The sequence below is a fragment of the Thamnophis elegans genome, chromosome 1 (genome assembly GCF_009769535.1).
Source record: "Thamnophis elegans isolate rThaEle1 chromosome 1, rThaEle1.pri, whole genome shotgun sequence".
In the NCBI taxonomy this organism is placed as follows: Eukaryota; Metazoa; Chordata; class Lepidosauria; order Squamata; family Colubridae; genus Thamnophis; species Thamnophis elegans.
Window position 1 is genome coordinate 137,839,485 of NC_045541.1, and position 72,089 is coordinate 137,911,573.

Below are 72,089 nucleotides of genomic sequence, written 5' to 3' on the forward strand. Positions count from 1 at the left end.
GGTACATAAAAGTAGTCTTATGTTCAATGATCAAATGTTGCTAGAACTGCGTATCCCTGCAGTTTAGATTTTGCCAGTTAGATACAATAGAATTACCTAATAACTTTTATTCATTACTAAATTCCTTCCAAGTATTCTGTCTTCTAGTTAAGGCTGCTTCTGACACTCCTACTGCTACTATTTTTTGTAATATTAAACCTTGCCTCAATATTTTATTTGAATCTATAACTGGAAACAGAACAAACTTCTTTTCTGAGCAAGATTGAGTCCTAATTAATGTAAATCTCATTAAATGTTGTTATTTGGATCATCTACAAATTGCCACTTACATTATGGTTTATACCTTTGTGTTTATCCTTCTTTAAGGTAAAGATTCCCCTCACAGATATGTGCCAGTCATTCCTGACTCTAGGGGGCGATGCTCATCTCCATTTCAAAGCCAAAGAGCCAGCACTGTCCGAAGACATCTCCATGGTCATGTGGCTGGCATGACTAAATGCCTACAGTTACCTTTACACCAGAGTGAAGAGGTTCCACAAATCTACCGTGCCATTTAGAATCGGTTCCAGCTCCCTCCTTCCACCCGTCCACAACATGCTTGCCCCGCCTGCCGCTCACTGATTGTCTTGCTCACCAATTTCACCGCCCGCCTCTAAGAGTCCTATTTAAATCTTAAAATCTTAAAGCGGTCAAGTTTGAACATTCCTGGTTTTTTTTTTCTAAAGGGTTAGTGGTGCAAGGGTCTTGTAACTTGACAGCTTTAAGACTTGCGTGCTTCAAATGCCAGAGTTTCTGAGCCAACATTTTGGTTGCTAAGCAAGAGCGTTGTTAAGTGAGTTTCACCACATTTTACAAGTTGGCCATGCCTACCCAGTCATATGACTGCCAAGCCACTCCCACAAAGCAGGGAGCTCACTCCATTACATGGCACTAGGGATTCTAATTGTTGAATTGCCGACCTTTCTTATCAACAAGCTTAGTGTCTTAGACACTGAGCCACCATTACCTTGTTATATTTCTTTGTGTTTAAATATATCTCACTTAATTTTCAAGGATATATTTTATTAACAAACAATGGAACAATTATATTAATTGTACTTTACTTTTTGAAAGCAACAAAAGAGAACAATTTTGCCCTCAAAGCACATGTGATTGAAGCTCCACTCCTTTATACTCCTGAAAGCTGAATTTTTTTTGCTCAAAGTGTTCTAGCACTTTGTTTGGTTCTGGCTGTACTTTAGTTTCCAACAGCCCAAATGCTTCTTTTGCATACATGTTCTTCTGCAAGTCATTTGCTAAATAAAATTGACATTACAATTAAACAAATTGAATTGTAACTGGACAATCCCTGTCTCCTTGGTAACTTCTTCTTAACTGACATTTCCACTCTTCAAATGCCCTCAAGAACCATGCTGCACCATAAAAGATGTCTGAAAAACATTCAGATGGTGAAATAGCCATAGATTGTTGAGTGATGAGGAATATCTAATTTTCAATCTATCTGTATATTAGGATATTTGGGCTTAAAACTATCTAATACTGACCAAGACACCATTCAATCTCTTTCTCATCTCCACGACCACATATTTGCATATTTCAGCTATTGGCTATTACTGGACAGCAATGTTCTCAAGAATACTTAAGCAGCTTGAATCTTTCTGTCTCTCAGAATCCATAATTAAAGGTCAGGAGATTAGAGGTTAAGCTGTTTCTATTGGATTTGTGGGATGATTTGTGACCAATGCAAAAAAAGATGTGTTTTGCATTTCTTATATTCTGCAATAACTATTTGTCAAATTTCTCTCACCTCTATTTTTATCTCTGAGTTAGGGTTATTAAATAAATGGCTTTTTTTCTACTGTGTGTGGGCCTGGTTATGCGGTAATTGTTAAAAAATAAAATCTACAACTGAAAGCTACCCTTCAATACTTAGTTGTAGGGTATACAGCTTCTCTATCTCTGGAAAAAGTTATTTTGTTTCTATCGCTATCCATATGCATAAATGTAGTTTATTGCCAAAGATAGTTTCATAGGCTGTCCTATCTAAAACAGCAGGTACCAAAGCAGAATATGTACCATATATTTTGGAGTATAAGACGCATCAAGATTATAAAGAAGCAATTTTTTTTAAAAAAAATCTGTTGACCTCCCAAAAACGGCCCTTTTTTTGCGAAAACAAGCCCCTTTTTTTTCAAAAAAGGGCATGCATAGCCTTTAGGAGGTTTGTAGAGTGTTCCTGGGGGCTTGGGGGCAAAACGAGCAAAATGTGTTCCATTTTTCACTCATTTCTGCCTTTCCCAGTCCCCAGGGGCATTCTGAAAGCCTCCTAAAGACTATGCATGGCCATTTTGGAGAAGGGGGCGGGGTTTTGGAAGGCAAAAAATGCTGTATTCAGTGTAAAAGACACACCCAGATTTTCAGCCTCTTTTTAAAAAGAAAAAGGTGTGTCTTATACTCAAAAAATATGGTAATTCTCTTAATCGAAATCACTCTAAACCTTGTCAATTTTAATATCCATGTCAATTGAACAGTATTCTGGGTTTTTTTTTATTGTTAAAGATAATTACAATGTTATTGCTTTTATATTCAAATGTTATAAGAAAGGTAGTAACTTCCTTTAATGTACCTAGGTCAACAATTTAAAATAAATTCAATAGAAAATGTCTTCATAAAAATGTCCCTAATGAAAATTTATTCAATACAAGCCCATATGGTGTTTAAACTCAGCATGAAACAAATAGTAATTTTGTGCCAGGGAAATGCTGCCTTGTAGTGTCCATTGAGTCAATATCACTCCACTCCTGGAGAAATCGGGAGCAGATTTCCTTTTCTTCCTAAGATATCTAGATGTTGGAGCATATAAGATGGAATTTCTTATTAATTAAATATTAAAAAATTGTCTTGTCTTTATTAAACAAGAACATGTCATTCAGTTTACCTCTCACTTACACATACAAATCCTTATGTCAAATGAGGAAAATGCTGGCCTTATGAGTTAATAGATTCACTTGACTTTTTGATACAAAATGGTGGAATGGGACATATAACACATAAGGCTCTGTCCTCATGCATGTGGCTGCTGTTATCTTGTCTAAGACCATTGCTACTCTCTGCCCAATGAAAGGACTACCTTTAATTCAGAGCTAGCCCAAGTTTTCATTCAAGTCAAAAAACTGAGGTATAAATTCAAAATGTGCCATTTTCTGGCTTTACATCTGTTGCTGGGTGAATACCATGGTTGACTTCTCTTGCATCTCTCTCTTGCAACCAGACAACAGAAACTAAGAAGAGGGAAGGGAGAATTGGAATGTACTGAGAGCTGGGAGTCAATTGAGAAACTTTTTTGTTTCACCCTTCTCTCTCTCTCTCCCTCTCCCTCTCCCTCTCCCTCCCTCCCTCCCTCCCCCCCCCTCTCTCTCTCTCTCTCTTCATCTACATTGTTTTTTACTTCATTTCTCCTATCAGGTTTTTCACTCATCTTCTATGAAGCCCTCACAAAAGTCTCCTCTGTAGAATTGCCTTATGTGGTTAAACATATACAGATTGATGATGAGCATTAGAATCTGGTAATTCTGGCTTTACGTATTGACATCAATTTTTGTTATGATTAAAATCCATTAGAGGTGTTATGATCGGCAGCTAAAATGTCAAAGAATAAAAGAGTAGATATCATCAAACATGGATAGTACCTAAATTGTTAAATTAAACAGTACAAAACTCAATGGTGACCCAAATAGCTTTCTTTCTGAAAAAAAGGGAACATTTACTGCCTCAATCCCTTGTAATTCAGCAGAAAACAAGCTTTCTCAAAACTATATATTTCCGTTGCTGTCTCAAAAACATGTACATGCATAGAGAACAAAAGAAACTCTTCCTAACTTTGTGATTATCACTCTGCCATGAAAGCATGTTTGCCAGAGAGCTGGAAGATTGGAGGCTCATTGAAAGTTAGATAGACTCACTTTGTCATCCGAGTACTTAGAGGCAAAGGTTCATATTCTGAAGTGTCTAAATTCCTCATTGTTCAGCAAACTGTAGTTGGAAATTGTTATCTGCAAAATAAATCTAAGCAGTCTGAAACTCACTGCTGGTATGCACATCATAAACATCCACAGTTTCAAATCTCTTGTGTAAATGAACCAGGTTGGAGAATGAAAGGAAGGAGGGAGAAGAGTATGTATTGCAGTTGCCAAATGTAAACAGTGGAAATTGTTTCTGCTGTTGAAAAGATGGAGATTTTATCTATAGTATACAGTATGTCTTTTGAGAAATGATTGTCTGACATTGGAGCTTTCTGGTGCACATACACTAAAACAACCTACTGGTGTGACCAGGAGTTGCTTAATTTTTCTGATATTCATAAAACTGCCTTTAGCAAGCAGATGGTTTTTTTTCTTTCCTCTTAGCAATAGTTTATAAATGCCCTAGTTGGAAACTGAGCTTTTTCATCTTGATTTAAACACTTTCATTGGATGTTTATGCCACCCTGCTATTTTGCACTTGCTTTATATTCTGAATACTAAAGTAGACTGCATCCTCAGAAAGGAAAAATGGGAAATGCCCTAATTACATTATTTGAGTTTTCAGGCTTGTTTACAGGTAAGCAAGACCATGTCATAATAGTAGGGCAAATGCTAATGTATACATCTCAAACTTCAGGGAGACCTTGGGGAACCCTATCTGTAAAAATGGGGAGCTTTTCCTTATGGATAAAACTGAACTAGATGAGCTTATAATTGAAACACTATAAATAATCTTTATTGAATCCCCAGAGTGTGCACTTACTACTTAATCTAGTCTGAATCGCCCTACTACATATAGTCTTATTTTCTTTAGATTTAGAGTAGGGATGTCAAACTTGCTATGATACATTGTCAAATGTATCACAACATTTTCCCTCTTTGCTAAACTGGGGGTGGGCGTGGCCAGCACATGACGCATCTGGACTGTAGGCTGCAAGTTTTGACACTCCTGATTTAGAGCAAATAAAAATGAATATGATGGTCAAAAATAATTGTGCAACACTAGCACTGTTTAAGTAGTATATATGTTACTTGTTTTCACTTTGGTTTTTATGGCAAGTGAAATGCCAGCCAATTACATTGTGTTCAATATACCTATATGTAAATTAATTTTGTATATACATATACATATACACACACACACACACACACACACACACACACACACACACACACATATATATATATATATATATATATATATATATATATATATATATATAAATAAATGTTATATTTATGCTGATAAATAAATAAAGGGAGACTAGTATAGATCTATTTCAAGCTATTTAGCTCTCATCAGCTATCCACACCCTTGTTGGGAATCGAACCTGTGCTCTATTGCCTCTTAGGCAGATGTGTTAACCATTGAGCTACAGAGCTCGACTCCTTATCAGCCAGCCAGGGTGAGAGGTATATATTTAAAGTCACAACCCCTGGTATGCCCAAATATGGGAGGAAGGTCACATTTCCACTATATATATAATGTATGTATGTATGTATGTATGTATGTGTCTATGTATGTATGTATTCGGGTCTTTTCCCATACATACATGTGTGTGTGTGTGTGTGTGTGTGTGTGTGTGTGTGTGTGTGTGTGTGTGTATTCGGGTCCTTTCCCATGTAAGATTGAAAAAGACCCGCTGTTCTGTTTTCTTAAGAGTTTATCACTGAAAAATACAAAATAGATGTACCTTTCCACTTTCTTTTCCCCTCCTCGGACAAAGAAGATAAAATCTGCAGGGGGTAAAATATGCCAGGTTCCTTAGAATCACTGCAGCAGTTTTCAAATATGGTCCTTTAAAATCTATTTCTCCGGCTTCTGGGGGAGGAGCCTGTCGCCGACGGGAGCTCAACGGATCTCCTCTCAGAGTTCTGGTCTGTATATCTTATAAGATCTATAGATATCTCCCCTTTCTGGCAGAAAGGGGCAGGGAGAAGGTCAGTCGTTAGGATTTCTTTGTAATTCACAGCCTTTTTTTTTCGCTGTGAATGGAGAAGAGGTTCAACATTAGCTGAGCTTTTACTCCAGCCAGTTCTTCGCAGCTGCTTTTTTGCAGCCCTAGGCAGGTTGCCCCCCCCCCCAGGACAAAGCTAAGCTATTTAAAAATTAATCCGGGCGGGGACCATTCCTGAGGAATTTCTTCTATTATTATCCAAAATACCAGCTTCAATTTTGTAAAAGGCTCCCTTTTCTAGCTGCGTCACAAGATGGCGATCTTATAGCTTTTGTGTTTGATGTGACGTACTTAGTCAGCCCTACTCTCCTGAAGGCTTCTCCGTATTAACTGTTAAAAGATTAACTGAGGGGAGCAGAGACTTTGATTGTTGGCTTGCTTGATTGCTTGTTTTTATTTTTTATTTCTTTGGAATGGCTCCCAAATCTAAGCAGAAGCGCTTCCTTAATAACACATCTCAAAAAATTGCTATGAAGTCGCTGCCCTTGCCTCCTACGCCCTCCACTGGAGATTTGTTAACACAAGAATTTCTTCTCAAAACGCTTAATAATTTCAGACAGGAAATTAATCAACTGATATCGGATTTATATGATCAATTTGATGCTAAAATTGCTCAAGCAAAGGAGGATATGATCGGAGTAATGACAGTTATGACAGATTATATTGCTGAAACGGAGGATAAATTGGAACTTTTGGAAGAAACCAACTCTAATTTGACATCCAAAATCCAAACGTTACAACAGGAAATTGAAAATGCTCAAAAACAACTTGTCATGATAAATTATAATAAGACTGCGTTTGCAATAAGAGTTAGAGGACTGCGTGAAAAGGAACAGGAGAATTTGAAACAGATCTTCTTTGAGGCTCTTAGCCGCTCGGTGGGAAGTCCGGGACTTAACTTTGATTTGCAGATCCAAAAAATTTACCGCCAGAATTCGTGGGTAGCAAAACAGCGACAGCTTCCGAGGGACATAATTATATATTTCACCACAAGGGAATCCAGAAATGTGATAATACAGAGGCTTTACAACAAGAGGCTGAGAATTGATGGACAGGACTTGATTGTTTTTAAAGAAATACCATCTCAAATATTAAGAGCAAGGAGAGACTACATTTTCTTAACTGAAGAACTCAGAAATTCTCAGATTCCATACAAATGGGAAGTCCCGGCTGGCATTACAGTTACATTTGAGAATCAAAAACATCGCTTTAACTCTGTCTGTGAAGCCCGAGAATTTTATTACAAGACTTTGAAGGCGGGACTTCCTGATTCATCCGGACCTGGAGAGAGACAAGGAGAAGGAGAAGACAAGCAGCGGGACACGTGGCCACAAGGCGGAGGGTGTTGCTTTCCTCTTCCGGAAGGGCAGAAGAGTAAAGAATAAAGACTTAGCGATGCTTTTAAAACTTCATGATTTCTGCCTGGTATAAAATGGAAAAGTTGTACATCGATGATGAGATATGGAGGCTGAAAGAAGCGCTGCTGATTGTGGACATATATTGTATATAAGATTTGTTTGAACTCTAACTCAAATTGCGCATGAATTATTTTCCTAGGCGAGGAGAGTGGAGATCGCGATCTTCTTGAGTTGTGGTTTGGGACGAACGGAGTTGGGAGCTGCGTGGGAGATGGAAGGGTAGCGAAAGCTTAACTAGACTACTTGGGGCTAGAATGCAAGCTGATGTTTGTATGAATTGCTATTTCAATATAAGGTTAAGAAAGATTAGTCAGAGAGTCTCCAGGAAGGTGGAGTAAATATGTGAGGAGCAATGGACGCGGATAAAATATATATGTGGACATGGGTAAAGGCAGGGTGGAAGGTAAAAAATTTACACGTGGATGTGGGTAAGGACAGAATGGGAGGTGTTGGAAATGAAAAATGAAAGAAGTACTTGAGTTTAATGGTTTATAGAAAGGTTTGGATATTTGGATAAAAAAGAGATAAATTAAAGGTCCGAATAGATAGATAAAGCAATGAGACCTTTAGTTGGAGAACCCCAATTGATTAACTTACCTGGCTCTAATAGAGTTTGAAACCCTGCAAGTAATAAAATAACCGAAATTTGGAATGAGGCACATTGTTTAAGATTTACAGAGGATGGGAAGCTGTGTTAATGTAGCGGGTTTATTGATCTTTCTTGTCTGTCTTTTTCTTTCTATTTTTTTCTTTTAACTTTAAAGTTAGTTGGTCTTATTACACTCCAGTGCTTGTTAAAGAACTATGCCGGGTATGGGACCTGGGAAGCCATAAGGGGGTTAGGGAGGGGGGATTATAGGGGGGAGGGGGGAGGGTGGAAATACAGTTTCAATTCTTAGAACAATAAGAATGCACTTGTATACTGTTGCTCGCTTTTCTTTTCTTTTTCTTTCATTTTCTAAAAAATAAACTGAATAGATTAATTGTAGGGATACACCAAAGTGAGGAGTAGAGGGAAAGAAGAGGGAGAAGTAAAGAGGGAGTGAGAGGGGAATGTAAGGAGGGTGAGATGGAGGGAGGGGGAGATGTCTGAGGGGGAAGGGAAGTAGAAGAGGGGAATGTTGGAGGGGAGAAATGAAAGTTGGAGGGGGAGAAGAAAGGGTGTATGGGGGATTGAAGTGTTATGTTGGTTTTTTTATGGTGGATTTTTTTCCTTTTTTTTTGTTTTTTTGTTACGCACAGTATATAAGTGATTGTATAAAATGAAAATGAAAATGAAATAAAATATGGTAAAACTTCAAAAAAATCTATTTCTCCCATCTCCTTTTTTTTCTTTTTTAAAGCACTCATTTTGTTGTGATGGAATGCAATGAAATTTCCAGCAATGATAGCAGGCAACAGCTATGCCAAAAATGTGGACAGACATTTGAATGTAGTTGTGCAAGGAAAAGAGAACTTGTGGGAAATTATCATGCTTTTCTCTAAACACGATAAAGCTGGATGTCAACGGTGAGGTGGAATTTAAAAGGATTAACTCACTGGTCCTTCTATAAAGCTGTTGCTAGGCTAGATCAGCTAGCAAAAGTATTTTCCATTTCACTAGTGATTCACCATTTTGGCTTTTTCTTTTTTTTTTAATAGAGGCTTTTTTTTTAAAAGAAAGTCAAGGTCTATCCTTTATCTGAACATGAATAAAACTCTCCTTATATTTTCAGACAATAAAACAGCTGAATCCATGATTACAGGACTTCTTTTTGTATTTCATTGTGTTTAAAACTCTTTGTAAGAGGACATATGGCAGGAGGGGAAGAATCTTACACTGAATAAACAAGTTGCTAGTTCTATGGAAAGTAATGAGAATCAGTACTTAAAAGTTTTTTAAAAAATACAAATTAATTGAGGATAAGGCTAACATAGCCATTATTCTTAATGGCTATTTACTACCACATGCAGGGGTGGGCTTCTTGGGGTTCGCAGGGGTTTGTGAGAACCTCTAGCTAAGATTCTGTGCAGTTTAGAGAACCCCCAATCCCACTTCTGGCTGGCCCCACCCCACCTCACACCTCCCAGGAGTCCCCACGCAGCCCATTTTGGTTGCAGGTAAAGGCAGGGCATGTGTGGAGGCATGGGGAGGGTGAAAAATGGCCTACTGGGTGTTTGGGAAATGGAGCTCTTTCTGGCCTCTAGAGTAAGGTGACCAGTTTTTAACATTGGTAAAGCGGGACACCACTTACCGGGGGGGGGGGGGTTTCTTGATTAAAAATTTAAAAAAATCAGGACTTTTTAAAAACACCCTGGGATGCGGGACAATTTGTTAAAAATTGGGACTGTCCCGCCAAAAGCAGGACCTCTGGTCACCTCACTCTAGAGGGCCTCCAGAGCCTTGGGAGGCTGTTTTTTTCCCCTCCTGGAGGCTCAAGGAAAGTCTCCGGGGCTGGGGAGGGCAAAAATGCTCCCCTCCATGGTGCAGGAGCCTGCCTACGTCATGCCCAATCAACAAATGGGCAGAGAACCTCTTCTAAAAATTTTGAAGCCTACCCCTGACTACATGGGTCACTAATGGAATATATATGAAATGCCAACTGATAGATAGCAACAGAAGATCAACCTCCTGTCTGTCTTTAAAACTTTCCCAAATTTATCTGGTTCATCATTATAGGACAATGACTGATGGCTGGAATGGATCCTTGTCCTGATCCAGCTATGACAATATTTTTATATCTGCCTGCTCTGCACCCAGCTATCTTCCATCCTGTAGATATTCTGTAAGGCCCTTAGTTAAAAATTCCAGCCTCAATCATATCTTTGTTCCTAGTGATTGTTCTGTATCTGCCATTTAAGAATAAGATTCTCAATTAAAAGTAACCAACTTACTTCACTTCCAATTAGCCTGTTTCATTTGTAACATCTGTCTTTGTTTTCTTAATTTGTTTTTAATTGTGATCGTTTTTACATTCATGTTGTTCAATGCCTTGGAGGCATTTAATAAATAGCAGAAAACTGGATTATATTTCAAATCGAAACTGAACTTTCATGTGCATGGACTCTAAATTTGTATTTCTGAAAATCAATGCACTGGATCCCTTTACATGTGGGTCTGTTGGTGCAGAAACAAGCAACAAGTTGAAAACAAAAGTCTGTGTTATATTTATTCAGATTGTGCTTTCAAGTGACAACAGATAAACAACTGCTAAAGGAAAGCTGTCTTCAGAATCTTATTGTGCATTCTGAAACTTCACATACTGTGCATCTTTTCTGACATAAATGAATGTCTGTGTGCCTGATAGTATCTTTGATCACTGAGATGATTACTGTATTTTTCAGAATATAAGATGCACCAGAGTATAAGATGCACCAAGGTTTTGAAGAGGCAAATTAAAAAAAGTTTTTGCACTCTGCAAACCTCCCAAAAATGGCCCGTGTTTTGCAAAAAAGGGCCCATTTTTTTAAAGGCATGAATAGCCTTTATGAGGCTTGTAGAATGCTCTAGGGGAGAGGGGATGAGCAAAAAACCCACCCATTTTTTGTGAAAACAGGCCCATTTTTTGGTTTAGGAGGCTTATAGAGTGTTCCTGGGGACTGAGGGGGGATTGAGCAAAAACACTCTATTTTTTGCTCATTTCTGCCCTCCCCAGCCCCCCAGAAGCACTCTGAAAGTCTCCTAAAGGTTTGGACTGCCATTTTGGTGAAGGAGGTGGGGTTTCAGGAGGCAAAAAATGTTATTGTTGTATATGTTGTGTGTGAGGGATAGACGCAGGAGCCATGGATCAGGTCTTCAAAGAATTTTCTGTTCGTGTTTGCTTGGTTGCGTTGCGAGTGGCTTAGTGTTCGTTGTTGTTCTTATTCCAGGCTCTGCGGAATCGCATTCAATCCCATCCTCGTCGCCAGTTTTACATATTGTGTGTTGTGAGGGATAGACACAGGAGCCATGGATCAGAGAGTAAGATGTTTATTAGTAGGTGACAAGCGATTCAGAATGTGTTACAACTGTCACAGTATTTATACTCTCAGGTACCAACTGTCATTTAACTGTCATTACAACCACCAATCACAGGCTGTGCTTCGCCCGACCAATTAGAACGCCGCACAGGCTGTTGCTGGGCTATAACAGTTATATTCAGTGTATAAGACATACCCAGATTTTCAGCCTCTTTTTTGAGGGAAAAAGGTGTGTCTTATGTTCTGAAAAATACGGTACATAGTTTGAAACTAAATGAATGCATATGGCAAATACAAGTAGTCCTTGATTTACAACCCCATTTGAACCAAAAATGTCTGTTGTTAAGTGAGATATTTGTTAAGTGAATTTTGCCCCATTTTACAACCTTTCTTGTTAAGCAATCACCAGTTTTTAAATTAGTATCATTGTTTTAAGTGAATCTGGCTTCCCCATTGCCTTTGCTTGTCAGAAGATCACAAAAAGTGATTCTCATAACCCCAGGACAGTGCAGTCATCATAAATATGAGACACTTGCCATGTATCTGACTTTAATAATCATCATAGGAATGGATATGAAATTCATTTTTACATTAAACTTATGAGGAACTATAACTTATATTTTCCTAAGATTTACCATCTATATAATAGATTAAAAAAGTTGCCCAAAAGTATTATATTAAGGAAATCTGCATTTAAATATTGCCTAATTTTAAAGGATATTGTTTAGATAAAATAAATATATTAGAAAAGGACACAAGGTATGCCCATTTGAACAGAGGTTTCTTAAACAATGGGTCACCATCCTTTAAAGAGTTACAAATAAATTTGAGATGATTGCATTCACCTCCCCACTTCCTGTATGCAGTTGGGCTTTGACCAAATTCTGTATGGGATAAAGGTACCAAGTTCCTTTTCAGCAGTTTATATGTTCACAGCAACAGTTCCCGCAATATCCCAAACTGGTTCTGAACACCTCTCAAACCAGGAACAAGATACTCTTGTCAAACTTTACCTTCTTTTGAGGGCAGGTTTCCTGGTCTTCTTCCTGATTGGGTGGAGATGGAGAGAACATATGCTTGGTTCTGGAAGGGAGCTGAGATACCTGCTCCAGACAAACTTGCTGCCAAAATATTGCTAGATTATTGTTAAGATATTTAAATTTAGTAGCTAGAACAGTGAGGTTATGTGATAAGCCAGAACACACAGTTATACCTGATTGGTTGGAGAGTGCTGGTTGCTGTGTGAGACGATCTGCACTGTGATTAGTTGCTGTGGGTGTGGAAGGGGATTTTCCCACCCTTTTTCTTCTATGTGTTCTGTGATTTATCTCATGATGCTCCTGTTTGCCTATCTAGTTTGCTTTACATATACATAGTTATAAAATGTCTTTATTTATATAAAACTACCCTGTTTTCCCAAAAATAAGACCTCCCCAGATAATAAGTCCAATCAGGCTTTTGAGCGCATGCGCTAAAATAAGCCCTTCCCCAAAAATAAACCCTCCCTGAAAATATTGCAACACTGCAACAGCCATGAGGTGATCACATTTGCCGCCTCCTGCATCTCAAAAGTAATAAGACCTTTCCAAAAATAAGGCCAAGTGCTTATTTCAGAGGTCAAATACGGAGAAACATGCTACAAGTTCATGTCATTGTCTCTGACTTCATTTGGACAAATGCTCCACAATTCCCTAAAACCATGGTCACCCACATTCATATTATTTTTTGGGTGGTGGTGGAGGAGGAGCAGTATTTTAAAATACTATCAAATTTGAGAAGTCTTGCATTATAAGATCCATATATTGAAATATCTGCAAATGTCTGCAAACATGCCCATACAAATATTGCATGGACATGTTTGTCCATGTTTTAAAAATATGATAAAGTGAGAAATTAAATGAATTCAGAATAGCCTATGATATAAATGGAATACAGTTTTTCAGAGTTGAAATTAATCATTTTTGGGGCTAAATTAAAATACACATCATAAAGCTATTTTTTTACAGTAAAGTGAATTAATTTAAATTTTTTTTAAAAAAAAACAGTAGGAATTATAATTCTTTTTAGATTGTCCGCTGAGATAAAACCTCTGAATGTTTCGTTCAATTAAACTGATATCAGAATGCAATGAATTATTGGTTTTATAATTAAAATGTACTATATCTTGTCTTTGATGACCAGTGTATCTAATTCTCTTGCAAGCTGGCAGAACCAAGATGTTGCAACTCTTTTTCTCTTTAGTCTTCTCTGGATACTGTAGAGATGAAAGAAAAAGATGAGCCTCCCCTAAGACCTTGAAACAGAACACTATTAATGCTGTGCCATTAGATTTAAATGAAAACATGTTAATTTAAGCAATGATGAGAGCTCCTGGCCTTACTCCACAACATTGTCCAATGTCAACATAAGTTTCTCCACTGCTGTGCTGTTTTGTTTAAAATCAGTATGTTTCTAAGTATCTTCTCCAATGTTTTTAACTTCTCTTTCTCTTTTACTTTCTCACTTGACACAATAATTTAAATAATCAATCTAACTTTGTGTAGTCCTGGTTGGTCTCTGAGCTTAATGGTATATTTGCAAACATTTCATCAATCATCTGCAAGAAAGCAACCAGGCTCAGAGGCCAACAAGGAGTCCACAGTTCAACCTCAGTCACAATATTCTGTCCTATTGATAATCTCTTTTTTTCTAGTTGGTCAAGGAAATCCAAAGTACCTGCATAAGCTAACAGAAATTTTCACTTTTATATTACTTGGAATAATGAATATCTGTTTAATTAGACATTTTTGAAATTCTTATGAGTTGCAAAACAACAAACTTCCAACTCCACCACTTTGCATGCAGAACCAAATCTAATTTAGTCCCCAGATACATAATACCAACATTCAGTGGGTGAAATCCTAAATAGATTAGGGAATGAGTTTAAGGAATAAAAGAGAGGTCACAAAAATGTGAATAAACAGAAATATGCAAGAAACAACATGAATAAAGCAATCTCTGCTTTGCAAAATAGGATTTGTGTCACTTTCTCTTTTTGGTGTGTGCCCTTCATCATGCTACATAATGACATGACATTAGCAAGCAGAGGCAGATTAGTTGTGGAATAAGATAGGGATATTTTATGAGAAAACAATGTATTTTAAGGGAAAAAAAGGAGTTTTAAGGTTACTTTGACGGCTGATTCCCTTCATTGTCCTATTCCATTAAGAGTCTAGCTAATGATAGGCAAGCTGTTATTTCATTTTTGAGACAGGCTTCTCGAGAGACTCTAAATTGCAGAGAAAGTGAGCACAATCAATGCAAAATGATGAATTTGCCTATCTGCTTATAATCAAGGTCGAGAATAAATCATTTGGTCTATCTGGTGCATTGCAGAAAACAGAAGCCTGATTCCTTTTGGGACATTCCAGTTGATTCCAACCACATAAGGGAGGGGAAATATTGCATGTCAAGTTCATCCTTTGAGATTTAAAGCAATTCCTGTTGCAAGCATGCCCACTTTGGCATGCAGAGACAGATGTTGGTGTGAGTGAAAAATAAGATTCTGAGGAGGAAAGGGAAACAGTAATACTAGCACTTTGGCATGGTAAATAACATAAGTAAATGATTGGAGAATTTGGCAAGCAGAACAGATTATAGACTGAGATAGAAAGTGATTATACAATCATGATCTGGCACTAAGATTTATACTTTAATGCTTTGGTAAGTTTCCTCTTATTAAAAAAAATCTGCATATAAAATGGTTCTGTGTGATGCGTTTCTGTTCTTTCTTTTGTTAACAAAGAAGTAAAACATTTTCTAGTCTTGCAAAAGCCTTATCCCAAGAGTAATGAAACCTCAAATGTATGGGGTTCAACCAATAGTAACCCCTCCAATTTTCTGTCAAATAGCATTCTTGTATTGTAACAAAGGAAGAAGTTGTAAAATGAATAACAAAGAGTAATCCTATCAATTATATTTAAGTTTATTTAAATTGTGCTACAACTGAAATGAAGTCAAGCTTAAGTTTTATCTAGCTCTCATTTTTCTCTTTTAGAATATGATTATGAGTACATATATCTCACAAAATAATTAGTTTGACCCACAAAAAGCTGCCTTTATCATAGTAAACCCCACCCCCAAGTGTATGTCCTTATTTTATAATAATATATGAAAAACCTATAAAGGAGTCAGGTTTAGCTTTTATATAAATAAATAGCGAATATTCACAGTCAATAGTCATGTAAAACAAACCAAGAAGCTAAGGAACAATAATTACAAACTACATTGAAATTAAGTTGGAACATAGCTCATAAGGCATGCTATTTTAGCCACTTTTTATAATATTTTGTCATGTCTTAATGATCACATGCCAGAAAATATGATATGAAAATAAAGAAAGCATATTAGGTTTCATTGACCTGGGGCAGAGTAAATTTTCTATGTCTATGGATAAGCAAAAGATTGAAGGGTATAACTTAATATCTTTTATTCTGAAAGTTAATCTTTTCATGATGCACATATTTAAAAGAAAATGTGAATGTTGGCTTCCTAGCTCATGCAAAATATATTATTAAAAAAAATCCTTTTGTTTCCTCATTCTCCTGTTCTCCTTTCTTCCAAGCTGCTGTTGTCTCATCCAAAGGCTATGTGAATTTCTCCTGAAAACCATCTTTATTTTAGCTTTAGAATTATTTCATTCTGAAGCCCTGTGGATACTTACTTTCCTTAGCTACCTCATTAACAGACCAGTTATCACTGCAAAACTCAGAAAGTCTTCTGCTGCTTTTTGGATCTCCTGCTGATATCCCTTTTATTCTTCCTATATTATTAGTGTCAGGGTTCCAAAAAAAAAAAAAACCCAATGAAATAAAACTCCAAAACTAGAAGTTCCTCAAAGTTCCACTTTATTACAGATGTCATGTTGGCACATCTGTGGAAACCCAAATCTGAAAGCTTCCAGGTTTTCCCGACCCAGTTGAAAATTCACAACCCTGCCCCACACTCCAAGTTCAGCACATGGTCCAATCCAATCTTCGCATTCAACTGGATACAATCTCCAGGCAGTCCCATCCAGGTGCAGGCAACTGTCCTTGACTTTCAGAGTAAAGAATGTTGTATGGCTAAGTTTCTACCACTCCAGCAAAAAACAAAACAAAAAAACCCTTCCCAATTTCCCAGGCTAAAATCTGTGGCAGTCAGGAAGCAAGAAAGAAAAAAATGGCATCCAAAGCTGACAATTAATTTGCCACCCAAAGAATTTCCTACCTATTACAAACCTTAACTATCACTACTGTGCCCTCTTAAGAGGTGAAGGGAAATAAAACTCTAATTTCTTATACAAAATTCAGATGTGGTCCATTGCCACTGCTCCTCCTTGCAGTCAAATGATAGTCCTTATGTTCTAGTGGTATCAGGGAATGAGTTATAAATACAAAAGTGCAATAGAAATTCAAAGGAAGAAGAGGTGTTCTAGAAAGTGCTTCAGAAAATAATAAAAGCCCTTGATGTAAGAATAGATGACCACAATAATACATACTCTATATCTTTTAAGACTAGACATTATGTTAATTGTACCAATGTGATTCAAAGCAGTGCTTTATAACAATACACATATAAAAAAATCCAAGGTCTAAGCATTGGCACCTGCTTGACTTGATTCTTACCAGGTGCTCCAACCTTCCCAGTATTACAATCACACATAGCTATCAGGGTGCTGGCTGTGACACAGGCCACTCCTTGGTGTACAGAAGAATAAAACTGCAAACAAAGAGATTGCATCACTTGAAGAAGGAAGGAAGACCACAAATTGACATCAGCAACACCCACAAGCAGAGCAAAGTGAATGAATCCATAAGCACTCAAGGAAACTCTCCCAGGCCCGGCTGAAGCAAATGCATCTGAATAATGGGAATATTTCAAGAATGCTGTTTATAACACTGCTTTGTCAATATTTGGTAAAGAGACCAGAAAGAAAGCAGATTGGTTTGAAGCCCATTTGGAGGAGCTGATGTCTGCCATTGAGGAAAAAAGGGGAGCTCTAATTGCATATAAAGCCTGTTCTAGTGAGCGCAAGCAACAGTTCCTGTGAGCTGCTCATAGTAAAGTCCAACAGATCACTAAGAGATGTGCTCTTGGATCCAGATAGCAGCTGACACCAGATCAGACAGAAAACTCTTTAATCTCTCCAGATTGAGAGCAAAGTCTAAAGTCCAGCTGAAATGCTTTCAGGCTTTCCTCTTTTCTGCTGCTGCTGGTGTTACTTCTCACTCTGCTGAAGACCTTCAACAGCTTATGGACTGTTTTAGAAAGGCCTGCCAAGAGTTTGGACTAATAATCAGCCTGGAAAAAAAAACACAAGTCATAGGTCAGGATGGATTCACCTCCCTGTATTACAATCTCTGCACAAGAACTGGAGGTCGTCCATGACTTTGTGTACCTTGGCTCAACTATCTCAGACATTCTCTCTTTAGATACTGAACTGAATAAATGGTAAAGTGACTTACCAGACTTACAAAGAGAGTATGGTTTAACAAGAAGCTGATGGAACATAAAAAGATCCAGGTCTATAGAGCCTGCATCCTGAGCACACTATTGTACTGCAGTCTTGGACCCTTTACATGTGGCAGGAGAGAAAGCTGAACACCTTTCATATGCACTGTCTCCGATGGCATCACCTGGCATGACAAAGTTCCAAATAGCGCAGTCTTGGAACGTGCTGGAACTTCTAGCATGTATACACTATTGAAACAGCGATGTCTACACTGGCTTGGGCATGTCACGAGAATGGCCAATGGTTGGATTCTAAAAGATCTCCTGTATGGAGAATTAGTGCATGGAAAGCACCCCAGAGGGAGACCACAACTGCGATATAAGGATATCTGCAAGAGGGATCTAAAGGCCTTGGGAATGGACATAAACAGCTGGGAAACCTTGACCCCTTGGTCAAGATTCAGCTTAGAGGCTAAAGATGCAGGATGGCCTTCTCCAATTTGAAGACACTTTTTCAGCAGGCTGAGGCAAAAAGGCAGTCCCAGAACCAGCAAAATCTGGGGGCTGGGCAGGGAATAGAATGTATCTGCCCTCAGCGTGGAAGGGAATTGCCACTCACAAATTGGACTTTTTAGCATACCAGATGCTGCATTAGGACCTCTTTCCAGAGCACAATACAATAGTCTTTTGAGACTGAAGGATGCCAACAACAACAAAAACTCTATCATTTAGCTAGAAATCTATTATCTATTAAAATCTAATATCTATTAACTTGAATTCCAATGTGTAAGCTTGCAATATTTTCCAATTTTTAAAAAGATATAAGTGTATCTCTCTGTGTTTCTCTGTCTCTCTCTTTCTGTCTCTCTCTCTCTCCCTCTCCCTCTCTCTCTCTCTCTCTGTCTCTGTCTCTGTCTGTCTCTCTCTGTCTCTCCCTCTCTCTCCCTCTCTCTATCTCCCCCTCCCTCTCTCTGTGTGTGTTTAGTGCAGGGAGTATTTCTATCTAGCCAAGAATCTTAAATTATAGTCACCAGCACAAATAATATATTGATAGTTTACAGAACATAGTTTAGAAAAACATTTAAAAATATTTCAGGGATATTCTTGCTTATTAAATCATAGCAATAATTTAGGTTTTATTATCAAGAAAATAAAGTAGCCTTCACTATCATAATGCTCATATTCCACACCAATTTTAGAATTAGTATTAGAAAATAGTTATTCCTCATACTTTCTTTGGGCATCTACTAATAGAGGTTACCAAGACCAGATTCTTGACTTAAAGAAAAGTTGTAGGAAGAATATCTGGTTATAACCTTTTTTTGGATCAACAGGTGAGTCCAGAAGAAAACATAATGCCACAGAAAATGCCATAAGTTTGACCAGACATTTTTTTTTAAAAAAAGATGCATTTCAAAGAAGGTGATAGATACGCTCCCAAACTACAACTACAACATGACTTAAACACCACAGTTCTTTCCTTTTCACTTGGAAACCAAACTTTAGATGTGGGCAAGATGCACAGATTTAGAACACCCCATTCTCACCCTCCCTCCACTTATCTCTGTGTGAAATTTCTCTTGTTTTCTGAAGATGGCACTGCTGTGAGACAGGGGTGTCAAACTCGCAGCCCACAGGCTGGATGCATTATGCGCTGGCCACGTCCACCTCCAGTTTAGCAAAGTGGAAGAAAGTTGTGATATGTCACATGACGATAATGTGACGCTGCAAATTTGACACCCCAGGTATAGGTTGCCCCATACTCTATGAATCCAGGGCTTGATCTCATGTATCTATGTTAATTGCTGGCGTTCTAGGACTTCCAAACACAAACAATTGGATTATCAGAACATATCTTGTATCCTAAGTCTCCAGATGGGTACTGTGAAGCCTTATTTAAGCAAACAAACAAAAATCAATCCTTGCTATTTTAATAACCATAGAAAACTTAGAAGATTTATTTATGGAGTCCTTGGTGCTCTCTGAGCTTAGTTGTTTGCTTGCAGACATTTTATTGTCCAATTTCATTTTTGCAAGGAAGCAAAGAAAAAAACTGGGTTTAATTATTTCAGTGTTTAAATGTTGTATGCTTCCTTGCAAACTTTCCCCAGGTGCCTTACAAAACATTTGAGGTGCCTTGCAAAGCAGCTGAGATCAAACCACTCTCTATGGTGTGTTTATTTCAGATGAGGCTAAAAACAAAATCTTTCAAAGTCCTTTTTTAAAAAAAAAAATGAACCACTGCCAGTTGGGTTTTTGTTTTACTCCTAATTTGTTTGGGAAATTGTGGTTTATTTATGGATGTCTGTAGAGATTCTCAGTCATCCAGGTCATGGTTGTCACAAAGGTGCTTTTTCAGGAGACAACTGGACTTTCTTGTTTTTCTTTTGAAGATGTTGGCTTCTCATCCCAGAAGCTTCTTCATCTCTGACAGGATATTTATGGATATTATACTTATCTTTACTGTGAATACTTTATTTATTGATTTATAATTTTGAGAATTCACTCCAATTTGCAGACTCTGGGAGGTATATGAGGAAAAGATAATAACAGCACAATCCCCACAGAGCCCTCGGCAATCCAATAGATTAAAAGTATGGTGAAATGAAGTTATTTTGGCAGTCATATAAAATGTTAAGAGGAAAGATGATGCATGGATATATTAAGATATGTATATCTGTTTGTTAAAGTTCAGGATTCCTAGCCAATTGGAATATGTTGAAAGTAATAAATAAATAAAATAAAAATAAATCCAACAGGATAAAAATAGAAACCAGAACTGCATATCAGTTAAACAGTAAACATTTTCAAGCAATAAAAGAGAAGGGGGGAAATAATGAAACTGATGGATCTGTGTAAAAAATTGTCTGTTGGTAGAACTTTGGTTATGTGTTGAGAAAAGAACATACTAGCTTCCTCATAAATATGTCACAGCTCTTGACTGTAAGTGCCTGCAGGCTCAGACCTGGCTACATTTAAAGGAAGCTGTGTTTAAAAAGTAGGTATGGGAATTGGAGAAGAAGGGAAGAAATTGTTCAGAAAAGATGCTTTGGTGCAAGAGGCAATAAAAAGGTATCACTTATCTGCAACTCTTTAAAACCAATACAGGTAGTCCTTGGGTTATAGCAACAATTGGGACCAGGATTGCCATGGTTAAGTGATATGGTTGTAAATCAAAATATCACAAGATATTATCACCTAGTGATGGCAATCAAGGCAGTCAATTGCTGTCATAACCCAGGATGTGCAGGTTGTTAAGCAGGAAAAGGTGAGAGCTCCAGATAAAGGAGTATGTGTGGGGTGCGCAAATTTCATTATTGCATACATGGGGGCCACTGAAGGGCTGTGGCAGTGGCCACAGAAGGGCTGGCAGAGGGAAAGGTGGATGGGAAGAGCTGCAGGTGGGTGCAGCTACAACCACAAAGGGAGGATGAGCAGAAGGAGCTAAGTTCTCTGTTGCAGGCTCCTGGGGAGAAAAAGTGACAAGAGCAACTTAATGGGATAACTTGTACCTTCCTTGCCAGATTCCCCCATAGCACCATTATAATTGTGAGCCAAGCACCTGAGCACTTGCATTGTAGTCACCTGACCACAAAGTTGCTGCAACAGCTGGAACTTCAAGGACCAGTCATCAGTCCATTTTTTAAAAGTGCTCCTGTAACTCTGAGCAGGTGATGAACAAATGGACATAAGCCAAAGACTAATCTCCATCTTTTCTTAGAATTTCAATAACTATATGATTTTGGGGAAAAGATAAAACTGCTTTCAAATGTTGCAAACAAGTGTTAAATTCAAGACTTATAAGTAGTGAAGCCCTTTTGTGTAATCAAGTCTGAAACATTTCACAACCCCAGTAGAAAATATAATGTTCTGGATAACACCAGATCTTAATCCCTTCTTCTAAAATATGTATTAGCTTTTGTAGTTACCATTAAAGTTTTCCTAGGAAACCTGTATATAATACATGTGAATAATAAATGTCAGATATTAACATAACAGTACATTTAACACTCTTCAGCACTCTTTTTCTCCCTTAATATTGGCCATAGTAAGTATGTTATTTTATTATTGTGGGATACAGCAAAAGACTGCCAGTACGTCCCTGTTCTCCTATTTATGCCAAATAGAATCAAGAAAGGGTTATTTCGAGTCCATTTCTCATGCCCCTTTCTTTCCCAGAACTGAGTTGTGCCATTTTAGTGGTTTTGTAGAAATGTTGGCAGGGAAAGCAACGACTTAAGAGGCAAATAGAAAAGTGATCTACTATCATTCCTTGGAAGTACCTATCCTGATACTTATCTTTGTGCCAAACATCCTTTTGACATTGTAGAATGGACTATGACCATACTTACTTTACTTCATGATATACATAGATAAACAGATTATGTATCAGTGGAGGACATGGTTCTTAGACAATGCTCAGCATACCTTTTGGATTAATTTTAACCTGCTTGCCCCTGCCACAGCCCTTCTGTGGCCCCCATGTACACAACCATAAAATTGTTGCACCCTCATATAATACAATTATATGGTGAATTTCCATAGTTCAAATACAACAGAACAAAGCCCAGAATAAGACACAGGAGTGTGTTTTATTAATGGAAATACATTTTATTCATGGATCTTCATGGTGTTTTAACATTATTTAAACCTAAAAAAAGCTAGAAAAAAAGGCAAAGATTTAGCTTGACATGTAATGTGAGCCAGCGTGGTGCAATGGTTAGAGTACAATACAGCAGGCTTCTGCTGCTCCCTGCTTGTTGCCTGCAATTTGGCAGGCTCAAAGATGACTCATCCTTCCAAGGTGGGTAAAATGAAGACCAAAATTGTTGGGGCATTAAACCACTTAGAGTGGGCTGTAAAGCATTGTAAAGCAGTATATAAGTCTAAGTGACATTGCTATAATTTAAAGTAAAGTATAATTGCTATATTTCAAAGTAATGGATAATTAGCATGTCACTTCATTGCTTGATAGCCTTGGAAGACTGAAATATATTTATATAGTGGCCCACTCTACTCTGAAAATTGCTGGTATCCACGTTTGCCAAGTGGAACCATTTCATTTTTTATTAAAATATGTATATGACTACCCAAAGACTCTAGGCCCTTGCAGAAGTAAAACCCCAAATATAGAACTCAATAAATCCCCAAGCTGCTTTAATTATTTGATTATAAGCAATACTTGTCCTCCAAACTTTGATTCTGTTTATAAAATCAGAGTTTGCATGGTGAAATTGGAAGCCTCAGTGTGTCCAACAAAGTAGGGGATATGGAATGGGCTTAAAACAGAACGTTGAAGAAAGGTTTATTGGTCCTAAGGATCTTACATGAAGGGAGACCTTTTTTCAGTAGAACAAGTTAACTTCTCAATGTAAATTGGATTGACGTTATAATAGTCCCTTCATTAAAGAGTGATCCCATTTTTTGTCTGGTAGGGTCTCTTTGAACTGGGCAGATAACAGCCTTTCACTTAACTCAATCTGAAGTTTCAAATATATATTTTGAAACTCAAAACTTACCCTGTCACTGATGATGGATTCCAAATCTCAAGTGCAACAGTTGATTCCTTACTGCAGTTGCAAATGTATCACAGATATATTTTATATAGGTAAGCTAGATGAATAAAACTTGTGGGTTTTTTTTCCCTTCTGCCCTTCTGAAGTAAAGGATAACTAATGAGTGATTGGAGGACGTCGGGAAGTTAAGATGGCCTTTCCCAACTTGGGAACTGCTGAACATCACCTCAGACCTTAAGACCATGATGGCAAACCTATTGCACATGTGCCAGAGGTGGCATGCAGCACGCTCTCTGATGGCACAGGAGCCGTCAACCAGTTCAGCTCTGAAATGCATGTGTACACCTCCCACAGACCAGCTGACATGTGTAGGGGTCATGTGCACATGAGTGAGGGCAGGGTATGTGCAAGAGGGTTGCTGCACATGCGAGAGGGTCACATGTGCATGTGTGCATGCATATGCTGGAAATGGGTGCATGCGTGGGGGCACACATTCCATTTTGGGGATTCGGGCACACACATTCACATTTGGCATGCACAGCCGTGCTTTGGGCCCTCAGCCCAGAAAAGATTAGTCATCACTGCCTTAAGACATTGCAATGTTTAAAGCACCAAAAAATGAGGAATTGGTGAAAGTGCTGGACTTTAACATTGCAGAAGTCTCAAGCCACATGGTCAGGTATGAGGGATGCTTGCATGTTCAGCTATATCTGGAAGGCCTCAAGTACCCATTTTATAATTTATATGACTAGGGAAATTGTTATCACATTAAATTTGGATTTAGACTTAAGTGCAATATTCAAGCAAAATCAGCCTGGATCAACCTTCATTTTCTATGGAATTTTTTTTGCTTGTTTTAGTGAAAGTTGGTTTCCCTAGTAGTTGAAAGTTTTTGCTGTGGTTACTGAAATAACACATGGAAGCAAAGTGAGTTAATTGCCTTTATTGGATTGAACAGGCAACCTTCAGTGTTCCTACTATTGAACTCATGATCATTTCCCTCCATTTATATTATACTGAGTTAAACTATTACTATCAATTTTCCATTTGCATTTCCTGTAAGTGCTACTTTAGAATTGCCTATTTAGTATGGAGTGTAAACATATGTAGACATATAGAGTGAGATAGATTGTTTATATATAACAAAACTGTATTGTAAAATATTTCAGACCTCATTGCCCGATATCCTTAAGTGATTATTTCAAAAGTAAAAAAAAAAATCCCTTCCCTCACTTCAAAAATATAAAATAGATGTCTAAGTTAGATCCAACTTCCATCTGTTCTAGAAAAGCATAAGAAAATAAAGATTTGTACATGGTTTGTATTTCTTTAATTTTGCTCTCTGGTGAACTCAAAAAGCTTTGAAGAACAATATCATTTGGAGAAATAATAACAGCACTGATGGCTAAATTCCCTGTGGGATAAACGTTTATTCATGTTTAAACCATTATGAAAGTTAATGTAACTCAGAAGCAGCAAAAGTTAAGGATGCTAATGGAAATATTCCACATCACATGTGCAGAATGGGATTTCCCTTTTTCCTTTTCCCAATCGGATTTGCAGATTCATCCACTCTTCAGAGTAGATTTGTGAGGTGTTGAAGTAACTAAGAGTTAGGAAGGAGGAATTCATTCAGCTAGCACATGACTGTTCTATTGTCGAACACAGTTGGATACAATTTCATTGACCTTGGCAACAGCAAGCACAAGTTCAATAATAGACTTCCTGTGTGCTTTCCAAGAGGGCTGGTTTCCATGATGGCTTGAAGCCCCATTAGTTAAACTGTTGTTCTCTGTCTCTTGAGAGAAAGGATCTACTTTTGATGTCAGTCATAACTCCTGTCTTGTTGAATGGGACAAAAGCAAAAGGCAGCAAAAGGGAGTCTTTTGGGGACTGAAGTCTTTTTTCAGAATAGAGAAAACAAATGGAATTCTCTAATCCGTTGTGCATGAAAGCTTCCTTGGATGGCAGGGCTAGAATCTCAACTATCTTTTTCTTTTTTGTAGGGCCCAGAATTAGTCTTCCTTCTTCAGCACTTGAAGGTGGATGAAATTCAATTGGGTCACAGCTCAATGAACTCCAAAATGATATTCAATTTCTAAAATAATAGACAAATGGAAATATCTTTTAGTTTTTTGTATTTGTCCAAAATTGTGGTTTCGTTCTCCAGTTAAAAATCTAGTGAATCAAAGAGCACTTCCATACATTCAGCATCATTCCTCTACAGAACTATTAAATTGTCTAATGCATAACGTGCCCCATCCTCAGCTTCATTCTTTCTTTGCATTTGTTTTCTGTAGTGAGGGGAGGGGAAAGGTGGGTGGCCACCAAGGAAGGAGAAAGACTGCTTGGGGAATGGGAGAAATCATAAGAACTAAAAAAATGGGATGAAGGGAGCCTTTCTGTCATTGAGAAACTACATGCCCAGAAACTTCAGAGGAAATTCTGCAAATTTCTTACTTGTTTCCTTTGGAAGAGAAGGTCATTTATTCAACTCCTGTATTGTTTGTCAAAGAGAAACAAGAATATGGCCTAGCACATATAGCTAGGCAAAGAATAGCACAGCAGTTAACAAGAGAGGGAGGAAACGAGGGAGGGAGGGAGGAAAGAAGGAAGGAAGGGCCCTCCATGAAGGTGAGGAAAGAACAAGGGGAAAGAAGAATGTATTCATCACAATGAAGAAATGGGATGTAATTTTCTTGTGTGCTAAATATAAAAATATTATATAAAAATTCAGTTTTTTTCCATTTTTATTTCCATCTCAGCCCAGACAGGCAACATACCACCTATAAAATCTTCCAGATGGAATCAAATATGATTTTCATTTAATAATACTTTTATTCCTACTTCCTTCTTTTGGTAACATAAAAGTCTTTTGTACAACATTTATTGACTTGGTAATTAGATCTTATCAAGTATTTCTGGAGCTACATAACATCACTTCCTATGCTCTATGCTATAGCAATACATTGCAGAAGAAAGTTGCAGGAGTTCACCTTCAGATATTTGTTTAAATGCCACTAATGATACTTGCAGTTGGCGCAGTAAAAATAACTTTACATTATATAGTAATAGTTTCAGTTCTTGTGTTTTCCTACATACTTTGGAGCGTTATGATTCTCCAGGAGTAATGATAAATGTAAATGTTCTTTGGAACATTTGTATCTATGTCTCTGTGATATTGTATGTTTGTGACAAGAAAATGACAGCTATAGTGTAATTTCCCCCCATGTCCATTCACTTAAGATGATGTTTGCTTTTGTGGACAATGTAAAAGCAACAGATTGGGCAATGGGATTTGCAACAAGCAAACATTGTACCAGGCATAGTGTTCATGCATTTTCTTTTAATGAATTAATGAGTGTCTGTTTCTGTTATTTACCACCACTAGCTACAGCTGGTTCTGCTGTAACACCTCCTCAAAATTGACTGATGCTGGTAAGGATATATATGTCATGATAAATTTCTTCTGTTTTACAGTCTGTTTTAGTAGGAAGTTTTCCAAACTGTTTTTCCCAATATTTTTAAAATAAACTTTTAAAAACTGTATTCATTTTTATTCACAACATTCCTTTATGTAAGGCACTTGTGCATCCCCACATTGTTAATGTGAATTCTCCTAAAAGGCTCTTTTATGACAAAAATCTTTAATGTCACTATGTTAAATTCCTTGATAATGTGAGGAGGAGGAAGAGGAGGAGAAGGAGAAGGAGAAGGAGGAGGAGGTCATCCTGCTTTTTTACACATTCTTTAGAATATAGTTTTTCTCTCTCTCAGATTGTTTATGGATTTTTTAACCAGAGGAAGCTGGATGGTAATGAATTTCATTCAGTTGATGCCATCTGCGCTATGGTGGATTCTATCTCTGGATAGTCTTGCCAAGCCCTTGCACAAAAAATATGTCAGATGTCTTCCACTCCCTTGTCTTGCTGAGTTGAACAAACACATAAGCACGCAGTGAATTTGCTCAAGAAGTAGACTTCAGGGGTCATAGATGCACAGCCATCAAAGGAGTACTGTTGGTGGTTACTTCAGAGGAACCTAAGCCTTCAATATCCAATTCTGAATTACAAACAAGTCAAAGTCTCACATACGCAGAGAGACAGCAGAAGAAGGACTAGTCATTTCATGAGAAGAATGGGCAATTGTCGGGGTATTGCGGTCGTAACAGGGAGGGGCAGATACGGCGGGGACTTTAGGGCAGGCCATTACCGGGGAAGGAGGGTTCGCTACATTGCAGAGATCCCTCCTTCCGGCCCTAGGAGTCCCACTCCAAGACCAGATGGCGTAAGTAGTCAGGACCCTGGTCTCAGGCTGTTGTCGCTAAATGCCAGGTCTGTTGTTCATAAAGCTCCTCTCGTCCGGGACTTAATTTTAGACGAGAGGGCAGACCTGGCATGTATTACTGAAACCTGGCTGGGCCCAGAGGGAGGAGTCCCCCTTGTAGAGCTGTGCCCAGAAGGATTTCAGGTGCTGCATCAGCCGAGAGCCCAGGGAAGGGGTGGGGGTGTGGCCGCTGTCATCCGGGAGTCGTTAGTTCCTCGTAGGGTCCCTGCCCCGGAGATTGCCGGGTGTGAGTCTTTGCTGTTAAAGTTGGACCTCAAGGGTCAAGTGGGTCTGCTGCTAACGTACCTGCCTCCCAACAGCGTTGCAGCAGCCCTCCCCTCGCTCCTCGAGTCGGTAGCCGAGCTGGCAATTGAGTTCCCTAGGTTGATGGTCCTGGGGGACTTTAATTTGCCGTCGCTCGGTGAAAACTCTGATGGGGCGCAGGAGTTCATGGCTTCCATGACAGCCATGGGCTTGACCCAAGTAATTCGAGGCCCAACCCATTCAGCGGGACACATGCTTGACCTTGTATTTCTCTCGGAGCAGTGGATTTGTGAACTTGGTCTGAGGGGGAGTGACATCATACCCCTGTCGTGGTCAGACCACTGCCTACTGAGGCTCGACTTCCGGAGGCCAAACCCCCACTGTAGGGAGGAGGAACCGACCAGGTGGTTCTGCCCCAGGCGCCTTATGGAGCCGTCAAGGTTCCAGACAGAGCTTGGGGTTATTCCTGACACTCTCGCCCACAGTCCGGTGGAGACTCTGGCTGCTGCGTGGCACTCGGCAGCGTCGGAGGCCCTCGACCGGATTGCGCCACTGCGGCTCCTCCGAGGCAGCGGATCCCGGAGACCCCCTTGGTTCACCGAGGAACTCCGGGAGATGAAGCGCCGGAGGAGATGCCTAGAGCACCGTTGGAGGTCCGATAAGTCCGAATCGAACCGAGCAATGGTAACCACCTGCACCAGGGAATACACCAGGGCACTCAGGGCAGCAAAAAGATCCCACATAGCCACCCTGGTTGCATCCGCTGAGTCCCGTCCAGCCACCCTGTTTAGGATAACCCGCTCCCTACTGAACAAAAGGGAGGCGGGGGAACCCTTGCAGGGCAGAGCTGAAGAGTATGCCCAATTCTTAGCGGACAAAATTGCTCGGTTTCGGTCGGACTTGGACTCCACCCCCGCAGTTCCAGCCGAGGCACAGGGGGACCAAGTAGAACAGCTCTGGGTTGAGTTTCAGGACGTTACCCCCGGGGATGTGGACAAGGCCATGAGAGCTGTAAGTACCTCCACCTGTGTTCTGGATCCGTGTCCCTCATGGCTGGTCACGAACTGCAGTGAGGTGACACGAGGCTGGATCCAGGCGGTTATAACCGCCTCCCTTCGGGAGGGGAACTTCCCCGCCGCACTGAAAGCGGCGGTGGTGAGACCCCTCCTGAAGAAATCATCCTTGGATCCAGCTGTTCTTAATAGCTATCGCCCAGTCTCCAACCTTCCCTTCTTGGGGAAGGTTGTTGAGAAGGTGGTGGCCTTCCAGCTCCAACGGTCCTTGGAGGAAGCAAACTACCTAGACCCCTTCCAGTCAGGCTTCAGACCCGGTTACAGCACAGAAACCGCTTTGGTCGCATTGATTGATGATCTCTGGAGAGCCAGAGATGAAGGACATTCCTCCATCCTGGTCCTCCTTGACCTCTCAGTGGCTTTCGATACCATCGACCATGGTATCCTTCTGCGACGACTGCGGGAGGTGGGAGTGGGAGGCACCGTGTTACGGTGGTTCTCCTCCTACCTCTCGGACAGGTCGCAGTCGGTGTTAGTGGGGGGGCAGAGATCGTCCCCTAGGCCCCTAAATTATGGGGTGCCTCAGGGTTCGGTCTTATCCCCCCTACTATTCAACATCTACATGAAACCGCTGGGAGAGATCATCCGCAGGCACGGGATTAGATACCATCAATATGCGGACGATACTCAATTGTATCTGTCCGCCCCGTGCCAACTCAATGAAGCGGTAGATGTGATGGGCCGGGGCCTTGAGGCCGTTATGGACTGGATGAGGGTTAACAAGCTTGTGCTCAACCCAGAAAAGACCGAGTGGCTGTTGTGTTTCCCTCCCAAAGATTTGACTAATATTCCACCACTCAGGCTGGGGGGTCAAATTTTACACCCCTCAGAGAGGGTTCGCAACTTGGGAGTCCTCCTGGATCCACAGCTGTCATTTGACCACCACCTAACGGCTGTGACCAGGGGGGCATTCGCCCAGGTTCGCCTGGTGCGCCAGTTGCGACCCTACCTGAATCGGGAGGCTCTCACAACAGTCACTCGGGCCCTTGTGATCTCTAGGCTGGAATACTGCAATGTGCTCTACATGGGGCTGCCCTTGAAGAGCATCCGGCGACTTCAGCTAGTGCAGAACGCAGCCGCGCGAGTGATTGCGGGTGCACCTCGATTCACCCGCATAACACCTATCCTCCGCGAGCTGCGCTGGCTGCCTGTCGATCTCCGGATGCGCTTCAAGGTGCTATTAATCACCCATAAAGCCCTACATGGCAGTGGATCTGGATACTTGAGAGACCGCCTTCTGCCAATTACATCCCTGCGACCAATAAGATCCCATAGACTAGGCCTCCTCCGTATTCCATCGGCCAGCCAGTGTCGGCTGGCAACCACAAGGAGGAGGGCCTTCTCAGCAGTAGCCCCGACCCTTTGGAACGAGCTCCCCGTAGAGATTCGTACCCTCTCCACCGTCCAGGCCTTCCGCATAGCCTTGAAGAACTGGCTCGCCCGTCAGGCCTGGGGATAAGGATAGTTGCCCCTCCCGAATGATGAATGTATGTTGCCTACCATTTTATTATATGTTTCTATCTTGATGTCTGTATTCCCCTTTCCCGGTTTTATGTGAGCCGCCCTGAGTCCCCTCAGGGAAAAGGGCGGCCTACAAATTCTAATAAAACTCAAACTCAAACTCAATTATTCAAGAGAATTATTTTTGGCCATCTAAATCCTAAAAACTAATAATGTAGTCTTGCTGGAATTCTCTTAGGGAGAATACAAAGGGATTTTGTAACAAAGAAATGAATCAGCATCTATTTGCCCCTTGATTGCATTCTGAATCAATTTTTCCATGGTTATACTTTGCTCACACTGATATTTATGGCACTGACATAGGATTGATTTTGGATTCAGAATGCTGCTTGACATATTTTCTACTTGAACATATGAGGAAATTCTGCCTGATTTTGGGCTTTATAGACCATGACCAAGTTCCTGATTGCCTGTCTTATACACTGCCTCCAAAGTGGTCCAATAAGTCCTTGTCTGTGGAGAATAAAATGGATGACCTTGAGAAAAAGAGGGAAGATCCATTACCAAGGCAACCCTTTTAGATAAACGTTGATGAAGACCAGATTGAGGGGCAGAAAGTTCCAAAAGCATCTGAGTCAGAGACCCTTAATTCACAAAAAAAGGAAAAGGAAAAGGAGGAGGAGTTTCCAACTCACAAGACTCTGTAGCCAATTTTAATAATAGTGGTGTTAGGCTCAATGGCATTTGTTTCTTTATCCGCTCTGTTTTGCAGAACTGAATTTATTTTCCCCATAACATAATAGAGCATTTATTTGTTCAATTTCTATAGCCACCCACCTTAGTGAATGACTCTGAGTGGCTTACAACTCAGAACATATACTACAATTTTTTAAAAAATTAAACAGTAAAATGAGTAAAAAGAAAGTTAAAACTACTAAAAAAACCTGTTAAAACATCAATTTCAAGATGCACAAAAGCAAGATATTTATTCTATTAGCAATATAACCAGAAAATGGGGGCTTTGGCACATTCAGCATCCCAGGCAGGGGAACATATTCTTCTTCCATCCTGGGTCCCACAACTAAGTAAAACAGACCAAAGAAATTGTCACTCTCTTGGCATATCCATTGTAACAGGATTCATTTTTCTAGTTTTTGCTCCACATAGACAAACTGCCAACACTTTCCCATTCCAATGCAATCATACACATTGTAGAGTTGCTGTAAATTCATAAATTAATTGGGAAAATTCTTACTTGGCCCTTCATCCAAAACTATGCTTGCAATATGCCCTAGGGATAGAAAAGTGGCTATCATAAGAGCAGAAAAGAGAGTGAAGTGATTGTGTGCTGTGCTAACTCAATCCTTTACATCCCATCTTTACAAAGTAGAAGTATAATAAAGGCTTACTTGCTATTGACTACATATCATACCTGAATGTTACCAAAAAGAAGATAATGTTGCTTCCTGTACTGCTGGATTTGAAAGACTGTCACTTCTCCTCCTGCTGCCTCATTGTCATTGCGTTGGTTATCACTGGCCACTGATTATTAGCCTTGATAGGCTCTGCCTGCCATTGTCCAATTTCCATGTTCTTCTGCTGTGCAAAAGGCTACCAATAGCCTGCACTGAATTGCCCCCTGTGCCATGGATCAATATGCATAAACATCAGGATTTTCATTATCTTTTTATTCTACACTCCTCATAAGGGAAGGTTACAATATTACTCTTCCCAGGCCATCATCCCCAATTTAATAAGGAGGAAGAATCCCTAGCACTGTTTAATGGAGTGAGCTGCCATTATACGATGGTTCAAAAGCACGTAAAAATGCAAGTACAAAAATAGGAACCACCTTTGGTAGGAAGGTAACAGCATTTGGTATTTAGTCATGCTGGCCACATGATCATGGAGACGTCTTCGGACAGCGCTGGCTCTTCGGCTTTGAAACAGAGATGAGCACCACCTCCTAGAGTTGGGAACAACTAGCACATAAGCGGGAGGCGAACCTTTACTTTTACCATAAGGAGGAAGAAAGGAGCAGAGTTGCATATGGTTTCCAGGATCTATTCTTTCAATATTGGCCATTAGAAATGCTGCCATATGTGGGAAGGGGGAAAAAAAAATTGGTTTGCTTTGATGGCAGGGAGGAGATCAGATGTTTCACAGCTGTCTTCTTACCCAACTGTTATCAGGAGCTCCCCCTACCACTAATCAACAGAGTCTCTTTCGGGGAGCAGAGTTTAACACCATGATGATGGAAACTTTCAGTTAGAGACTGCAGGGTTAATTTCGAAGCAAGAAAAATGCTGCAAGAGGAATGTAAAGGTATATGGGAACCTCTGCAGTTTCATGTTAAGGACAATAGGAAGCAGGGTGGAATTTGAAAGGAGGTCCCCTAGGGGTAAGCTCTTAATGTCTCATATTTTTCCCTAGTTTGTCTTGATAGTATCTTTCTAAGTGGTAAATCATACCCAGGCTTTTATATCCTATTAGCCTCATCAAAAAAACAAAACAAAAAGCAGGAGAACAAGGCTCTCATATGATCATAATGCAGGACTAGTATGGCCCTTAAGACCATAAATAAACATGTCCTGTGCCAAGAAGGATACACTAAGAGAAAGAAAATATCGTTCTCCTGAAATTTCATTTTTCCTTCCTGTTTCAAACACTATTATTTTTGGCTTAGTGTTTCTGGTTGTTCCTCTGAATGTGGATAGATATATTGATGTTCGTGAAACTGAGCCCTGTCCTCAGAGGATTCTATAGACAAACACACAGATGCTTTTCCTTCAGCTTCATTTCTCCTGCTTGGTTCATTTTCTTTGTTTCTTGTTCTTAATGGACAGAATGAACATGAGCATATTTGGAAAGAGGGTTCAAACCATAAAGGCTGCATTTGGTGTATATTGTGAATGGGTGTGAAGGGAACACAGGAGCCATGGATAGCCAGTAAGATGGTCTTTATTACACATAAGTAAGATGACAGCGATTCAAATACTGACAGATTGCGCCCAGAATTTATAGGAAATGTAACAACACAATAACCATCAGGGGCCAGGTACATGCCTTTGACCCATCACTCTTCTCTCAAGGCATGCCACCCTCGTGTGAGTGTAGTCCAGAAGTCCAGAACTTCAAGGAGACTATTCAGCAACTGGAAGGTCGCTTGGTAAGACAAGATCACCAAATTAGAGAACTCATTGCAAAAATGGAGACACAACACTCCCAGATGGGAGATCTCAAACGCACCATCCGAACTCTAGAGGAAAAACTTGCTGACGTTGAAGCCCAACAATGTAATGGTATTTTCCTGTGGAAAATTGAAAATTTAAGTGTGTATCTAAAAGCCCAGGAGGAAGAAAGACCAGTTGTGATCCATAGTCCAGGTTTCTACACAGGGAAACCAGGATATAAACTTTGCTTGCGTCTGCATATCCAGTTACCAAGCGCTCAACGTTGTGCTAATTACATTTCTCTTTTTGTTCACACCATGCAAGGGAACTATGACAGTCATCTCCCTTGGCCTTTCCAAGGCACCATACGTCTATCAATTTTGGATCAGTCTGAAGGATCTCCAAGACACAACCATGAAGAAGTAATGGATACCAAGCCTGAGTTGCTAGCCTTCCAACGTCCTATGGTCCATCGCAACCCAAAGGGCTTTGGATATGTAACTTTTATGCAGGTGCAAGCCCTAAAACAAAGAACATATATAAAAGATGATAGTCTCTTGGTACGGTGTGAAGTTTTAACACGTTTGGACTTAACCAGTCTCCAAAGGGAAGGTTTTCAGCCTCGTAGTACAGATGGAACATCATAGCCTATTGTCCAGTCTTGATTGTTATGTAATTATGAAAACCAAGCTTGGTTTAAATTATTTGGCTCCCTAAGGGGGAGCAGCAAATGAAGCTCCTGTTTCAAAAAGAAAAAAGTCATGATGTTAACCCAAGGTAGCAAAATTCTGGTAGTACCACTTCCTACTCCTTAGGAATCAAAAAGCAGCAATAATAAATAAATAAATATGTATTTTATGCCTTTTTTGCTACATGAAAAAATATTTCACCTATAGCAGCTGCTTTTCTATCTTATATGAAGAATCTCCAGAACAGTAAATGAAGAGTGAGATTCATAAAAATCATAGATCTTTGAAGCAGAAGTTAGACTGCCTGTCTGGGAAAATGCTTTTCAGGAAAGGGGGAAATCATTCTTCTGTCATAAGACAAAATACATATCTAGTACACTCTTGTTCCGGTAAGCTAGATAAATGATTGACTATTATCAGTAGCTGATGTGTGCTGAAAATTGTAATTAAAACTGAGCCACTTGCTGTACAGCCAGAGTACAGTAAGTCATTAGAAGATTGACAGCTAAAGCTATAAACATTGTATTTGTATCTCATAAGTTAAAATTGTGAAATACACTATATTGCCAAAAGTATTCGCTCTCCCATCCAAATAATCAGAATCAGGTGTTCCAATCACTTCTATGGCCACAGGTGTATAAAATCAAGTACCATTTTTTCTTCATAAGGCATACACATGGCACAATTTGGACAAGCAATTTGTCGCCGTGGACATTCTAGCTGAATATGTTCTTGCAAATGGTTCTTCAGGAAAATTCCTTGACATTGAGAACATTTTTCTGATGCGAATCCACAATGTAGCTGATGGTCCTCTAAGTGCCTTCGCGGACCGGCTGGGGAGAAGTCTCGGAGAGCGAGAGAGATAAGGTATCCTGCCACCTCTTAAATTACTATGAGTCTACTACATAGTAGCACAAGTTTTGAAATCAATGATCAAGAGAGTGACTGCTGTGCAGCCATGGCCAGTGCTTGCAGTGCTGGGACCAAGGAGGAAAGCTTCACTGCCCCCATCAGCAATGGTACTGGTGGGACACTTTCAAACTCTTTCATGGAGGAAACCCAAGGCTATGATGTGGAGTTTGACCCACCACTGGAAAGTAAATATGAATGTCCTATCTGTTTAATGGCTCTACGGGAAGCAGTACAGACACCATGTGGACATCGTTTTTGCAAAGCTTGCATTGTCAAATCCTTAAGAGATGCAGGTCATAAATGTCCAATAGACAATGAAATGTTACTAGAAAATCAACTCTTCCCTGATAACTTTGCAAAACGTGAAATCCTCTCACTGAAAGTGAAATGTCCCAACAAAGGCTGCAGTCAAAAGATGGAGCTAAGCCGCTATCTCTGAATCCAACAAGGGCCACCAGACATAGCTACGGGCCAAAGCCTTCATCCGCGCTATGCCTGGGTGATCCTTGTGGAGCAGAGGCAGAACTTGTGGCCGAAGAGCAGCAGGGATCACTACCCGATCCCCCCAAACGAGACACCCCCCGTGGAGGGAGAGCTCCGCTTGCCTAGTTTTGAAGGGCCGAAAGCCCTCTGCCACTTTGTCTGTAGGCCATCCCCTCAAGACCCAGGAAGCGACCTGGGAGAGGATTGGATCGGCCTTTGTGTAGGCCGCGACGTCCGCGGCAGAGATGGGGAGGCCAGAAGATGCGATCGAAAGGACAGAGAGGCCTGGCACAGGGGCGGTGTCAGTCTCCGGCAAGGGGCAGTGGCTCAGGGCATCAGCGTGCCCTAGCTGCTTGCCAGGACGGTACTGCAGCGTATAAGAATACGCTGCAAGGAATTCCGTCCAACGTGTCATGCGGGGGGAGAGGATGGGTGGGTCGGCTTGTCACCTGCCAAAAGCCCAAGGAGCGGCTTATGGTCAGTGACAAGAGTGAAAGGCCGACCGTAGAGGTAATCGTGAAACCTCTTAATCCCGGACACTGCAGCCAGAGCCTCCTTGTCGATCTGGCTGTAATTGCGCTCCGCCGAGGAGAGTGTCCAGGAGTAAAAGGCCACCGGGGCCTCCGAGCCATTCGGGAGGACATGGCTCAGGACCGCCCCGACACCGTAGGGGGAGGCGTCACACGCTAGCGTCAGAGGCATCCTGTCATTGTATTGAATCAGGACTGCCGATGACATCAGCGTCTCTTTGACAGCCGCGAACGCATGCGCTTCGCGGCTCCCCCAGCGCCAGGCCGCGGATCGGTCGAGCAACCGATGCAGCGGCTCGGCTAGTGACGCCTTGTGAGGAATGAAGGGGGCGTAGAAGTTAAGAAGCCCTAGGAACGCCTGCAGCTCCTCCTTGGAGGTGGGTGCAGGGGCGTTCCTAATGGCTGCAACCTTGGAAGGCGTGGGGTGGATGCCTTGGGCGTCAATCAAGAAGCCCTTTTTCATGTATCTGAATACACAACAGTGTAGACTTTATATGACAGATTATCCGTATTTGCATCTATCTTTCTATATATGCCTGTACATACACAGAGAAGTAATTAATATGAATGATTTAGAAAGGGAAACAGTGGTATGTGGCCGTGCCAGGAAGGCAAACCCAAGAAACCAATTACTGAAATATGCATTTCTGAATCCCAAATCATCATTAAGTCTACAGCTGAGAATTAGAAATACATTTACCATAAAAGTCCAGTTCCTGAAATTCTCCTTTTTTAAAACAAAGGAAAGCTACTGCTAATCAGCATAGAAGATATTAAGCTTCCTGCAGTAGTGGTTTCCTTAGTTAAAAATGTAAAAAAAGGAGTTTTTTACATATATTGAATAAGAAAAATAATTAAAGAAAATGATAAGGTAAATGTGAATGAGGAAAAAGAAGAGCAAAGAAAAAAGGAGATTGGGAAAAGAAAAAGAAGAGAAAACATAAAAAGATGTATTAAAAAATGGTTTCCAAACTTCTTCTTGGCAGTTATACATACGTAGTATTCTAATCAAACCTCTCCCTTCTAACATTACATCATAATTCCCTTCTTTCTTTCATCAAAATCATAAATCATATTCTTTTATATTCCAAAGGTCCGTAAGCAGTTTCCAATCACTGATGAATGTCAATAATGACTTTTCCCTTATCCAAAAAGTCAGTATGGCCATCTCAGCAAGTTTGGTCAATTTTGCCAATCGTTCCTCCACAGTGGGTAGTACTGAATCTTTCTATCTTTGTGCATATAATAATCTCATAAAAAGGTAAAGGTAAAGGCTTCTGACACTAGGAAGCAGTGCTCATTTTAGCCAAGGAAGCCAGCATTATCCAAAGACACTTCTTTGGTCATGTGGCTAGCATGACTATACATCAAGGTGCATGGAATGCTGTTACCTTCCCACTGAGGTGTTAGCTATTTATCTACTTACACTTGCATATTTTTGAACTGCTAATTGGGCAGGAACTGGGCAAGTAACAGAAGCTCACTCTGTTGTGTTCAGGACACAAACCCAGGCTGTCAGCTGTCCAGCTGACAAACTCAATGTCTTTAACCATTGAGCCATCGTGCCCCATTCAAGAATCTCATATCAGTAATCATTTATTGAAATAATATTCCAAGACTATTTTCTGATTATCCCTCAGTTCTAGCAGAAATAGTTCTGGCTACAACTGAATATTATTTCTTTCATGCTTTTTTATTCTAATCATTTTTTCCTCTCCCACCATTTCTTTAAAAAAAAAATCCTTTGTATTAATGTGTGTATGTGAAACCCTTTTTAAAGCTTTTTTAATGTCTGCCAAATATTGTTCAACCCTTCTGACCACATATCATCTCATTGGTCCATTTGTATATTACAGTTAAAATTTTTTTTCACTTTATCATAACCAATTTATCATCCATTTCAAATTTCAACAAAAGTTTGAACATTTTAGACATTATATGTTTATAATTGGTGCATAAATGCACTTCAAATTTTATCTTTCCCCCTTTTTTACTCCGTGTCATAATTATTTTTATCCATTTCAATTCTTTCTGATAACTATAAATGGAAAAAATATAGACAGCTATATCATTCTGCTATTTTATACCCCCCCTAGGTAATTCTCCAATAATTCCTGGTATGTTAACAATTTTCTTTGCCTGTTGTTTCTGTTCTCTGTAATACTCTTCATGTGCTGAGATCCAAAGATATATTTTCAGGTGCAGCCTGGGTTTATAGTTATTCCATATTCTCAATATGGCACATCTAATAAAATATTGTTTAAAATCCACATTAAGTTTATGACACTATAAATATTTATGACATCTTTGGATTGTGTCTTCTAATTATAAAAGTATTTTGTTTCTCAACAATATCCATTCTTTCATCCAACAGTCTGCAAATACAATTTCATATCTAGTAAACCCAATTCTCCTCTTTCCTTTGCATCCTGTAACACTTTGTATTTGACTCATATTTTTCCCATGCCATAAATATTTAGATATATATTTTTCCAATCAATTGAATAGTACATCAGTTGCCAAAACAGGTATTGTCTGAAACAAAAACTTTTTTCTATGCCAAACATTCATTTATTTCTCTTCTGTCTTAGCATGTCCTTTTTAATTTCATTCCATGCCTAAACACAATTATTTTAGAACATGGAATTATAAGGCTGGACGGTACCTTGGAGGTCTTCTAGCCCAACCCCCTTATCCAGCATGAGATCTTATATCATCCCCATCAAATGGTTGTCCATTCTATGTTTGAAGTATCAGAGCACCCACAACTCTGGGAGGCAAGCTATACCACTGTTGAATGAATTAGTTAATTATTCATTAATTATTAGGGTAATCCTGAATGTTATTTTGAAATAACATGCAATTCATGTTGATAACAACAACAACAACAACCAGTCAGTGTTATTTGTGATGCATTTTTGAATGTTTAGTTGATTGAGTTAATAATAATAATATTCCAAAAGCACTGGAATTACATTTAAAACAGTTAAAAATTGACAAAATCCCCATCAGTCAAATGCAAAAAGCCGCACTGCTTGGATCTGCACACATATTATGAAAATATGTTACGACGTTCTACACCCCTGGGTGGGGCCCGACTAGTAACCAATGCCAAATCCGGCGAAACAACTGGCCGCTGTGATACAATTGTATAATAATAATCTACCAAACAGCCAAAGAAGCTGAAAAAAATTCTCATTTATTGTATATGGATGATTTGAAACTCTATGGAAAGTCAGAAATAGAAATCCAATCACTGACAAACACAGTCCGAGTATTCAGCATGGATATTTCAATGCAGTTTGGCATGGAAAAATGTGCCACTGTATCCATAAAAGGAGGCAAAATCACTACATGTGAGGGAATTGAAATGCCCAATGGCCAACTAACTAAATGCAACGAAAATGAAGCCTACAAATATTTAGGCATTCTGCAGTTGGATAACATCAAGCATGGAGAAGTAAAAGCTATTGTCAGGGGAGAGTACACCAACAGAGTTAGGAAAATTTTGAAATCTAAATTGAATGGTGGAAATACAATCAAGGCCATAAATACCTGGGCAATACCAGTTATAAGATACACAGCTGATATAGTTAACTGGACACAAGCTGATTTGGACATTTTGGACCGAAACACCAGGAAACTAATGACAATGCACTACAGTTTACATCCACGTGGTGATACTGATAGACTATATCTGCCCCGAAAATCAGGTGGCAGAGGATTATTACAAGTGAAGCAAATAGTTGAAGAAGAAAAACATGCACTGGCTGATTATTTAAAAGAAAGTCAAAAACATTTATTAATCAAGGTAAAGAACAAAAATCTAGTGAAGGTCCAACAGACGAAACAAGAATACAGAAAAGATGTGATAAAATCAAGAATGGAAAGTTGGCAGAACAAAGCATTGCATGGCCAATTTCTGGGAAAAATAAAAGATAAAGTGGACAGTGAAAAAACTTGGTTATGGTTAACAACAGGTACATTAAAGAAAGAAACAGAGTCACTAATCCTGGCTGCGCAAGAACAAGCTATCTGCACAAATGCCATTAAGGCCAAAACCGAAAAATCCTCTGATATTGCCATATGCAGACTTTGCAAAGAAGTTGATGAATAAGGTTACAATCATAGACATCGCAATTCCAGGTGATAGCAACGAGAAGGAATATGAAAAAATCACAAAATATCAGGACTTAAAAATTGAAATTCAACTATTATGGCACAAACCAGCAGTGGTAATTCCAGAGGTAATCAGCACACTGGGTGCTATTCCAAAAGCACTGGAATTACATTTAAAACAGTTAAAAATGGACAAAATCACCATCAGTCAAATGCAAAAAGCTGCACTGCTTGGATCAGCATGCATATTACGAAAGTACGTTACGACATCCTAGGCCCCTGGGTGGGGCCAAACTAGTAATCAATGCCAAATCCGGCAAAACAACTGGCCACTGTGATACAATTCTGTACAACAACAACAACAACAATAGGAAGAGGAGGAGGAGGAGGAGGAGGAGGAGGAGGAGGAGGAGGAGGAGGAGGAAGAAGAAGAAGAAGAAGAAGAAGAAGAAGAAGAAGAAGAAGAAGAAGAAGAAGAAGAAGAAGAAGAAGAAGAAGAAGAAGAAGAAGAAGAAGAATACATCGTCGTCGTCTTTATGGGACTTTCAATACAGATGGATCATCATTTGGAACACAATATGTCAGATATCAAGGTTGTAGAGGGCCAAAGCATACAGTTTATTTATATTGCTGTATCAGGGGATGCCAGAGTTGAATAAAAAGAACTGGAAAAAATCACGAAATATCAGTGATTTATCAATATAACAGTGATATCCATTGTCATTGAGGCACTTGGTACCATGTCCAAGAATTTTACAAAACACATCAAGAAATTGCAGCTTCCTGCAATAACACCTGTGAAACTGCAGAAAGTGTGCTACTAGGAACATCATATATTTTAAGAAAATACTTGGTTGATACCTCAGATGCTGGCAGCAACCCTTATCAACCATTAGCAACAGTCAATGGTATTTGTGACACATTTTTAAATGTTCAGTTGACTGAGTTTCATGTTTAATGAATAAAGTACAATAATACCACCAAAGTATTTCACTTTCAACCTTAAAATCAGTTTTATCCACCAGCTCTGTCTGTTCTTCAGTTTCCATATTTGTTGACATCTTCATCTTCCAATAGTGAATCTGAAAACTGGATAGCAAGCTGTTGTGACTCAGCAGATGTCTGCTGTAAGTCTCTTCGGGATCAAGATTCATTATGCAGCTGGGGCGGGGTGGAGGCAGGTTTGGAGATAAAAGGACGGATACTGCCATGCCCTAGTCGCTGGAGTTAACGTTCCTTCGTGCGTGCCTTGGTTTGTACAACATTGTTTGATCATTAGTCGTGGTTTATGTAAGATTCACTTGGATAAGTGCTCTGTCTGTTTGTAACCCTGATTCATAGAGACTTTGGAAGAAGTGTTTTGCTTTCGTTTTCTTCAAATTGAGTTGCCGTAAGAAAGATTTGTTTTCATTAGGTTATCTGGTCAAAGACTTGTATTTATGTTATTTTTTGGGCTCGAAGCCAGTTGAACTGTGAACTGATAAAGAAAAAGTCCTTTTCAGTTTGTCTGCCTGCGTTTGTTAACGAGCCGTGAAGGGGGGGACAGAACAGCAAGCATAGCAAAAGTCCTTTAATATTCTCATTAATGTTTCTAATTCTCCTAACAGATCCTCCAAAACTATCTCCAGGTCTTCAGTAAATGCCTTTAACTTATAATTTTATCTTTAATCTTTAGTCCCATGTTTCTTTCATTTTGTCTTATGTCTGCATTCATTGGCTGAAGAACTAAAATGAACATAAGTGAAGCCAGTGGGCCTTCTTGTTCCTTTTTAAATCTCACAAGTTTGGTTAATTCTTCAATGTCTGTTATTTGTATTTTTGTATAAATGGATATTACGCATTTAATCAAAATAATTCAAAAGTCCATAACTTCCACAACTGTAAACAAGAAAAACTCATTTCCAATTATAGTTTGCCTTCTCTGCATCCAAGAAGATCAATGAATTTTCTGTTGAATTCTCAGTCATCCAGGACATAGTTGTCTCAAAGGTGCTATTTTTTTTTCCTTTGAGGAATACAATCCATCCCTCTGCCATCCTTCTTCCTCAAAGAAAAAAACAGTCCACTTGCTTTTGAAGGAAAAAAAGCACCTTTGAGACAAGATCAACAAAGCTTGCTTTTCACTGTGCTGCTTCAAATGCCCCAGAATATTTCTGGAATATTTCTAATATTAGCCTGTAATCACTTTTGGGTAAAGAATCACATTGATCATGTAAAATTATTTTCAATCTTTTAGCCATAAACATTTTAAACAGACATTATAGACATTATTCAACAAAATTATTGGTGGATAATTTCTTGTTAAAGTCAAGTCCTGGATCTCTTTAGATATTAATGCTATACTGGACTCTTTCCAGCTGTCAGGAATCTTTACAATCTGTAAAATAACATTCATCCTTTGTTGGAAAAGTTATAAACGTTCATTCTTAAAATATTTATAATCCAAGGCTGGCCGTACCATAATTTTTTTGAAGATCAGTTTATCCATGGATGGGCTTATCCATGGGCCACCTGGCCAGTTCATAAAATGTGGGTTATTTAGCATCTGTATGAAAATCCCAAAGCTTTTTAAATTTATCTAGCTTTTTAAAATGTTAATAAAATCTCAAGAGATTACTTAACACATTTTAAAAAGAAAACTTGGTTGTTATCTGATGCATACTTTGCATGATATTTCTTTGCGGTTTCTTTAAAATTTTCCAAAAACAAAATAAAAATAAAAAACCCACTAAACTTAAAAATTACCTTGGCAAAGTAGGCAATAAAACAGTCATAGCTATTGTACTGTTTGGTCTGGTTCTTGTCTACATTGCTGCCACCTTCCAACAGTACTTAATGGATTCCATGTTGATAAGAGTTTGAGATGGTATTGGAAATACAGATGGAGCTTTTCAAATCTCTGGCCCTGGTGCCATCCTTGAAATATAACATATTGATTGAAAATATCCCAGAAAACATTGAAATAAATTATTCTGTTAAGCACAACGATTTATGCCACAAAAATCATTAGCATCTAGGGAAGGTATATTGAATTTCACTCATCAGTATGTTTTGTTATCAAAACCTGGCATCCTGTTTCCTAAAGATATATCAAATAAATCTCTCTCATCTTTTTCTCTCTCTCTGCATCTACAATCTGGGACATTCTTCAAACAAAAACTATTCATGAGAAAAAGCCTACGCAGACAGGAAAAAAGTCATCATGTCAGCCTTAACTAGAACCGAAGCCAAGAGCAGATGCTGACATTTACTTAAAACAGGGAATCGGCTAACAAATAGCACAACTGAAATATGTTAACATCTGATCTTACGCAGATTTAAAGTGATAAGAAAAACTCTCTTCCATATGGACTACAGATCAAAAAAATTATATTCCACAGTACAGCAGGATTCCCCCCCCCCTTTTTATATAAGAAATCTTTCATAAGTCCTTTCTCAAGAACCTAGTTTTATTATATGTATATTCCCCAACCATGAATGAAACTAGAAATGCTGAGTTTTTAATGAAGAGCAAACTGGCAGCTGGAATACAACTTTTTCCTTCCCTATAAAATTCTTAAGGAAATAATTCCCAGGCCTGTAATGGGTGATTTACTTTACTTCAATTTACAAATGGGTTCAGGAAACAGACTCTTTCTCCCTGCCCATGGAAAAGATCTTGTTTAATTCTGAATGCAAACCCACTTTGACTCTCCTGTTTCCAATTATTTTATCTAGAATGTGTCCATCTTCTTGCCTTGGCTCATGGGAATTCTAGTTCCTTCTCTATGATACAGTTTAATTAGCACCAGGACATTGACAATGCTCCTTGTAGTCTTTAAAGCACTATGAGGAAGAAAGGCTGAGAAACACTTGCTTCTCTCTTTCAAGAAAGATATACTATCTCCAGAGACTGCTGCTTCCTAATATATTTTTTTCCCCTTGGGGATGATAACGGATCACTGAGTTAGAAGTACACAGTTAGAACTGCACGGCAACTTTAGTGAGTTAGACTGTTTTTCTAAGTCTGCCTGCAGAAGCCAAGAAGGGTTGCGTGGGTACTCAAGCATGCATGTCTGGCACCCCTACAGTGAATAGCACACCCTGGCCTGGGAACTTTCTTTTTACAAATGTGGATAAAAGTTTGGGTTTAAATGGAGGCAAGCTAAATGAGGCTTTAATCTGAGAAATGAAATCCTGAATAATAGGTACCTCCTTTCTCAGAGATATATATGTTTTTTAATTTTAAATTGTCTAAATCATCTGCCTGGAATCCACACTGTATATCAGACATTAATGCAATCAAGCAAGTCCAAAGGTATTTCACAAGAAGAGTACTCCACTCCTCTGCTCGCAACAGAATACCATATGCCACCAGGCTTGAAATTTTGGGCTTGGACAACCTAGAACTATGCCGACTAAGGTCTGACCTAAGCGTAGTACACAAAATTGTCTACTACAAGGTCCTACCTGTCAAAGACTATTTCAGCTTCAACCACGATAATACATAGGCAAACAATAGATACAAACTCAAGGTAAACCACTCCACACTCAACTGTATAAAATACGACTTCAGCAATAGGGTGGTCAATGTCTGGAATTCACTATCTGATGCTGTTGTTACATCCTCAAACCCCACAGCATTCACCTTAAGCTGTCTATTGTGGACCTCACCCCTTTCCTAAGGGGGCATGAATAAGTGCCCCAGCAGGCCTACCGTCCCTGTCCTATTGTCCCCATTTATTCATACCCATTTTCTGTGTTCATGTCCATGTTTATACTTATACCTATTATCTCGTACATGTTTGACATACTAACTAACTAAATAAAATAAAATAAAATTCTTATAACTGTAGGTAACCAAAAACTGTTAGACAAATACTGAATGTTAAATACCTATACAATTATATTGTAGACTAGGAACATTGTTTCCTGAACTGAGCAATAAACAACAAGGAGCAAGGAACAAAAAAGCAAAAGCAATAATCCATACCTAGTCATATTTGAAAAGAGCCAGTTAAATTCAACACGCTTCATAATGACTGACTGAATCCCGTTGGACTGTTATATTTTTTTCCAAGCATGATAAAATCTGCATTTAGCTACTATTGTGTTCCGGTGTGAATCCAAAATAAGATACTTTTAAAATAATCTTTGAGCTGTATATTGTTAAAGGACAATACCAAAGGCACAACATTGTGGAAGAAGGATGTAATTTAATTGATGATCTATCTTCTGGTATTCAGCTTGCTGAACTTAAATATCAAGGAGACAAAGACAGATTGAAAATTCTCCTGAGAACAGCAACACACATAATTAAAGGCCTGATTTATGAAGCCAGGTTAAAAGAATTGGATATATAATGAGCAACTTTTAAAGGCAAATAGGAAGAACAAGGAGAGGGAAGAAGAAAAAGGAGCAACAAACATGACAAGAATTCAATACAAGGTAATTCCTTCATCAAGTTTTGTGATTTCATCTTCAGTTCCTCATTTTTCTGAGTGTTATTTATTTGTTTGTTTGTCTGTCTGTTTGTTTGTTTATTTATTTATTTATTTTGCTAAGACCTCCTAATGAAACTTCTTTGCATATGTACTGTGGTCACATGATTTCATCACAGATAACACTGGGAATTAAGGAACTTGTGACCTTCAATTTCATTCACATGCATTTAGATCATCGACTTCCCTCTAAAACTACTATGAATGATCTATGGCACATTGTGGCAATTATACATTCTTGAGTGATAGGCTCTGTCTCTACTTAGAGAGAGTTTTTGGATGTGAAATGGATGAACTAGGCCGTACAATAAACTCAGTGCTAACTTTGTTCCCACATATATTACCACACAACAAATTCAGCCACAACATTCAACATTTATCAACTTGTTCTTCTGTTTGATGTATTCTTTCATTTGCCCATTGTATCTTTCTCCATAGGGAAAAAAAAGTGTGTTCTTAAAAAAAAAAACACCTAAATTCCAAATTAAATGTACATATATCTAATATCAGAAAAAAATACAATTCAGAAATTAATAGGAAAACATTTCAAGCAATTAATTTACTTTATTATTGATTTTAAAGTGGTTATTCAGGAACAAAAGAACTTTAGACAAAACTCAAGTGTGTTAATTGCTGGATTAAAAGAAGCCAGCTCTACTCATTTGGGTCTAAACAGAGATCATGACTTCTTATCAAATTACAATCATCTTCCATGCCTCTTATGAAGTGAACTCTATCTAAGAAAAATAACACATTAACAGAGTTGGAAGGAACCTCAGAGATCTTCTAGTAAAATCTCCACAAGTCAGAGACCCTCTACCATTTTGGACAAATGGCTGTCCAATCTCTTCTTAAAATCTCCAGGAATGGAGCACTCACAACTTCTGAAGGCAATCCATTTCACTGGTTAATTGTGATCACTGTCAAGAAAAACATTATGAAATATTATGCCTTAAGAACATTTAGTTTTGAGTGCAGTCCTGCTACTGTATTTTCAGTGACTTTAAGCTTTGTAATTTTAATACTTTATTGTTTTATTTTGTTTGGGTAGATCATCTTGAACAACTTTCCATTCTTAATAAATATATCCAGAGTCTTAAGTTTACCACCATGTCAAAAGATGCAAATTTGGGGTTAAGGACTAGTTTAGAGCAGAGGTGGGGAACCATGACCCTTTTATGACTTGTGGACTTCAACATCCAGAATTCCTAAGCCAGCAATTCTTGGAACTGAAGTCCATGTCATAAAGGGGCCATAGTTTTAATGGCTTTTAACCAGGAGTGTCAGCTGTGAAGCAGTTGGTGTAAAACATTACTCAGTGATTCAGACATGCATATTTTGAAAATGTCCATTTACAAATCCTGTCATGCTGTACAATTTGGCTAGAAAAAGAAAAAGGGCTTTGGCACACCTCGGAGTACTATAAGAAATTGCATTTGTCATATGATTCTCATTTGAAAGTCAAAGTTGTAATTTGCATTTGTATGATGCATCGTTCACAGAAAGAGGGCTCTCTAGATTTCAGATATTCATTGTCCCAAGGTGATTCAAAGGACCAGATATCCCATCTTAAGCATATTACTCTTGGCTCAGAGGTGCAAAGTGATGAACCTTATTTTTTTTTAAAAAAAATCTACAATACAAAAATAATTGGACTTATTTGAGCAAAAGACTCAGCAATTTTAAAAAAGTCTCTCATTTTTTTTACTTGATTAAATTTGATATTATTCAAGCGTCTGCATTTGATCCACATTGAGATAGCTCAACAGAGACAAGCAAAGTCTTCGCAAAAAGATCCATAATGAACAGTGTTTTACATAACAACAAAAAGTTAAAAGTGTTCAACAGAGAGACCGATAGGAATTTTTCAGAAAAACTATGCAGAATACATTAGAAAGAATTGCTGAAAAGGAAGTATTGGGGGACTGTAGGAAGAACAGGGACAAAGTGTGTGTGAAAGAGCATGTTTTAGAACCTTTATTTCAGTTTTTACCTTCTGCAGAGCATGAATCAATATGGCAATGATCAGCAGCAGGACTTCAAAAGCTTTGGTTTAAAAAAATACTAGATGCTGATTTTTTATGTGCATGAAATGGATATCTATTAAGCCTGCATAGCATACTTTTATGATCACATACTTTGCAGATGTATATCATGTACTGTTGTGATCTATGCCTTATGTTATTGTGAATTGTCCATCTTTACATAAAACATTTATAATGTGTGTATCTAAAATTCAAATTAAGAGCACAGACCATTTCTGCCCAAGTGTAAAGTTACTCCATTGATGGCAGTTTGCCACTGAGAAACAGTGTGTTGGTAACTCAATGGAAGCTTGTGATTAAAAAAAAACCTTTCAACCTCTTCAATGGTCATATACCCTTCTTTGAGAAGGCGCATGCAAATATTTGAAATACTCTGTTTTAATGCAGAATTTATGATTCATGATGATTGTATTTTATTATTATGATAATGATTTATCACTTGTTGCTTGAATGCACACTGAAAGCTTATGCACCAGAGATGAATTTCTTGTGTGTCCAATCACACTTGACCAATAAAGAATTCTATTCCATTCTATTCCACTCTATTCTGGTCCATACTTACTAAAAATGTGCATAGTTGTATAACAAATGCATCTCAACTTTAAAATAATGTGCAGGTTCCTTGAAAGGTGACACAAATATTGAAGCTATGCAAAAGTTGTCATTGTGTCAACAACCCACTTGTGATCCACACTATCTGAACCAACTGCAGTTCGTAAAAACATGATCTTTTTTCCAAGATTTTTGAGCCAGCAGAGGAAGGGAAGGTAGCTTGAGATTTTACATGATAGTATGTTAGGTTTTATACAGCTGTATTGCATTTGTATAATGAGTTACATGATTAACCATACTTTGTTGTACAAATTGTATTACTTTTAAGTATTTCCAGCCTGGCTAAAAATATAAAACTATTAATGGAGTAAGTGCTCATATTAATGGCTAAAGGATTAGGATGCCAGATGCTAAATAAACTGTTTCAGTCCTGGGGAAACAAGCAACTTTCAGTGCCTTACCACATGGCCAGAACCATAAGGGGTAGGTTGTTTTACAGAGTTGGCACCATGAAAGAAAAGGCATGTCTAAGTCACATCTGTTCAATTATCATTAATGTCTACATATTTAAAGGTGCAATGACCAATTTGCTTTTGAGGCTGGGAGCCCTATTTCATGATAGTACAGTACATTTCCCTCTCCTTTACACTGATTCAGAGGTGGGTTCCTACCAGTTCGCACCTATTCGGTAGAACCGGTTCGTCAAATCTACCGAACCGGTTAGAAGAGGTTCCACCAGTGGACCCGGAAAGCAGGCCACACCTACAGAAGAGGTTCCAAAAAATTTTGAAACCCACCACTGGTCCTTGGATATGATTATTCTACACTATCATGCTCATATTTATAAAACTCAGTGCCTCTGTGAAAGGTAAGGATGACTACTGCGTTTGTGGTGCAATCAGAACATTGCGTGTGTTGAAGTTGTTTTAATGCAAACCAAAGATGCCTTTTAAAAAACAAGTTTACATCATATTCTTATGTATGCCAGTGCTGTGTGTGAGGTAATTTAAGGTGGTTCTGACAAGTGTCGTCGGTATCTTCATATCCGGTCACATTGGTGGCAAGCCACTCCCACAGAGGAGGCCACACCCACAGATTAGGTTCGAACAATTTTTGAAACCCACCACTGCACTGATTATATTTTGGGCAAGAAACACTGTAACTAAAATTTGTGACCATGTCATGAAACAAAAAGTATGTATAGCTTTTGGCATAATATAAGTCTACTGCTATTATAATTATGATGATCAGCCAAATCTCAGGTGTAAGTGCTCATATTAGTGTACAATTATGAAAAGCAGAGTCTATTGGTGTTCTAATCTCTTGTCAACACGCTTACTGTCAGTCACAAAAGCTTTTGAATATAAATTTGAAAGCGAAGCTGATAAGAGCACACCATAAATGATGACTGAAATATTATGTGGGATAATTGAGGAAAAACAGATTGGACTATGACAGTCTCTCAAATTTATGTCTCTAAAACATATGGCTAAAAAGAGCTCTGAGAAATTATCCTAGTTGTTCAAAAAGGTAGAGGCTTTGATAGCTTTGAAACGAATGCAAGTGAGTGAAAGTTGGGATTAAAAAAATATCAGAGTAGTCTAGAACAGACATAGCTCTTCCATTCTCAATTGGAGGGAAAGAAAGCTGTATTTAAAAAACTTTCCCAGTTTAAAAGGACCCTCCATCAGAGGTGGTATTCAGCAGGTTCTGGTCAGTTGTGGAGAACAGTAAGCAGAAATTTTGAGTAGTTTGGGTAACCGATAATTACCACCTTTGACTGGCCCCACCCCACCCAATCCCCATCTATTCTCTGCCTCCTGAATCCCAGCTGATCGGGACGGAATGGAGATTTTGCAGTAACCTTCCCCTGGAGTGGGGTGTGAATGGAGATTTTACAGTATCCTTTCCCCTGCCACGCCCACCAAGCCACGTCCACAGAACTGGTGGTAAAAAAAATCAATCCCACCACTGCCCTCCATATTCTGTGATATCAAGGTTTGCTTATAATGGTTTTTTTATCCTTAGCTCCTTAATAATAAGTTTATAAGATGTTCACAAACAATATGAATAATTGAGAAACAGCTTTAATTTTAAAGTTTTAATTTATACTACTACACTGAATAAAGTTGCCTTGGAAAATGACAGATTTTTATGACTTAGTTGTAACTTCCATCAATAACTGGGTTGAAATAATTTGTATGGTTATGTTCCTCTTTGTGATTATTTCTATTCTGGAAAATGTCTGAATCAGGCCATCTTTATCATCTCAAGCAATCTGACAAAAGGTTTTAATTGGGTCAACGTATTGGCATAAGTACAACTTGTCTCCTATTTACTACCGGTTTCTCTTTCAGAGTCCAATCTGCAAAACAGATGAGGAGGAAACAAATGAAGAGAACATTTTCTTTCTTCTTGCAATTAAAATGAATAAAATAGAGAAAATGGACAATGGCTAAGAGTTGTCTCCACTGTAGGTTTCTTAGTTGCATTTTCTGCATTGATAGGCATCTTAAGATGGGTAAGCACTATACACAGTCACATTTGGCAGATTTCTCTTTATGATGACCTTTATTTACAGTGAGGCCAAATGTGGAATAGATAGAACAATTTCACCAGATGAACTCCACATGGAAAGTTCTACTTCAAATGATATTTTACACGAGTAGAGGTCATAGTTGAATATGCAGTAAAGTGGCTAAAACCATTAGGGCTCTAAACTCTAAGCCTTACATCAGCTCAATAAACTGGTATAAGGAAAAAGAATATCAGGGTAATAATCTGTAAAAGAATAGATGAGTAGAATCCAGTCTGGTGTCATTCCCCATTTTAGGAAACATTTGTTTCATCAAGGTAACTTTCATCAGATAAAAATCTACTTCTATCTGATAAAATACTGTGTTATACTAATTTTAAAATTAGATGAGCAAACAAATAAGTTTGAACATGAATGTCTGTAGAGATTCTCAATCATTCAGGTCATGGTTGTCCCAAATGTGCTTTTTTCAGAAGGCAACTGGACTTTCTTGGTTTTTTTTCTTTTGAAGACGTTTTGCTTCTTATCCAAGAAGCTGACCTGAATGACTGAGAACCTCTACAAACATTTAGATATACAATTGGAGATGAACACCCTTTGAATGGTGAGAGAGTAGGAATGGATTTCCAGAGGAAAAATTGCAGACTACAGGAACCAGGAGCACTACTCAGATGTCCCTGAGGACACAGATAAACCTCCAAGTGCTTCAATGACCTTCTAAAAGGATTCAAATTACCAGATGTCTGCAAGGAATATCAATCCTTCCATTCCAGAACTGAAGAAGCTTCTTAGATGAAAAGCGAAATGTCTTCAAAAGAAAAAAAAACAAGAAAGTCCAATTGCCTCCTGAAAAAGCACCTTTGGGACAATTTGAACATGAATGTGAATGGGCTAATCAGAATGGATTACTGTTGCCCACAGTGCATATTAACACTATGTTAATTACAATGGAAATCTTTTCTTTCAAGTGTAAATGATTTGAAGGAAATCTAACAGGGAAAATTGTGAGATTGAAGAATGGGGGAGAGGAGGAAGATGGAGCTCTCACTGGGTTTCATCTAGTGATAAAATGTGAGGCAGGCACAAGATAGAGCTTAAATCTGTAGAGAGCTGCATGATGTATAAGTTTGCATTTGGTTTTTGATGCATCTTTCCATCATTCTAGAGCATAATGATGCAGATTTACAGAAGGGTAATTTCAGCCACATATATATGCATGATGAAGACAACAGTTGTGACAAATAGCTTAACAATCAGGGAAAGTGATGGCATTGCCAAGCTTTTTCTTGCTATCTGTGCAGGTGTGAGAGAGATGAAGCATGTGCAAGTGAGAGACAGCAATGTTTTCTTAGCAACTTATGGGATAAATAAAGCTCTTAGAGCTTTACAAATACTTGCCCAGAGGCTTTCTATCTGAGGATAACATACAAGATTATTGTTGACAAGCCTTTGAAAAACACAACATAGGAGTACTTAAATGTTCTAATATGACATTTTCCATAGGGACACTTTCTGAAACTTCTTGAAATCATTTGTTGATGGACGTTGGCCTATTGCCTGAAAAACAGCAGCAGGATGATGTCGTACTCATTTCTTGTCTACTGGGCTTTCCAGAGGCAGAAAGAAGAAAAACTTCAGGCCAGGCATTCACTGTCCAATTATTCAAAGGGACTACAATATATCTTTGTCATCAGGACATTTTCTGAAACTTAAATCATCCATTCCAGTCTACTACAAGTAATACAGCATTTTAGTCATTGATAGCCAACTAGGATTTTGAAATGCTGGTATACCAAGTAGCAAAGAATGCTCATTATTATTTCAGCCTTTGGCCATTTTCATATTTGTGTATCAATTTTACATGTAGGTAAAATGGATAAATAAACATGTAGTATTAACAAATAGACAGAAGTAAAAAAAATAGTCAAATATTTATCTGGTTATTTCAAATGAAAATATAATTTCTTCCTTCTGCAGTTCCTGGATATGCAACTTTTATTTCTGCCACTTCTTGAAAAAAGCCCAAATGGGTAAAGAAGCAAAAGGCTATGATATGTATCTGCCAATATTGCATAGATGATGATGATGATAATGATTATAGATATTAAAGATTTTTAAAAATAAGAAGTTAATACAAACTGATAGAAAAGGAATAGAAAGAAAAAGACAAAGCTAAATGTGCAAAAAGGAAAAAGGAAAAGAAATTAAAAGATACAAAAAGTAGCTTCTAAACTTCTTTACAGCAGTAAATTATAAATTTATTTCTTACTCTAGGCTCATAACATAACTCTCCTTTTTCTATAATTTGTCCTGTCTAAGAAATATACAGCATAACTTTTATTTCTTTCTGTTTTATTCCAAAGGTCTATAAAGAACTGCCAGTCCTCAATAAGCATAGATATCTGATCAAAAAGTCAATTCATCAACTATTTCTCCATTGCATCTTTCAATAATTGTGCATTCAATATTCTTGCTGCAGTTATTAGGTATAAAAACAAAGTTCATGTCATTCTCAGAAGTAAAACCTCTGGTTTCAATTAAATAATAATGTTTCAAATCCTTTCAATCAGTGCATGTATTTGAGTCAAATTGAATAGAATTGTTTAGCTTTTATACATGTTCACCAAGCATGGCAAAATGTCTCTTCTTGTTGTTCACATTTCCAGCATAAACATGATGTGCCTTGATGTATTCTAGACAAATCCTCTGTGAAATACACCAATTGTACATCATTTTACAAAAGTTCTCTTTAAGATCATAACACAGTGTAAATTTAAATCCTTTCAACTGTTGAGAGGCACAAAGAAGTTAACAAACACAATCTGAGTTTGTATCTATTCCATATTCTCTATATGGCATGTGTAACAACAATTTTTAAAATCTATATTAATCTTAACTTTATCATATCACAAATAGCCATGCTACCCATATCTCGGATTGTATCCTTCTAATTTAAGTCTTTTATTTCTTAACAGAATCTACTCCTTTATCCAAACTAACCATCAAGCTGAAAAACACAATTTCAAATCATATTTTCTTTGCATTTGTAACACCTTATATTTAACTGGATTTTTTTCCCTTGCCACCCAAATTTAGATAAATTCTTCTCCTTCTGTTTAAATGGTGCACCAATAGTTAAAACAGGTGTTGTTTGAAACAAAAACAAGATGTTCATTTTTATCTCAGAAATTCTCCCCTTTGTAATTTCTTCCATTTTAACATCTTTTTCAAAAATATACCATGTCTTAACATAGTTATTTTGAAACAACATAGAATTCATACTTGTCATAATGACACTCAAGTATTTTACCTTCTTCACAATCTTAAAACTCATTTTATTCATCAATTCTGTTTGATCTTTCATTTTCATACCCCTCATTAACATCTTTATCTTCTGCTCATTAATCCTGAAACCTACTAATCTCAAATCTTTAATTTGGCCAATAATATTTGAACTCCCTTTAAAGGATCTTCCAGTACAAACACCAAAAGTCTGAATAAGTGTTTAATTTATGGATTTTAAATCTTTATTCCCACAATCCTCTCATTTTGTCTTTTCTATCTATTCAGTATTTCAAAAACCAATATGAACAAGAGAGGACACAAGGCACGGCGGTCTTGTTACTTTTTGTGTAGCAAAGATTTTGTTAGATCTCCATTAACAATTACTTGTGCTTGTCGTGAAGTGTAAATCAATTTTACCCATTTGATAAAGTTCTCTCCAAAATTCATATCTTTCAAAACCTTAAACAAGAAAGCAAAATTTTCTTTTTTTAATATTTTATTTTGTTTGTACAAACTTCACATCTTTGCAACACATTACATGTTTTACATATCTGTTGTGATTTTTTTATCTATACAAGTAAGTCTTTTGTAACTATAGCTTTATATATTTGTGCATTTACATTATTTCATACATTTTTTCATTCTATATATAATAATCTATATATTCTATATAACAATTTTAACTACACTTAAGTCATTTTGTATAATATTTATTTGGTATAGTCTATACCATATTTCTATCTTTTAATCATTTTCCGGTTTAGTAGTTGTCTATTGATTTGTTAATCATTCTTCCTTTCTTTTTGGCTTTCCTGTTCTCCCCCCCCCTTTCCTCTAGCCAATTGTACAATAAATCCCATGTGAAGTAGTATTCCGATTCTTCTTTCTCTTTTAGTTCTTTCGTGACCTTATCCATCTCTGCACATTCCAATTTTTTTTATTACGTTTTCTGTCTGATATGTTATGTACTGTCTGTTTCATGAGTTGCTGTGGAAGGGGATTGGGCTTCTGATGTTTTTCTAGTCTGTGGAGTTTGTTGGTGTTTGTGTCTGTCTTGTGGGAGGTTTCTGTTTCGGCTCTCCAGAGGACTAGTTGTTTGGATTTGTCTCAGAGTGCTGGGTGGATTTTGTTACTGAGTTTGAGGTGAAGAGTGAGTAGGTCCCTGTTGGTTTGGTCTAGTAGGAAGCTTTTCCTGTGGAGTTTGTTTCTGATTAGGTCTAATTCAGTTCTTTTCATGATCCTTTTGGCGGCTGAGGTTTTTGAATGGAATTTTAGTTGGAAGCATGTGAGGATCACGTTTTTGTCTCTGCAGTTGAGTAGGAATGTGAGGACCATAGGACAAACAAACATGAGAATAAATTCATGCATCACAGAACACAAGAACACAGTAAGAAAAAAAGAAAAAACTTCCTCCCTTTTCCAGCACCTTAAATCTACAGGACATGAAATTAATTTTGAAGGAACCAAATTAATCTCCAAAACAGAACACTTCAACAAGAGAATAATTATGGAAGCTATCTAAATAGAGAAACATCCCCACAACATGAATAAACGTGATATACCTCCTGCCTACCAGACATCTGGAAACCAGCCCTAGTCAACAAACAAGCCCCACCCACCACCCAGGCCATTACAACACAAAAGAACAACAGACACACAGCCAGCACCAATCAACACCAATCTATCAATCATTATACAACCACACAACCAATCATTCCATTTACTGAAACAAAGCCAGCACTCCACATACACCCCACCAAGATTTATAGAAAGACGGCAGCTCCAGCCACGCTTTAAGCTGAAAACATCAGCCTGAATATGGCGAGTGACACCTCACCGAAATGTTGTCAAGACAATCTCAATCTTACATGGGAAAAGACATGAATACCACAAGACCAGCATATACATACATACATACATACATACATACATACATACATACATACATACATACATATTTTTTCAAGGCACCTCGTATGCCCCAAATATGGGAGGGAGCATACTACTTCCCTTTTGCCTTTCCTTTTTTTTGCTCCCTCCCATATTTGGGGCATACCAGGTGCCTTGACAAAAACATCTAATCGTTCTCCTGGCTCAGCTGATAAGGGAGGAGAGCTTGTGGCTCAGAGGTTATTCTAACTGCCTAACATGTAAAATAGCCTAAGTTCCAATCCCACTAAGGATATGGTTAGCTGATGAGAGCTAAATAGCTTGAAATAGATCTGTACTAGTCTCCCTTCATTTATTTATCATCAAAAATTACATATGTATATATGCAAATATTAAACAATCATTTATATTTTAGCCACTTCTCTGGTTTATTTGGAAACTCAAAAGTTTTTTACCATGTGCAACTGAGATGTACTGTACGTTGGTTATGGTGTTCCCAGAGCCGAAGTGGCACAGTGGTTAAATGCAGCACTGCAAGCTACTTCAGCCGACTGCAGTTCTGCAGTTCGGCTGTTCAAATCTCACCGGCTCAAGGTTGACTCAGCCTTCCATCCTTCCGAGGTGGGTAAAATGAGGACCCGGATTGTTGGGGGCAATATGCTGTAAACTGCTTAGAGGGGGCTGAAAGCCCTATGAAGCGGTATATAAGTCTAACTGCTATTGCTATTGCTATTCCATGAAGAGAATATTCCTCAATCTGAAGGTCTATTTGACACTGTAGTTTAAAGATTGTGTAGATAAGCTAATAAATAAACAGAGAAGAAGGGACCCAATGTTTTGAAATGGTCCATTTACCCTTAGTGCAGACTAGAAGGACAAAAAGACGCATAGATCATGATCTTCCACATTTTAGTGAGTTGTACTATGTTTCTATTTAAATGACAATTATTTCTAAGTTCATCTATATCTGGTGCAGTGTTAAGGACCAGATAGTATCTGTTGTGGAGGTGAGATTATTCTTATTGTTGAGTTCATTAATTTTTTTAGCCTGAATAGGCTTTTCCGTTGCAGAAGCACAGAAGTTTTTTTTTTCTGGCTATTGAAACTTTAGACTGAATCAATTGAAACAACATGGCTACTTCACACCACTTTTAAAAGAAGGAGAATCTGATTTGTAAAACTTTCAATGAAGTGAGGCACCTCGGAATCTTTGCATAATCTTTGTGCAAAGTGTGTCAGCTCATGCACTATTAATACAGTTGTATACCATCATTGTTGGTAAGACATTTCCTTGCTTGGCAATGTCTAAATCGCCCTTCCAATAATGCTGATACACTGAGCTACATTGTTTGTTGATGCAGTTTCATGGCAGTTTCAGGCAGCAGGTGTAAAAATATGTTTCCCACTAATATCAAAAGTACTGTATTCAATGGGATTAGAGACAAGCAAGAAATAAATACTCAACATATTAAATGATAAAGAACTTTTTTTAATTTTTTATTTTATCAATTTCACATATACATTCACAATTATATGATCTCATAACTGTTATTAATAATATGTATTTATAACAATTTTTTCCCTACAGTTGACAATATACTTGAAAATTGCTTTCTTACCATCCCATAGATCCATCTTATCTTACAATGGTCCTACTTCTTCTTCCCTCCCTCCCTCTTTCCTTCCCTCATTTCTTCTCTCCTACTCTCCTTCCTTCCCTCCTTCCTTCCCTCCCTCCTTCCCCTTCCCTCCCTCCTTTCTTCTCTCCTTCTCTCCTTCCTTTCCCCCTTCCTTTCCTCCTTCCTTCCCCCCTTCCTTCTCTCCTACATTCCCTCCTTCCTTCCCTCCTTTCTTCTCTCCTTCTCTCCTTCCTTCCCTCCTTCCTTCCCTCCTTGCTTCCCTCCCTCCTTCCTACCCCCTTTCTTCTCTTTCTTCTCTCCTTCCTTCCTTCCTCCTCTCCTTGCCCTTCTCTCCTTCCCCTTCCTCCCCTTTACCCTTCCCCTCTTCTTCCCATTCCTCCCCTCTTTCCTACTCTTACATTCCCTCCCATTCTTCCTCTGCCTTTCTCTTTTTCCTATTCCTCTCCTTTCTCCTGATAGAGAACTTTTATCCTTGACTCAGGCTTGTTTTTATTGTGCCTTATCAATGAGAATGATAGCATATAAGTTAAACAAACATAGAAATAAAATCAATAAACAACTAGCAGATTGGTCATCTCTAACTCTTCTATATTTCACCATATAAAACCTTTTTCCATTTTGAAAGTTTAAAAATTTAAAACAATAAGTAAAAATATGGAAGATTACAAACACTACACTATTGCAGATACTTTAGAAACCACATGACACATTAGAAGTCAGTAACAAGACAGTGGAAATTCTCTGTGAATGATTAATGATTTTGACAGAAGCCTCGGTGCATGGATTTAGCTATTTTTCAAAACTCACACCTCTTTTCCTTGCTTCACTTGTGCAACCTTGGTTCATCTTCTCTCATCAGCTTTATATTTTCTTAATATACCATCCCAAGCTGCTTGTGATCATCAAGGTATCACATCCCACTGCTAAAGAACGATTAATGTAGGGAACTCAATTTCTACTTCAAGGTTTTAATACCAGAGGGGCTGACCACTGAATATGTATTTTTTTAAACTCTTGAACCTATACATAACAGTCATAATCTATAGATATAACTTATAATCTATATATAATTGTTATAAAAAGGAGAGTCCCTACAAGGCATGTGCAGTTTGCTAGTTCCATCACTTCTAAGAAATCAGCATGAACAAAAAATAAGATCCCAAAGGATAGCAATAGCACTTAGACTTATATACTGCTTCATAGTGCTTTACAGCCCTTTCTAAGAAGTTTACAAAGTCAGCATATTTTCCCCAACAATCTGGGTCCTCATTTTGCCAACCTCAGAAGGATGGAAGGCTGAGTCAACCTGGAGCCTAGTGAGATTCGATCTGCCAAATTGCTGGCAGCCGGTGATCAGCAGAAGTACAGTAGCCTGTAGTAATGCCCTCTAACCACTGTGCCACCAGGGATCCTTAGAATAGTACAAAGTCAAAACAAAGAAGAAAAGACCACCATTTTCATAATGTCATTGGTTAATAAACAATCACCTGTTCCACCAATACCTCCAAAGAATTTGGATTCCTGGACTTTTATTACCACTGGAAAAAAGAACTTTGAAGCTAAGTCTGATGACTGAGCATCTCCAAACTAGGGAGAGGTGCTTACAGGGTGGTGGAGAAAGTACATCATGTGAAGAGTGACATGATCTTGGCTGTGATGAGAATCTGAGCTACTGTGAATATCCAGGAGGGGAAGAAAATGGTGATGGATCTGGATGTTTCCATGAGGACAGTCAACTCCTTCTACATGGTCACTTATTATGAAGCTCTTTTCAGAGAAGCTGATATCTGGATCTGCATGAAGTGATAGCCACGTCTCTGAATTAATTTTATAAGAATGTTCTGGAGAAGAGGAAGACAATTGCTGAAGATATCCTTGGAAAAATAGCTGTGTCTATTGTGCAAGCACTGGAGCATCTCCACAGTAAATTGTTGGTGATTCACAGAGATGTAAACCTGTCCAACATTGTGATCAACAAACCAGAGTTCAGAGTCACACAAGTGAGACAGACAGTGAATAAATTTAATAAATAAAATAAAAATAAATAACTTCTTTGAGATCTCTGTAAAAAGAGATGGGATATCACAAAAACCATTATTCATCTGAACTTTCAGAACAAAATCAGAAGCATTTGTGCCTTGTAAGTCTATTCATGAATAAAAGGTAAATGCTTTCATAACTGAAGTTATATATCAGCTTTTTATGGTTGAAGTTTTACAAGCAAAACTCTGACTTCATACAAAATAATATATAGACTTTTACATACCATAGCTTTCTGTCTCTGACAGTTATTTTGTTGGCTGGCAATACCTTTTTGACCATTAGCCATATATACTATTGCCAGGAGTAAAGTCTTAGATGATTAAGCAATCAAATGATGGAGTTGTTTAAAATAACTAAGGGTTATTACAAAATTAAATACAAAGATTTTTTAAATGCAATTGATTGGGTTACAGCCAGAGAGCCCAAACAACCACAAAAGTAGAATGTACTTAAGAAAAATGCAAAAAAAAATATTTTGAAAGAAAAGAAGTGATCTCTTTCCAATGAAAGCAACATAAGCATGCCAATCATCTTGAAAACTATTTTTTAAAAGTTATCTTTGAAGCTATTGGCAACATTCTGCTATGACTGAATATAAAGAAGGAAAAGATAGGTTTTATATAAAAGAAAAAGTGTCGTTACTATGGAAAGCTATAATCATTGTTGTTATAACTGGAGGGGACATGGTGGCATAGCAGCTTAACGTTGCTGGATTAGTCTGCCAAAAATAGGCAGCATTCTGGAGATTACAGCCCACAGAATCGCATGGCAGAATGAGCTCCCATCTTTGCCCCCAGCTCCTGCCCACCTAGTAGTTTGTAAGCATGTAAACTGCAAGTAGATAAATAGGTACCATTCTGGTGGGAAAAGCTACCAAGGTTCTATGCAGACGTGAGAGCTGTCATCAGACCTGTCTGGATGTATGACAAGGTTAGAGGAAGAAAGCCCGGATAACCCAACATCCCCCAAATGCTGCTAACCAGCTGGTGCAATGCTAGTTTGCCCCCTGCGGTGTACCATGGACAGCACACATGCATGAATTGAATTGAATTGAATTGAATTGAATTGAATTGAATTTATTGGTCTTGTATGCCGCCCACTCCCGAAGGACTCCGGGCGGCTTACAATAAACAAAGGAAGGGGATAAATAGACAAATAGACAAACAACAATTTAAAATACACAACATTCATAGTTCCCGTGGGGCTGGCTATTTCAACAGCCCCCCAGCCTGCTGGAGCAGCCAGATCTTCGTGGCTTTGCGAAAGGCCGGGAGAGTAGTAAGGGTCCGGATCTCCACGGGGAGCTCGTTCCAGAGGGCTGGAGCTGCAACAGAGAAGGCTCTCCCCCAGGGAGTCGCCAGCCGACATTGGCTGACAGATGGGATCCGGAGGAGGCCTAGTCTGTGCGATCTGATCGGTCTATGGGAGGTAATTGGCAGGAGGCGGTCTCTCAGCTACCCAGGTCCGATGCCATGTAGGGCTTTATAAGTAACGACTAGCACCTTGAAGCGAGTCCGGAGACTAATGGGTAGCCAGTGCAGCTCGCGGAGGATAGGTGTAACGTGGGTGTACCTGGGTGCACCCACGATTGCTCACGCGGCTGCATTCTGGACTAGCTGAAGTCTTTGAACACTCTTCAAGGGCAGCCCCATGTAGAGCGCGTTACAGTAATCCAGTCTTGAGGTCACAAGGGCGTGAGTGACTGTCTGAAGGGCCTCCCGATCCAGGTAGGGTCGCAATTGGTGCACCAAGCGAACCTGGGCAAAGGTCCCCCTGGTCACAGCCGACAAATGGTGTTCTAAAATCAGCTGGGGATCCAGGAGGACTCCCAAATTGTGAACCCTCTCTGAGGGGCATATAATTTCACCCCCCAGCCTGAGAGATGGCCAATCTTTGGGAGGGAACATCAGTAGCCACTCGGTCTTGTCTGGATTGAGTGCCAACTTGTTTACTCCCATCCAGACCCTAACAGCCTCCAGGCACTGGCACATCACTTCTACTGCTTCGCTGAGTTGGCACGGGGCGGACAGATACAACTGCGTATCATCCGCATATTGGTGGTATTTGATCCCGTGCTGGCGTATGATCTCACCCAGCGGCTTCATGTAGATGTTAAATAGGAGGGGGGACAGGACCAAACCCTGCGGCACCCCATAGTTGAGGGCCCTTGGGGTCGACCTCTGCCCTCCGACCAACTGCGACCTGTCCGAGAGGTAGGAGGAGAACCACCGAAGGACGGTGCCTCCCTCTCCCACCTCTCGCAACCTCCGCAGAAGGATACCATGGTCGATGGTATCGAAGGCCGCTGAGAGGTCAAGGAGCACAAGGATAGAGGGGTGACCCCTATCCCTGGCTCGCCAGAGATCATTGATCAGTGCGACCAAAGCAGTGCTGAAACAGAACAGAATGAACTAGCAATCTTAGGCTGCCAAACCTACTTTGTGGTTTAAAAGCATTGTAGACTTCCCTGGGTATGTATACCACACATTTAAAAAAAGGAGGGGGGATCAGTGTTGTTGATTTATGTAAATCCACTTTATTGCAACCTCTGACTGATATGCAAACTTGTCTGTTCTTGATCCATGATATTTAATTACTATTATCAGTCCTAGTCTATCAGTTTAACTCTCAGAATGGCTTCTATTTCAAGTTTTGTGAAGGCAAAGCGACCAACACAATTCAAGCCAGTGAAATCCTCAGTGGGTTCTTTCCTACAGTAATCATCGTTGTGCTCACTTCTTAATGCCTTGCCGAGTTCACATGGACTAAGTAGGAGTCTGTTTGCTTTTTAACATGTCAAAAGAATTAGCTGAGGTTTACAATAAGATTTGTCTGAGGTTTTCCTAGTCTGCAGTAAGGATGTTGAGAATTTTGTTTGGTCTAACTTTTTTAATGAATTATCCTGATTTACACTTCCTGGACTAACATGCTGATTAGAATGTAATTATATTTTGGTTTCTCATTTATCCAGATTTTGTGCTGCAATTCTAAGCAATACAAGCCCCAGAAATGGATTTTCAAGCCAATGAGTAGACCACATATATTTTATTTGAAAAGATATATATTTTGAAGGGTTTTTTTAAAAGGAGAAAACATGTGTGAAAAGAATTTTGATACATACTATAACAAGTTCTTTAAATTGCTCAGGGGTTGAAAATCCTATCTGGATTTCAGCAGGGAGGATTTTCAGCTCCTGAATGGAGCCTCCCAGGATCTCTTCCATCCCCAGAGACACCGATGCTCCTTACCTGGTACTCGGCTAAATGACCCTGACCCTGGAGACTGCTTAATGACCATGATAGGAATTGCCAGGATTGTAGTTCGCAAGAGAAGTAATCCCAAGTGAGTCTCACCTAATGACTGTTTTGCTCAATGATCAAGATTTCAGCCCCAATTATAATTGTAAATCAAGGATTATCTTTGCAGGAAAAAAGACATCTCTGACAAGTGTGTGAAAAGAGAAAATTCAGAGATAATTTTAAAATATAATAAAAAATGATGTAATTTCTGAGATTCACCAGACATAAGAGAACAAGGGGTACCCTGATGGATTGGATCTTTGACCCATTTGGTTAAGCAGTCTGTTCTCAGAGTAGCCAACCAAATGCATAGTTTCCCAGCAGATGGCCTTCAGGGGCAAGCTGACTTTTATCAAAGTTAATATCTATTGATCTCTGTGACTTCTATGAATTGGCCCAAACCATCTTTGAAGCCAACCAAGTTGGTGGACAGCACCATATCTCATGATATTGGACTGCAAAATTTAATTATGTATTGCATATAAAATATTTCAGTTGTCTTGATTTTTCCAGGATTCAATTTTATAGTGTGAACTTTGGTTATAGTATCTGGGGGGGGGGGATAACAGAATAACAGAGTTGTAATCTTGGAGGTCTTCTAGTTCAATCTCCTTCACAAGCAGGGGACCCTGTACAATTTCAGTCTTTTTAAAAAAAATCCAGTGATGGTGTATCCGCAACTTCTGAAGGCAAGCCTTTCCACTGATTAATTATTCTACTGTCAGGAAATGCTTCCTTATTTCTAGGTTGGATCTTTCCTTGATTAGTTTCCATCCATTGCTTCTTGTCCTTCAGGTGCTTTGGAGAATATGTAGACTCCTTCTTTGTGGCAGTTTATTAGATATTGAAAGAAGGCTATTATGTCTCATCTAACCCTTCTTTTCATTAAGCTAGATGTACCCAATTCCTGCAACCCTTCACATTCTCCACTTTGTCCACATCATGTGTACAATAGTTTTCCACACTCAATCATGTCCCCTTTCTAGACTAAAATGCCCCAAAAGTTACTGCCTTTCCTCGGGGGGAAGCTGCTCCAGTCTCTCATTCTTCTTAGTACTCACCTCTGAATCTTCTCTAGTTTCATTATACTCTTTTTTAGGTACATCAACCAAAACTGTACATTCTACTCCAGATGCAGTTGAAGCATTGATTTTCATAAAGGCGTTTTGATATTGGTATCTCTAGTGTCAATATCGCCTTATTATTCCTTTTGGCTGTTTTTACAAGGGATTTTGACAGCTTCATTGAACTGTTTATTGCTACTTCAAGATCTCTCTTTTTCATCAGGCAGTGTTAGTTCTGATCTCATTAGTCTGAATGAGCAGTTAGGATTTTTGACACTGATGTCAATCAGCTCACATGAATGACATTTGTTATTTTAATGCCTTCTCTTTTAAGCTAGGGAACTTTTGAAGCTCTTAACAGTCCATTATTATTTTTACTAATCAGGGTTTAATGAAGTCCTTTAAAGCTTCCTAGAGCTTTAAAGACTTGTCCAGCCAGAATCCTGGAATTTAGCTGGGAAAGAAAGCAACAGCCATTACCAAGCTGTTCCAACAACCCATCTTCTATTATATAATTCCTCTATTATTTATTGTTCATTTAGTAATAGAATTAACTTCTTTCCATTTTTTTCACTTCTCTTTTTAGTCATAGAAACATATTAATTTCCTTTGCTGAATGTGCAGGAGGACTAAATGTTTTACTTGTATGATTTTTGTGAAGAAAGCAAAAAAATCTGGGATCAAATTAAAATTTCACATTAGAGAGTAAGTATGAAGTACATAAACAATTAAATCGTAAATTCACCAATACTGCTGCACTATGTATCCTACGTTTTAAGACAATAAATCAGTGTGATATAATGACATTCAAAATTAATTATGTTCTCAGCACTTAATGTTTTATGATAAAATAAACAACATATTTCCTAAAACAATGTTTTATAGATATGCCTGTGCACCCATAATCTAAATTGACATTCAATTTTTTTCCTGTTTAAATGTACACAAGTGCTACTGATTTTTGATTTACACCCTGTCTTTAATGAAATTCCTAGCCTAGGCATTCAAGATTTCAGAGTACATTAAAACAGATTAAAAGCATATAACGAATCAATATGTAGAACATAAATAGAGCAATACCAGCTATGATAAAATGGATCAAATCAAGATCATTAAGTGACCTGGTATCAAAACCTTATTAGTGTATTCTTCATGAGACCTTTTGTAGTTTAATGAAAGTAGAGAAAGTAAGAATTGTATAGACAGCTGAGAGATGACTATGCAATGGAGAACAGGGCATCCATTAGTCACCTCCTAACTAAATATGCAGGGATGCAGTGGCTAAGATGTTGAGCTTGTCGATCAAAAAGGTTGGCAGCTCAGTGGTTTGAATTCCTAGCACCACATAACTGAATGAGCTCCCATTACTTCTGCCAACCTAGCAGTTTGAAAGCATGTAAAAATCCAAGTAGAAAAAATAGGAACCATCTTTGGGGGGAAGGTAACAGCATTCCGTGCACCTTGGCATTTAGTCATGCTGGCCACATGACCATGGTGACGTCTTCAGACAGCGCTGGCTCTTCTGCTTTGAAATGGAGATGAGCATCACCCCCTAGAACAAGTAGCACATATGTGCAAGGGGAACCTTTACCTTTACTTTAACTAAATACGTACAAAAATGTTCCACTCCTTCCATGAAAATTTTGGTAAGCTCATAAGAACAGATTTAGAGAACATGGGAATGAAGAATTACAGACAATTACCTCAAATCACTTATATTTTTGTTCCTATTGTGGAGGCCATCTGTCATGCTTTATTTTTATATAAACTACTATAGACAATGCATTTTTTCCTAATTGCCACTATCCGCATTACTATTCATATACGTAGGTATATTCAGTATGTGTGAGTAATATGAAACTGATGTTAGCTTATAAAAGATAGGGAGTCATATGCTGAGTTAGTAGCAGGTCATGCCATGTATGTGAGCCATGATTTTGTAACATACTTTGCCCAGATGTATTCATTACCTAAGAGCAAATTAATAACATTTGCCACTCAAATTTCTTTCTTTGTATAAGCAGATAGTTAGAACATTGAAATACCAATAGCTTTGTAGTTAAATAAAATATGCTTGTTGTTAGGGAGCTAGGAAAAATGCAGCCAATTATTAGCATGCTTGAATGGGGAAAGAAATTGAGTGCTTTGAGCAACAACAACCTACAACGGTGCTTCGCCTTGGAGCAGAAAGAGGAGTTCTTAATGAATCCACCAGATCCATGTTTGAATTCCCTTCAGGTTTAACTGAAGTAGAAGTGGACAATGTTTGAAAAAATTACAGGAATTACAAATCAGTCTGCCCACCCTTTGCAGAGTGGCAGGAAGCTGTGACAGCAATGGGAAGAATATGGATAAAATGTTTTATATTTTTTTCTGTTCTATATGTTTTAAGGATAAGAGCAAAAACTAGAGTTTAAGGGTAGGAAAGTAACTGAAAAATAAAACAAACATAGGCACACACCAATTACCACCATGTTCTTTTGAAGAGGAAAATGTTATTCTGTGAATGTCCTGAGCATTGGGCCAGAAATATTTGTTTAATGGTATCTATCATTTACACCCATATTTGGTTTTGTAGCATTTAGATATATGCTGCCTTTTAACAAATGTCATAATAGTTTACCCAAAATAAAATGTTAACCACATGCGAAGAGAATATTATAAAGCATTGTGGAATACAGTACATCACAAAATACTATTTTAAAAGGCCAAATTGTTGGATGTTCATTCCAAGACACTGAGAAGGTGGGGATGAATCGTAGCTCTGAAGCAAGACTACTTTCATTTAGGAGAAAACATCTTCCTTCTCCTAAATGAAGTAGATCACCCCTCTTTGACCAGTGTATTGCCCCTCTTTATCAGTGGATCTTCCCTCTTTGAGATCTTAATATTTGAGCTAGTTTACAGTGGTATTACTCAGCTACCCAGGATTTGAGCGATTTAAGGTTTGACAGTTAGAATTCACAGTTAGAATCATACTTAAATGGTCACCATAACATTTCCCAGCCAACTGAAGTTTCTGGCCACTCTTCAAAAGCCACTCTTCTGTATCCCTATAGAAAGCAGGCCTACCATATTCTAAGACTCTGTTCTGTAGGAAGAACCAGGCAGGCAAGGACTGAGGTGAGACAGATTTGTAAATCCAAACCCTTTTATTAGGGTAAACAGCTAACAGCAATTAGAGGCAATACAGTAATCGGCAACAGAGGGAAACCCATTTGACAGCTCTTTATATACTAGCTGTTAAACAGGCAACCAATCATAACGCTCCATTCTCCCGCTCTGGCTGTCAAACACTCAGCCAATCAGAAGAACCCTTTAAGTGGGCACGTCGGCAAAGCCACAGACACAACACTCTCAATGTGGTTTGTCTCTAAAATGATCAAGAACACAAGATAGGCAGATTGTGTTCATTGCCACTAATAGTATTTGGAGTATTGGTGTTCATTGCTACTAAGACAGCAGTTCATTGCTACTATGTGGAGACAGCATATAGTAGGCTAAAGGAATTATTCTTATGAAACCACTTGTGATTATTGGGATAGGTGCACAAATTGAATCCCAACTTCCACACAAGGATCAAAGAACCTCTTTATTCTCTTGATCCAGTATTAGCTTGTTCTCATTCATCCAAATCTTTCTAAATAAAGATTCAAAGGACTGCAGTTCCAATGTATTGCTTTCTAGTGATTGATATATATGAGTGAACAAGGGAAAAATGAGTCTGAGATAGATGGATTAATTCCTTTATCTCCTCTTTTCTCTTAGTTTTTCATCCCACCCACTAGGTGACATGATTACATTTCTGGTGCTGTTTCTTATTCTTCCTATCAGTCACTCCCAGAATCAAGAATCCTGCTTTAACACATAGTGACAACTCACTGGCTGAATGTTTTTCAGATAGTTACATTCCTGTAATTGTTTTTAGAGGAACTGAGAAACTTATAGTGAAAAGAGAAAATGACTTATAATTAAAATAAAAGCTCCCCCCCTCTTATTACATTGCCCAGGGCACCAAATGCAGAGGCAAAGCTGGTGGGATCAAAAAAAAAAGTAAGAGAAAAGAGATAGGATTTCCTGAACAAGACTGTTGCAAATGTATAAGAATAATATTGCATGATAATTAGTTCCAGTGGTTATGGATTATTCACAAAACAGAAAGGATACCCATGTATTAAATTATTACAAAATGATTTAAAAATGCCACTAAAATATTAGAAACAGAATGCAAATGGATAATTATATCCATTTTTTTCCTTCCTTCCCTACAATAATCAAAGCCCTAAAATTTTCATTATGTCACGAACGAAAGTGATGATGGATACCTGGCAAAAAATTCATTTTGATTACATTCTTATTATAAAATATCCAACTGTTATAAAGACAAATATCCCATTTTTATATAAGGGGAATCTGTGCAAATGGCATGTGTGAATTTAGGTTGGCAAGAAAATGGGTTGACAGTCTGTCTGGGTGATTGCTTACTATGAGTCACAGCAATTCCTATGAATTAAGATTTTCTTTTCTTTTTTTTGTTATGGTAGTTAAAAACTACAACAGGAGTTTCTCCCTGCATGTGTGTGTCTATTCTGAACATCTAGGTTTGCCTTGTCTTTGTTTTGCTTTTTAATTCAGTGTTGCTTGAAAAAACAATTTCCTATGAAAGAACACACAAGGAAATAGTTTTTAAAATGCAATATTTGAGGAAAAAATCAGTTATTTTAAACATTTTAGTTACTGAACAGGTATGTAAGAAATACAGCCATGGGTACATATTTATGCACAAGTAGGGTAGATCAGACTGCAGAATCAAACCAGCTGCAGCTGAGAACCTGAACTGAATAGAAATAGAGGAATAGATTCCTATTTGAAATGAAACATTTCTTAACCATCCTATATCTGAAGACTTCAGCAATCCAATGACTGGAATAAATTCCATTTAAGCCACTAACTAAGTTCATCTTCACCAATGAAACAACTCTCGTGCTTGGTAATGAGCAGATTTACAGTAAAGAAAACTCTCTCTGCAGGCATATTTAACCCTCAATGGAAACATTGCTAATTTATTTCTTTTTTCTTTTGAGAGAGGGATAAACAACAAAAAGCATTCAGGCTGTATTTCATTCACCACAATGGTCTGTGACCTCTACAGTTCTTTCTACCAAGTTCATGAAGCTAAGCATGTTTTTCTTAATTTTAAAAAGGAGAGACCCTTGGCTACACACATGTAGTTTATATGTGTTTTAACGTTATAATTCCCCCCTTCTGTTAAGTCCAAAAGTGAAACTTCACTTTTGAAATATCTATGTCCAAGGGTGAATAGAATCAGTCTCTCTATATGGGTTACATTTTGGAAAAGCTGTGAGCAGTACCCCACACCCCCAAGTGGTCTTATGGACATTGCCAGTTATCAAACAAAGAAGAAAACAAACAAACAAACAAAAACCGGGAGACTGAAAAAAACTTTAGGAGATTAAAGAACTCACTTTAAGATTAAAGGAAAGTCTCACTCATGAAATTGTTAAATTGCAAGACATCAATCATTTTCTTCTCAATTTATCTGAGTAATGATGATGGTTTCCTTTTTCTTGTTTGTCTGTACAACATTGTACAGAAATGTTGGCTTATCACCAAAATAAGGCTGCTAGGCTCATTTTCATAAAGTTTAACTGAACTTCACAAATTGAGTTAAAACTGCAATTAGTTATGGTCTTGCAAATCTCATGTATTTCTTCTTGTGCATTTGTAATTCTTGCCTCATATATATCTTTTATTTCATTTTCATTTTCATTTTATACAATCACTTATATACTGTGCATAAAAAAAAAAGAAAAAAGGAAAAAAAAAAACCCCACATAACACTTCATTCCCCCATACACCCTCTCTTCTCCCCCTCCAACTTTCCTTTCACCCCTCCAGCATTCCCCTCTTCTACTTCCCTACCCCCTCAGACATCTCCCCCTCCCTCCATTTCACCCTCCATACATTCCCTCTCACTCCCTCTTTACTTCTCCCTTCTCTTTCCCTCTTCTCCTCACTTTGGTGTATCCATACAATTCAATTTGTTTTTTACAATAAAAGTAGAAAAAGAAAAAAAGAAAAAAAAAGAAAAACGAGCCGCAGTACACAAGTGAATTCTTATTGTTCTAAGGATTGAAACTGTAATTCCACCCTCCCCCCTCCCCCCTATAATCCCCCCTCCCTAACCCCCTTACGGCTTCGCAGGTCCCATGCCCGGCATAATTCTTTAACAAGCATTTGAGTATAATAAGGCCAGCTAACTTTAAAATTAAAAAAATAAAATAAAAGTAAAGCCAAAAAGAAAAAGGAAAAATAGTAGAAAATAAGAAATAAACAACACCCACACTCACACACAAAAAGAAGAAAGAAACAAAAAGGGTCAATAAACCCACTACGTTAACACAGCTTCCCATTATCTGTAAATCTTAAACAATGTGACTCATTCCAAATTTCGATTATTTTGCTACTTGCAGGGTTTCAAACTGTATTAGAGCCAGGTAAGTTGATCAATTAGAATTCCCCAACTAAAAGTCTCCTTGCTTTGTCTATCTATTCAGACCTTTAATTTATCTCTTTTTTATCCAAATATCCAAACCTTTCTATAACACCATTAAACTCAAATACTTCTTTCATTTTTCATTTCCAACACCTCCCTTTCTATCCTTACCCACCTCCACATATAAATTTTTTACCTTCCACCCTGCCTTTATCCATATCCACATACATATTTTATCCACATTCATTGCTCCTCCCATGTTTACTCCACTTTCCTGAAGATTCTCCGACCAGTCTTTCTTAACTTTATATTGATATAGCAACTCAAACAAACATCAGCTTGCGTTCTAGCCCCAGGTAATCTAATTAAACTTTCGCTGCCCTTCCCTCTCCCACGCACCTCCCAATTCCGTTCGTCCCAAACCGCAACTCAAAAAGATCACAATTTCCGCTCTCCTCGCCTAAGAAAATAGTTCATGCACAATTTGAGTTAGAGTTCAGACAAAACTTCTGTACAATATATGTCCACAATCAGCAACGCTTCTTTCAGTCTCCATGTCTCATCATCGATATGCCACTTTTCCATTTTATCCCAGACAGAAATCATAAAACTTTAAAAACATCGCTTAGTCTTTATTCTTTAGTCTTCTGCCCTTCCGGAAGAGAAAAACAACACCCTCCACCTTGTAGCCACGTGTCTCGCTGTTTGTCTTCTCCTTCTCCTTGTCTCTCCCCAGATCCGGATGAATCAGGAAGTCCCGCCTTCAGGGTCTCGTAGTAAAATTTTCGGGCTTCACAGACGGAGTTAATGCGGTGTTTTTGGTTGCCAAATGTAACTGTAATACCAGCTGGGACTTCCCATTTGTATGGAATCTGAGAATTTCTGAGTTCTTCGGTTAAGAAAGCGTACTGTCTTCTTGTTCTTAATATTTGAAATGGTATCTCTTTAAAAACAATCAAGTCCTCCCCATCAATTATCAACCTCTTTCCGTAAAGCCTCTGTATTATCTCATTTCTAGATTCCCTTGTAGTAAAGTATATTATTATGTCCCTCGGAAGCTGTCGCTGTTTTGCTACCCAGGAATTCTGGCGGTAAATTCTTTGAATCTGGCAATCAAAGTTAAGTCCCGGACTTCCCACCAAGCGACTGAAAGCCTCAAAGAATGTCTGTTTCAAATTCTCCTGTTGGTTTTCACGCAGTCCTCTAACTCGTATGGCAAAGGCAGCCTTGTTATAATTTATCATGACAAGTTCTTTTTGGGCAGATTCAATTTCCTGTTCTAACGTTTGGATTTTTGATATCAGATTAAGGTTAGTTTCTTCCAAAAGTTCCAATTTGTCCTCCGTTTCAGCAATATAATCTGTCATGACTGTCATTACTCCGA

General features: G+C 38.4%; 1 protein-coding gene and 1 pseudogene across 1 annotated transcript; both read left to right on the plus strand.

Annotated features, from left to right (window-relative positions):
• The first annotated feature begins 33,531 nt into the window (after positions 1–33,531).
• Positions 33,532–34,455, plus strand: LOC116517205 (TNF receptor-associated factor 6-like). Its single transcript, XM_032230063.1, has one exon. The coding sequence runs from the start codon at positions 33,543–33,545 to the stop codon at positions 34,266–34,268; it is 726 nt and encodes a 241-aa protein (XP_032085954.1). The 5' UTR covers positions 33,532–33,542; the 3' UTR covers positions 34,269–34,455.
• A 747-nt stretch (positions 34,456–35,202) lies between these two features.
• On the plus strand, positions 35,203–59,815 carry LOC116506161 (annotated as a pseudogene).
• The last annotated feature ends 12,274 nt before the right edge of the window (positions 59,816–72,089 follow it).

Bases quoted from the DNA above. Each gene is read 5' to 3' on its own strand.
- LOC116517205 (XM_032230063.1), top strand. From the start codon at position 33,543: ATGCCACCCTCGTGTGAGTGTAGTCCAGAAGTCCAGAACTTCAAGGAG.